Here is a 72,089-nt window from a genome sequence, read left to right as displayed (position 1 = left end):
GCTGTGAGAGAACTCCGAGCGGACTACAATGAAGTACAGGAACAGCTACAGGCTATCCAGTATCCTGCCCCGCCTCCTGCTCCCATGGCCTCACCTCCACCTTTGGTGGGTGCCACAGCCAGTTTACCGGCTCCTGAGCCCAAGATCCCACTCCCTGACAAGTTTTCTGGAGATCGCAGCACCTTTAGAACCTTTGTGAATGCCTGCAAACTTTTGTTTATGCTCCAACCACAGACCTACTCTACTGAACAAGTTAAGGTGGGAGTGGTCATGTCTCTCTTACGGGGACAACCGCAGTCGTGGGCTTTCCGGTTGATGGAGCAACAAAATGCATGCCTCCTCACAGTGGACGCGTTCTTTCAAGCCATGGCGGTGCTGTATGATGATCCTCATCGTGTAGCTACAGCCGAAGCTGCCTTGAGAAATCTTCGACAGGGTACCCGTCCTGTAGAGGACTTCACTATGAACTTTCGAAAATTTGCGGCAGATACAGACTGGAACCAAGCGGCTCTCAAACATCAATTCCGCCTTGGTCTTTCCGCTACTCTTAAGGACGAACTGGCAAGGGTAGGAGTGCCTGACTCCTTGGAGGAGCTCATCCAGTTATCCATTCAAATTGATCAACGCCTTAGAGAGAGAAGGCTGGAGAAAGCTAGCTCATTCCCCGCTTCCTGGGTATTGCCTAAAGCTTCCCCTCCGATTCGGGTTGATCCTGAAGTCACCACTTCCCCTGAGCCGGAACCCATGCAGTTGGGCTCACTTCGACCTTCATTGTCCTCCGAGGAACGTATTCGGCGTAGGAGACTCAACCTGTGCCTTTACTGTGGACTATCTGGTCACCTACTCAGCACGTGCCCAACTCGTCCCTCTCCTCCTCGTAAGGTCCCTTCACTAAGTACCACCGTACCCAAGCTTCATTTTTCCCCACTGCTCACTTTTTCTCTCTCTCTACAGTGGGAAGACAAGGTCCTGGTGCTTCCGGCCATCCTGGACTCCGGAGCTAGCGGTTGTTTTTTGGACTCTAAAGTTGCGGACTGTCACAAGATTCCCCTACTGACCAAGTCACTTCCTCTCCTTATCAGAGTTGCTGATGGTTCACCAATTAGTTCTGGTCCCATTCTAAAAGAGTCCATTCCCCTACGTGTGTGTATGAATAAAATCCACTCTGAAATGCTAAGTTTTGATGTGGTGGCTTCTCCTCTGTCGCCTATTATTATCGGCCTACCCTGGCTACGCAAACACAACCCTATAGTGGAATGGGAAAGAGGCAAGATTACATTTTCGTCTCATTTTTGCCGTACCAATTGCCTTTCGTCTCCCCCTTCTGCTTGTCAGAAATTGTGCTGTGTAGCTTTTGAAAAACCGTTTGAAAGATTTCCTGGTTTACCCTCTGAGTATTACGACTTCCTCGACGTATTTGATAAGAAAGGAGCCGATTCATTGCCTCCACATCGGAAGTACGATTGCCCTATTGACCTTCTTCCGGGATCACAAATACCTTTCGGGCGCATCTACCCACTAGCGGAACCTGAACTGAAGGTGCTACGTGACTATCTGGAAGAGAACCTAACCAAAGGCTTCATTCGTACTTCAACTTCCCCAGCCGGAGCAGGGATTTTCTTTGTGGAAAAAAAGGATCACACTCTAAGACCTTGCATTGATTACCGCAATCTGAATAATATAACTGTTAAAAACCGGTATCCTTTGCCCTTAATCCCAGAACTTTTTCAACGACTTAGAGAGGCAACAATCTTCTCAAAGCTCGACCTTAGGGGGGCCTACAATTTGGTCAGAATAAGGGAGGGGGATGAATGGAAGACTGCGTTTCGTACCAGATATGGACATTTCGAATACCTGGTCATGCCTTTCGGCCTATGTAACGCACCTGCAACTTTTCAACATTTTGTCAATGATGTCTTCAGAGATTATTTGGACATTTTCGTTATTATTTACTTAGACGACATCCTAATTTTTTCCAAATCCCTGGCTGAACACCGGCTCCATATGAAGAAAATATTTTCTCGACTCCGTTCACACCAACTATTCGTCAAATTTGAAAATGTGAGTTCGATAAAACCTCTATTGAATTTTTAGGCTTTATTATCTCTGCCAATGGAGTCCAAATGGACCAAAGTAAGGTCTCAGCCATCCTGAACTGGCCAGTCCCTGTCTCCAGAAAAGATGTCCAACGTTTCATCGGTTTCGCAAATTTCTACAGGAAATTTATTAAGGGATTTTCACAGATCATTCTTCCCCTCACTCAGCTAACCAGTTTAAATTCCAAGTTCGTTTGGACTTCCCAAGCTCAGACAGCTTTTGAAACTTTAAAAACTCTTTTTACCACAGCGCCTATTCTTCAACACCCTGACCCTACAAAACCTTTTATTTTAGAAGTGGATGCCTCCGAATCTGCAGTTGGAGCTGTACTTTCCCAGAGGATTTCCACATCTGGCGCTCTCCATCCAGTGGCCTATTTTTCCCGAAAGATGAACAAATCTGAACAGAATTATGACGTGGCAGATAGAGAACTCCTAGCCATCAAACTTGCTTTAGAAGAGTGGCGATACCTCTTGGAAGGAGGTTCTAACCCTATCCTGATCTATACTGATCATAAAAACTTAGAATACCTTCGTGTCGCTAAGAGACTTAAACCTCGTCAAGCTCGTTGGGCGCTTTTCTTTATGAGATTTAACTTTCATCTAACCTACCGTCCCGGCTCTAAGAATGTTAAAGCAGACGCACTATCCAGGATCCACTCTCCTCAAGAAGTCACTCCTACCTTACCAGAGACTGTTCTTTTGCCACAAAATTTTTTGTCCATCCAGTGCTCCTTGATGGACCAAATTAAACAAGCTTCAGTTTCCACTCCCTCTGGTTGGGAGCTAACGTCTAGAGATGGACTTTTCTTTTTTAAAGACAAGATCTTCGTACCCGAAAGCCTGCGCCTGGAAGTCCTTCGTACCATACATGACTCTAAGTTAGCTGGCCACCCTGGTATTAAAAAGACAATTATATTAGCCAAAAGACTTTTTTGGTGGCCGAAAATGACTACTGATTGTGTCAATTATACCAGGTCCTGTGATGTCTGTGCTAGGTCCAAGGACTCCCGTACCAAGCCTTTAGGCTTCCTTCTTCCGCTTCCAGTTCCCTCTAGACCATGGGGTTCCATCTCTATGGATTTCATTTCAGACCTACCTCCGTCTTCCGGACAAACTGCCATTTTTGTTATAGTGGATCGACTAACTAAGATGGGCCCACTTCATACCACTTCCTAAACTCCCTTCTGCCGCTTCCACCGCTGAATACTTTATAAAAGAGGTCGTAAGATTACACGGGGTTCCTGACGATGTTGTTTCTGATAAAGGAACCCAATTTACTTCACAGTTCTGGAGATCGTTATGCAGAGCATTACAAATCAAGGTGTCTCTCTCCTCCGCTTTTCATCCTCAATCTAACGGACAGACTGAGAGGACCAATCAAACCCTGGAGCAATATCTAAGATGCTTTACCTCTTATCGACAAGATGATTGGGTTTCCTTATTACCTCTTGCAGAGTTTGCCTATAACAATAATTTTCACAACTCCATCCAGCAATCTCCTTTTTTTGCCAACTACGGGATGCATCCTGCTATTTTTCCTTCTTCTCTCAAAGAAATTTCTGTTCCTGCTGTGAAGGATCGTTTATTGTTTTTAAAGGAGAATTATAAGTTTCTTGAAGAATCTATTAAGAAAGCTCAGCAGAACTTCAAGACGTATGCGGATAAAAGGAGACGTAAAGATCCCGAGTTCAAGGTGGGTGACAAGGTGTGGCTTTCATCAGCAAACCTTAAATTGTCTTGTCCTACACGAAAGCTTGGTCATCGCTTCCTTGGGCCTTTTGAAATTACCAAACAGGTAAATCCTGTAGCTTTCCAGTTAAGACTCCCTGACTCCTGGCGTATTCATTCAGTTTTTTCACTCTGCCTTATTGAAACCTGTGACTGTTAACCCTTTTGTTGGGCGAGTTCCCATTCCACCCTCACCCATCCAGGTTGACGGCCAGGAGGAATTTGAAGTCGAGAGAATCCTTGACCACAGACTAAGAGGGAAACAACGCCAGTATTTAGTCAAATGGAGAGGTTACGGACCAGAAGAAAATTCCTGGGAGCCAGCTTGTAACATCCATGCACCTAAACTCTTAAAAGAGTTTCACCGGAAAGATGTTCCTAAAGCTAGAGTTCGCGTCCGGAGACCGCTCCTAGGAGGGGGGCCATGTAAGGTTACTCACCAGCGCCGAGTCCCGGGTTCTAGCGTACGGCGGGAGCGCACGAGCCGCCTTGCGTCCCGGCGCGCAACGGCGCCGTGTTTGACGCACTCACGCAAGCGGCGTGCGCGGAGCGCGTGCGCGACGCGCGCGCGGTTTGACGCCCGCGTCATTACGCGCGCGCGACTAACGCAACGTGCGCGCGATTTGACGCCCGCGTCGCTACGCGCGCGCGCCGGCGTCATGACGCCGCGTCACGTCGCGGGACGCCTTAAATAGCCCTTGCAACAGCCCATCAGTGCACGGTTATCATTTCGGTGTGCCTAGCGTTTGTTACTTCTGAACTTTTCTGTGAATTTGACCTTACGCCTGTTACCTCGTCTTGAACCTCTGCAGCCTGCCCTTGACCCGGATCCGTTTGACTACCCTTCTGTTTACTCCTCTGGTACTTCGCTGTTCGGCCTTCCAGCCTCTCTCCACTGCTGTGCTTCCTGTCCCATCTCCAGGTTAAGCCTCCAGCCTAGTGCGAGGTGCTTGTGGGTGACATTACCCGTCGGACCAGCTTGGCTTGACACACATAGACACATGCATGGGCTTATAGAGTTTCATACAAATGACTTCATTCCTGTATACAAAGGGGATTATGGAAGCACTGCAAGGTTAATTAAACCAGCAGATGGCTACTGTGAAGATACGCATTTATTTAAAGTGTTAGGGTATAAAGGAATAATAGGCCCCATATTGTACATTGCACATTATATATATTTGCTTACTGGTACCGTTATTTTGTATTTGAACATTTGCTCTGTTTCTTTAACTGAAATTTCCATAAAAATGTTTGTATTTATTTTTTTCTCTGCATCTAAAATTAAATTTAGTTGGAGCTATAAGTCCACAAAGAGGTTTATATTTAGTTTCCAATTATGGGTTCTGAAATGCAGACTTTACATTAGATTGTTAAATATATAGTGTTTCCCATTCATTAAAATACTGTGGCTACCCACGGGCACTAACATGCTGGAATAGAATAGAATTAAATGGACTGCAGAATAGACATTAACTACACAGATTCCAGGAAAAATGGAGCTATTGCATTTTCGGATACCTAGAAATGAGAAATAGGCTAGAATGTTAAAACTTACGATGGCATTTATATATAAACTAATGCCTTTATATATACAGTATATATATATAGTGCTGGGCGGTATGACCAAAAATTTATATCACGGTATTTTTCAAAATTATATCGTATCACGGTATTTGACGGTATTTTTTTTTCCCCATGCATGATTAGGTGACCACCCCAAACACCCGCCACCCGCACCCCCCCCACCACCCCAAACACCCCCCCACCACCCCCCCATCCGCACGCAGCCCCCCCACCCCCCCATCCGCACGCACGTCCCCACCCCACCCCAAACACCCCCCCCATCCGCACGCAGCCCCCCCACCGCCCATCCGCACGCACGTCCCCACCCCAAACACCCCCCATCCGCACGCACCCCCCCCACCCCAAACACCCCCCATCCGCACACACCCCCCACCCCACCCCAAACACCCCCCCATCCGCACCACACCCCCCAACCCCACCCCAAACACCCCCCCCATCCGCACACTCCCCCCAACCCACCCCAAACACCCCCCATCCGCACACACCCCCCCCACCCCAAACACCCCCCCATCCGCACACCCCCCCCCACCCCACCCCACCCCAAACAGCCCCCCATCCCCTTCACATAAATATAACCCCCACCCCACCCCATCACAACCCCCCCAAACACAACCCCATCCCCTTCACATAAGTATAACCCCCCATCCCCTTCACATAAATAACACCCCCCCATCCCCTTCACATAAAATATAATTACTTGCCAGGCACCCCCACCCCCGACAGCTCACATTGGTATCCGACTCTGAATGCGATGGCGCTTTTGTAGAGTGTGCGCGCTGACGTCACGTGCGCACCCGGAAGTATTCAAGCACACCGGTATGGGGGTATGTAGAAAATACATATCGGTTTAAAAAAAAACACCGGTGATCGGTTTTTACCGGTATACCGCCCAGCACTATATATATATATATATATATATACAGGTATGGGACCCGTTATCCATAATGCTCGGGACCTGGGGTTTTCCAGACAAGGGGTCTTTCAGTAATTCAGATCTCCTACATTATGGGGCTGATTTACTAAGACACGATTTCGAATCCGAATTGGAAAAATTCCGATTGGAAACGAACATTTTGCAACTTTTTCGTATTTTTTGCGATTTTTTCTGCGTCTTTACGATTTTTGCGTTAAAACGCGAGTTTTTCTGCGTCTTTACGATTTTTGCGTAAAAAGGCGAGTTTTTCGGCGTCTTTACGAAAGTTGCAATTTTTTCGTAGCGTTAACACTTGCGCGCAAAGTCGCACCTTTTTCGTAGCGTTAAAACTTAAAAGACGCAACGTTTCGCGCAAGTTTTAAGGCTACGAAAAAATCGCGACTTTGCACAACTTTCGTAAAGACGCCGAAAAACTCGCGTTTTTACGCAAAAATCTTAAAGACGCCGAAAAAACTCGCGTTTTTACGCAAAAAAAAAAATCGTAAAAACGCCGAAAAAAATCGCAAAATTACCGATCATTACGAAAAAAACATTCGGCCCGTTCGTGGGTTAGTAAATGTGCCCCTAAGTCTGCTAAAAAAAATATTTTAACAGTAATTAAACTCAATATGATTGTTTTGGCTCCGGCCGGGCTCAAAACATCGATTATATGTGTACAGTAAGCGTATGATGTAATTTTTATAATATACTTTTTGCACCTGAGGTATGTTTTGTAGTGGTGTGCCATCCTTTGTGTGTATATATATATATTATAAAGAAACAAAAAGGTCAAGACTCATTTAAATGAAAAAAAGAAAAATCTTTACTACACCGTGCAGAACAATTGCATTTAAATGAGTCTGGACCTTTTTGTTTCTTATATATATATATATATATATATACAGTATATATATATATATATATAAAGTCAAGCTGTGTGTCCGCACTAAACCAGTTTAAGAGGTGGGTGCTGAAGTCAAAATATGTAAATACCTATAAACAGGACCAGCACACCATTTCACAGCAATTCTTCTATTTATTCATTCACCGTGCGTTCCAACGTTTTGGTCCCTCCTGGACCTTTATCAAGGTCCTTGATAAAGGTCCCAGGAGGGACCGAAACGTTGGAACGCACGGTGAATGAATAAATAGAAGAATTGCTGTGAAATGGTGTGCTGATCCTGTTTATAGGTGTGTGTATATATATATATATATATATATATATATATATATATATATACACACACACACACAAAGGATGGCACACCGCTACAAAACATTCCTCGGGTGCTCCGTAAATGGTTCCGATAGTATAAAAAAGACCAGCAACACCGGGATTTCTTGCGAAAAATCAAAACATATCTTCAAAGTAGCATAAACAGGTTGTATATATATATATATATATAAATATATATCGAATGCCGGCATATTCCACAGAGCATCCACATCCCATTCAAACACACTCTAGTCACATTCCCGCTCAGAGATCCATTGTAACCTAGATACCAACCCTGAAGGAAGGAAAGGACCTGGGTCCATCATGGCCTATTTGTGCCATTAAATTGTCAGCTTCATATAATCACTCAACTGTCTTTTTGATACTATTTGCAGTTTTATGTAGGAAGCTGGAGTAATATGGGAACTGCCATATTGATTGTGTTTTCTTGAAAACTCCTGAGGAAGCGTGCAGAGAGCACGTGAAACGCGTTGAGCTACCATTGATTCTGCTTATGTTCGTTGTTTTTAGACTACTACTACACTGTAAGTAGCCTGTATTGTGCAGGATTTTTTTATATTAAACGATTTTACACTATATCTGCCTCATCTTCTATCCTACATACATTGTGACATTGGGTCCTTCTTCAATCAATGTCCGGCTGGGATTGATCTATATGCTTCTTATTAAGTTTATCCGGTGAGCAGTTACAATATTTCTATTTATATAAAGTTGGGGTCACTTTACCTAGCGTTGGTGTTTTGATTAAGCACTCACGTTCCTAATTTGTTATGATCCCTTTATCCCACTGATCTGCACTATATATTTTTTATTTTTGTTTATTCATCTTTATGCGCTTCCATCTACACCACGGCATATATACTTTGAGGCTCATCTAAAGGGGAGCTGACATCAGGAGGAAGCAGCACGTTATTCACATTGATCTCCACTATTTTGAAGATCTATACACACGGAATCTTCATCAAGAAGCGCTGGGTCTAGGAGTGTTTATTCACTCCTTAAACACTAGATTGATTGATACAACATACAGCTATGTTTCAGGGGAGCCATTTTTGGGATGGGGGCACTTCCTATCTTTCTCAGTATAATCAAAAGTGAGGCCACACTGTTCCTTAGTTGTTCTGTGTTTAAAGCATCCAGCTCCACCTGCAGGGCCAAAGGACATGAAGATTAACAGAGATCTACGGGGATTCTTATCCGAGCATCCTTTCATTTTAATGTGGCCACTGGCCATGGAGAGCTGGAGAATAATATTTAATTATTTTTATTTTAATTATTTTACTTTAAGAACTGATATTCTACAGATCACAGCATGCTTTAAATCATTATAATATTCTTAAAGGAGAACTAAAGCTTAACTAAAGGGGAGGGGTGCTTCAGCCCCTAGTGCCACCCTGAGGTGCCCTTGGAGATGTTGCCCACCCTCACCCCTCCACCCTTTTTTGTGTCGGAGGGGACAACGCAGATTATTAATTTATGGTAGCTCCGAAATCAGTGCAATTAGCATAAGGATTTAATAATCAGCCCTGTAGCATCCGTTTCTATGACAGGCCAACCTCATTTTCTGCTTGATAATTTGCTATGACCCCTAAGCTTAGCCTCTCTGCACAGAGTTCACTGAGCATATGCAGTGCTACTGACACTCCTAACAAAATCTGATGGGGAGCTCCTGTGATCATTATACCAGTACCAGTATATAAAATATGGCATTACCAGCCATATTCAGTGGAATATGTAGTCAAGTAAAGTGTGAGTGAGCATTGATTGTACAGCTAGGAAGGGGACTACCAGTGACAAAGTAGATGAGGGGTGACAGACCACTAGACAGACCACCAGTAGAAAGTAAAGTTGGATCAGACTTTGATATTGTGAATTATTATGCCTAATACTGTACTGAAATAATGCTGCCCACAGGCCATTTCAGTGCAACTGTTCCTTTAAGATCAACCCCAGGCAGGGGATTATCACACCGGTGAGCATGCAGCGATGTGCGGTGGCAGAGAAGCTTGTTTGTAACTCTGAGCAGTTGTATCTGGCCTGGTTCCAGAGCTGCACATTCCCCCACACAAACTATTTCAGGTTTGGGCCCTTCAGCACTTTCCCACAGCAGGTATTCTGTCAGCTGTAGCAACACTAAGGTTACTGCCTGCTCTAACATAACTTCTCTGTGTTTGTGCTTGAGGATTATTCACTCCATGGAAGCAAAGACTTCTAGTTCCAAGATTCGAAGAAAAGTATATTTCCTCTTTAAGATTACACAGCTGAGTGTGCATGACATACACATACAGAGCTTGCAATCTAAAGCCCCTATCAACATTCACACACACTATGGCCAGTTTAATCAGGAGAAAATTACTTCCCCTGTTTGTTTTGGGGTATAGAAGGAAACCCAGGTACTCAGAGAAAACCCACCCATGCATGGAGAGGACATACAGTGGGTGCCCTGCCTGGAATCGAATTTACATATGACTGGGATTTCATACAGTTTATGTAAGCTGGTCTCTATTCTACTGTGGAGCCACTAGAGGTGCTGTTGTAGTATCAGTACAAACATTTTACCCAATCTATTCAATGAACAGGATAGCTTCTGCATCCAGGCATAAATACAATTATGCAGAGAAGGAATGAGGACATAATTCTCATGATAGCATACCCTTCAGGACAGTAAATTAAATATAAATCCTACTAACAGTAGTAGATAAGAGTTGAAAATATTAGGGTCCTAAAACAAAGTATTGGGAGACGAATAGCTCATTTTGAGAGGTTATTTTCTATATCAATGTTCAGCTTTCAGTGGACACAAATCCCCATTTAGTAGACCTATAATGAAGCATAGGTTTGAGCCTACAGCATGTTCAAAACAGCGTTGGAAACCAGTTCATTGGGTGCAAGTCTGGGGCACCTATTCATACAGCTCACTTTGGGAACAGTAGTGCTGCTGCCATCCTAGACCTGTTGGTAGCTCCAGGGTTCCCACAGCAGGCACACCAGACTTGTGTCCAGTGAATAGGATTTCCCATCTACTCCAGGCTCACTTGGATGGTCACTTGGACACTTGGCAGGATGGACGCACAGGCAACCAAATGAAAGTGCGTGTGTTTCGACACATAAGGAAAGACACATCAAGGACAGCCCAATACTAACAGGTTTATACTGACTGAGATCCTAGTAAGGGCAGAACAGTACGTCTTTTAACAGAGTTTAACTGCTTTTATCTGATGTTCTAGCACATACCAGTGGATGGGGACATCTGCCTACTGCAGTTGCTTGCCTAGATATCCCAGGAGAGTCCTTTCTGTGACATAATGTGAGAGCACTGAACTCAGTAAGCGCCACTGTGTCTGTGTCAGGCAGACAATCCAGGGGCAAGTGAGAAACCCAAGACAAAGCATGTTCTCCACTATCACTCATCTTTCTTTTCTCTCTCCTTCAATCTTCTCCGTACTCTCTCCCTGCTCATTCCATCAACTGTTCTCTATTACTTTTTGCACATTATTCCCTAAACCTTGGCTTTAAAGTTCAGTCTTTCTCAGGCCCTGCCTTTTACTTCTCCTTTCTGTCGTTAATATTTTTCCTCTCCCATAAGTGTGTTTTTCCAGTGTATTAAAACAGGGGGACACCAAGTCTCACCCTAGTTGAAGATGAGTAAAGGGTTTAATACACTCACATAGCCAAGCATTCACATGTGAGTCCATGTAAAATTATCTACCACTGATTTTGTGAAGGTGTAACACTGGACTGGGGTGTTGGGGAGAACCCTAGATACGTAACTCCTCCCCATCAGTCTTGAACTTATCTTCTAGGCAGCTTACTAAAGTGGAAATGCACATAAATCAAGGCTTGCCCCTTACAATTTGCCAAATAAGTTTGGGCATATAGGGTGTTTCTCTGGGAGTGTAGTTTAGCAGTTACTATTTTAGCTACTATTTCTGCTCTGAGCGCCAAAAGTCATAGGGATTAAGTCAAAGGTTTGTGGCACATAGAGGTAATAACGTCTTACCCTGTAATTCTCAAGGTGAATATATTAAAGTGCTTTATAAAAAGTTCCAGAAGGATTTTGATGAAATTATCACTATGCCTTATAGGCAGAAATATAATTATACTACAAAGGGAGTTATAGCACTAAAAGCTCTATCTAAGAATAGAGAGATTACAAAAAGGCAAGCAGACAAAGGCAGTGGAATAGTTCTACAAATAAAGGTGAGTAGGTTAAAGAAAAGATGTGCATTCTAAATGTAAATATAAAGACCCTACAAGTAACACCTCTCCAAGGCAGGTATTCATTCCTAGGCTCCCATGCATCCACAGTATTTATGTACACTCAACATGCCCCAAGTACCATGTTTTACCACACTATTTATGAAGTATAACTGTTATTTCTGCCAAGTGGGAAACAACGGTTTGCATGTCATTGTACTGCTGTGCCAACTCACACATTGCTATTGTGTTGTTTAGGTGTTTATTGATTTGGTAGAAAACCAATTGGGAACAGCATATAAAGTAGCCGCATGCAGGTAGTTATATACCAATATATACTAGGGATGCACAAAATCCAGTATTCAATTTGGGATTCAGCCTTTTCAGCAGGATTCGGCCAAATGCCGAAATCCTTAAAATCACGTCACTTTTGTCACATAAACACAGAAGATTAAAATTTTTCACCGCATTCTCTATCATAACTCTTCCTTAGCCTTATTTGCACATGCAAACTAGGATTCGGATTTGGTTCAGTACTCGGCTGGATCTTTCGGGTTCGTCCAAACACCAAAATAGTGGATTTGGTGCATCCCTAATACCAATGATGGAGAACCCAAGATGGAGAATAAACACTAAGGGGCACATTTACTAAGACACGAATCTGAACCGAATTGGAAAAATTCCGATTTGAAAACGAACATTTTGCGACTTTTTTGTTTTTTTTGTGATTTTTTTCGGCGTCTTTACGACTTTTCGGAATTTGTCGCGACTTTTTCGTTACCGATACGATTTGCGCGAAAAAACTCGAGTTTTTCGTAGCCATTCTGAAAGTTGCGCAAAATCTGGCGATTTTTTCGTAGCGTTAAAACTTGCGCGAAAAGTTGCGCCATTTTCGTAGCGTTAAAACTTAAAAGGTGCGACGTTTCGCGTAAGTTTTAACGCTACGAAAAAATCTAAACTTTTTGCGCTAGTTCTAACGCTACGAAAAATCGCCAGATTTTGCGCAACTTCCGGAATGGCTACGAAAAACTCGCGTTTTTTCGCACAAATCGTATTAGTAACGAAAAAGTCGCGACAATTTTCCGAAAAAAAAAACGCAAAATACCGATCATTACGAAAAAAACGCAATCGGACGCATTCGGCCCGTTCGTGGGTTAGTAAATGTGCCCCTAAGTAGTGCATTCATATTTTTGGAATAAAATCAGTTAGTTAAAAAAAAGAGCAAGTTGGCAATAAAGTGAAATGAAATATCCGCAGCTCATTATTCATGTTGATATGTTTACTCTGTTATTGCAGGCAGACTTTCCATACTCACTGTAGCATGACTGTGTCTCTGTGTAGGTTTTGGGTCCCTCTATAAACAACATGTTATTTACCTTGTAAGCAAGTGAACTGGATATGTTTCCCTTCTGTCAGCATATCCATGATTGTTTACGTGTGCGAAGGGCATAGTTATTTTCACAAACCCAATTTTGTCAGGGTAGTGCAATATTTCTTGGTCACTGTGACATCTTGGATGGGCTTTATGTTTTTCCATGCCTCTAAACCAATTATCAGGTTGTTGTGGGGGAAAACTTTGATAGGTGAACTGAGTTACTTCAGAGTTTATTCAGAAAGCTCAGAAATAGGGGAATGCCAGTAGAGGACACAATTCCTGTCATCAGTACCTTGTTTTTAGCTATGGAGCTCCAAATTACAGAAATATCCCTTATGTGGAAAAACCCAAGTCCCAACCATTTAAGATAACACCTATATTATATTTGAAGATGCCTTTGTACAAATGATCCAAGCTGGAGTTTATTCTTTGTTAGTACAATTTTATGAAAGCCAAGAGGTGTCAGAAATGACTAGATGCATTTGAAGTACCAAACACAGATCTGATTTATAGCAAATAAGACATTCCAGTAAAAAGACTTTTACTGTAGTTTCCCTTACAAATGCCAAAAGGACTAAGGAATAAGTACAGGACCTACCAGTGCATTCATACATAGGAGGTTATGTGTAATTTTTCATATGATAATGAAATATAAAATAGCATATATGATAGAGGCAATTAATAGCAATAAATATAAATTAAATATTGTAAAAATGTGTGTAACACACAGCCAGAGACTGGTGTGCTTGCTTGTGCTCTGCTATGCGCTTTTTTCCTCTTCCCCTGCTTGATGGCAGGGAGTTTCTGTGTTTGTGGGGGAAATTATGAATATATTTTATTTTGATACTGTGATGTCACTTCCCCTGTTGTTTGACAGTTTTTGCTGCCTTTTGTTTATGTTTTATTTCCCCTTTTATGTTTGTCACATTGCCCGAGTCGATTTCTGGTTTTCAGACCCTGCCTAAGCCAGGACCGGACTGGGAGTAAAAAGCAGCCCTGGCAAAAAAATCAAAGCAGCCCACAAATAAATGCATAAGGCTAATGCCACACGAGCCGTAGGGCGGATATTTTCGGCAAGCAGAAAAGCGCTTGCTGAAAACTCCACCCTACGCCTCCTACATGTGCCTGCACCCGAATGAATGGGATATGCTTGGGTGCAGGCACATGTAACTGTAATACGCATGAAACAGTAACACCAAAAAATTTATATATTTCAAAGAAATTAAACTATAATGTACTGCTGCCCTGCACTGGTAAAAGTTTTGTGTTTGCTTTAGAAACATTACTAGAGTTTATATAAACCCTGGTGTGTAGTCATGGGGGCAGCCATTCAAAAGAAGAAAAGGCACAGGTTATATAGCAGCTAACAGATAAACCCTGTAGAATACAATGGTGTCTTATCTGTTATCTGCTATGTAACCTGTGCCTTTTCTCCTTTTTTCCAGCTTGAATGGCTGCCCCCATGGCTACACAGCAGCTTATTTATATAAAGTATAGTAGTGTTACTGTAGCAAACACTCCAGCTGTACCAGTGCAGGAATGGCTGCCCCCGGGGCTACACAGCGGGGTATTTATATAAACTATAGTAGGGTTTCTGTAGCAAACACCCCAGCTGTACCAGTGCAGGAATGGCTGCCCCCGGGGCTACACAGCGGGGTATTTATATAAACTATAGTAGGGTTTCTGTAGCAAACACCCCAGCTGTACCGGTGCAGGAATGGCTGCCCCGGGGCTACACAGCGGGGTATTTATATAAACTATAGTAGGGTTTCTGTAGCAAACACCCCAGCTGTACCAGTGCAGGAATGGCTGCCCCGGGGCTACACAGCAGGGTATTTATATAAACTATAGTAGGGTTTCTGTAGCAAACACCCCAGCTGTACCAGTGCAGGAATGGCTGCCCCCGGGGCTACACAGCGGGGTATTTATATAAACTATAGTAGGGTTTCTGTAGCAAACACCCCAGCTGTACCAGTGCAGGAATGGCTGCCCCCGGGGCTACACAGCAGGGTATTTATATAAACTATAGTAGGGTTTCTGTAGCAAACACCCCAGCTGTACCAGTGCAGGAATGGCTGCCCCCGGGGCTACACAGCAGGGTATTTATATAAACTATAGTAGGGTTTCTGTAGCAAACACCCCAGCTGTACCAGTGCAGGAATGGCTGCCCCCGGGGCTTCACAGCGGGGTATTTATATAAACTATAGTAGGGTTTCTGTAGCAAACACCCCAGCTGTACCAGTGCAGGAATGGCTGCCTCCATGGCTACACAGCGGGGTATTTATATAAACTATAGTAGGGTTTCTGTAGCAAACACCCCAGCTGTACCAGTGCAGGAATGGCTGCCCCCGGGGCTACACAGTGGGTATTTATATAAACTATAGTAGGGTTTCTGTAGCAAACACCCCAGCTGTACCAGTGCAGGAATGGCTGCCCCCGGGGCTACACAGCGGGGTATTTATATAAACTATAGTAGGGTTTCTGTAGCAAACACCCCAGCTGTACCAGTGCAGGAATGGCTGCCTCCATGGCTACACAGCGGGGTATTTATATAAACTATAGTAGGGTTTCATTTTACCCATTTTTACTCTGTTTAACCCCTGACATTATCTACCCCACTCCCCCATTCCAGATCTTTAATGGGGCAACACTTACTGCAGCAGAACATTCTAGGTATTGGTGAATAAAAAATCAAAATGGCATACCTGTATACAGCAGGGAGGCTGCCACTGGTTACAACAGGCAGTTATCACTATATATCCCCAGAACCTGTCACAGGATTAGTATAAAGTCAGTGCACACACAGTATAAGGTAAAACTGATGCAGGTTGATGAGAAAAGCTGCTGAGAGATCAGGGTCCTGCTGCTCAGACTGTGGAGATTCCTCATACAGTGGCCATCTTGGGATGTACCATGTGCCCTGCAGGGCTGGGCTTCACTATAAACTTGAGCTTCCCTGCAGTACAAACTGGGTAAAGTTGCTGCACAGCTCACAGTTACTATAGCAGGGGAAATGAAATAAAACCTTAGAACAGAATATGAAACTTTGTCATGAACAGAACAGTGACAGAGATTTTACCTCTCCCATAGATCTTAATGCACTGGGGAGGGACCAGACCATTTGGTAGTATACACAAGTGAGTTTAGGGAAAGCCCATTACAGGGATACAGTCCAGTAGGTATTTGCCGCTGATTTAACCTATGCCATTGCTGTCAGAAATCACCTATAAACTGATCTGGTCCTAATAAACATAAACATTAACACTTTGCTGGTAAGCGAGTTGGTACAGTCCAAAGGGTTTCTTTCTATTATTCCTTTAACCTTAAGCAAAGCAGAAATATTTGGTAAATATCCATATGCCTAAATGTACTGTGTTACATCAGTTTTCCTGAGGGTCACCTCTGTCCAAAGTAAGCAAAGGACCACCCATATTCTCCCTGATTGCCAGGGCAGCATCCCCACAAGGGGGGGTAGATATTTGTTTTCAGATCAAAAATAGCTGAGGGCCCGTGTGTTAGCCCTTATGGACCCATAAACAGATTATTGACTCCCAGTCGCTCTGCTATTGAAAATACAAAGGTGTCCAGGTTCTGTTTTCCCATCTTTGCTACGTTTTCCCCTGGCTAAGCTACTGTACAGAAAGGATAATGAGGACTTTTTGGGAAGCCTCCACCAAATGAGAAGCAGATGAGCCCAAGAGCTGAGTGCTTGGCAGCGAATCTGTGCTACGTTCCAAGGCACATTTTTCCATATTTGCTTTTTTAGGATTGTGAGTGAATGTGCCCCTTCAGCTTGAACGGCTACATTCATGGGCAGGCAACAGACCCTCTCTCTCTATAAAATGCAAAAAGCTGTTTGATTAAAGTCATTTTGAAATCTATATTTATACTAATATTATTTCAGTATAAGAAGAGAATTTGAATCCTTTTCCTCACATCAGTGGGTTTTCTGTGAGCACTAAAGTGGCTGCTTTAGGGATATCGGTCAGTAATCCTCTATGGGTTTTTATAAGGGATAAACTATTCATTGCTGATTTTCTGATTTGTAACTGATCCTATAGCATCCAGCATGAAAGGAACAGAGGCCTCTGCAAGGTCCTTTTCCTCTTACCAAGGCATCTGTTGGATCTGATCCAGCTTTGCCCCATAACTGGTACCTTTATGTTATTTCCATAGGGTTATTACTGGGCATTACAAGAGAGGGGGATAAAAGGGGGGCACGTGCAAGAGCAATAAGGGGTGCAACAGTGCATTTAACAGGTTTCTGTGCTCTCAAAGGAGAAGGAAAGTCATCTTGGCATTTTACTGCCAATACATTTGCCACATTGGTGCCATTTAGAACAATATATTTATTCTGCAGAAACCATTAACATACCTGAGTAAACAGCTTTAGAAGCTTTCTCCCTTTGCTTAAGATTGCAGATGCCATTTTAAGTTGCTTCCTTCCTGCAGTCTCTAGCTGTTAAAGCTGAGATCACATATTCCTAAGGGACGGGGGAGGGAGTTCTTAGCATTCTGGTGGGAGGGGGGAGCAGGAGAGAGGAGAGAACTGCGCAGACTCTGGCCCAGGAAATTAAGGCTGTTTCTGAGAGAGGAAGTCAGACACTGGAACATCATGTTTACAAAAAAAGAGACAAGAAATCCTGTGTTTCTTTTGATAGAGGACGCAGTGCAGCATTACTGTAAGTGCTTATGTATTTACTTAGACCTTTTTGATAAAGCTTACTTAGTTTTTACCTTTCCTTCTCCTTAAATTGGATTTGCACAATGCACCACATAGGGGGTAAAGTGCAAAAAAAATTGTAGATTGTGGTCTTTTTTTGCACTTTGCACACTGCAAGGCTGTTGCTGAAGAAATGAAACCATGAAATGAAACAGAGGATGAAGGCAGGGTTTTGCAGCAACTGAGCCACAAGACTTGGGTTCTGTTGGTCATTATAGATTTTTATTTTGGGTATTACAACACATTCAGATTTCAAGTATAGTTGAAGGTTTACATCCCCTTTAATGTATACTCTGTGTTACCAGCCATGTAAATTCTGTGTCTCTACAAGTTATTCAAATGAATGAGAAAAATCAATGTGCTGCACTGATACCTGGAGGTGAAGGGTTAAAAAGTATATAAGTGTATTTTAAAAAATATACATCAAGTGCATATATATATATATATATAAATATTTATGTGGCATAGTAGAACGCGTAGACAGTTGCCACGCTTATGGCATTTACCCCCAACTGTGATGTAAATCATCAATAAAACTGACTCTTTCCAGCCCCCTGCTCTCTAGCTGGCATCCTGATTAGTTTTACTAATAGACAGTGCCAGAAGAAGGGATTTTAACAATTACCAGGCACCAATTTGTGGGCAGGCCACGAAAGCCCAGGTTAGGGTGGCAGAAATCCTGGGGCAAAATGCCATCCGCTGGCACTAGGGATGGGGCAGAATATTTTGGCAAACATTTAATTTTCCTCCTTCCCAATTTCCCGTGACGATCAAAGTGGATGGCAGCAGCGGCGGCGGAGAATAATAAGTGTAATATGCAGACGTAATCTTACCAGTAGTTAATTAAGATGGTGGATGCTTTCTGTTTAAAATGGACCCAGTGCTTTTTCACTGGATCTTTTTTGTCTGTAGGCGAGTCTTCTGAATTTTTGGCAGATCCACCATTGGAGGATGTGAATACTGTTAATTGTTATCTGGAAACCTATTATCCAGAAAGCTCAAAATGATGGGCAGGCCATCTCACATAGACTCTATCTAAATGGAATAATTCTAATTTTTTTTATTTCCTTTTTCTTTGTAATAATAAAACAGTACCTGTAATTGATTCCAACTAAGATATAATTACCCCTTATTGGGGGCAGAACAGCCCAATTGGGTTTATTTAATGGTTAAATGATTCCCTTTTCTCTGTAATAATAAAACAGTACCTGTACTTGATTCCAACTAAGATATAATTACCCCTTATTGGGGGCAGAACAGCCCTATTGGGTTTATTTCATGGTTAAATGATTCCCTTTTCTCTGTAATAATAAAACAGTACCTGTACTTGATCCCAACTAAGATATAATTACCCCTTATTGGGGCAGAACAGCCCTATTGGGTTTATTTAATGGTTAAATTATTCCCTTTTCTCTGTAATAATAAAACAGTACCTGTACTTGATCCCAACTAAGATATAATTATCCCTTATTGAGGAATGGGGACAATCCTATTGGGTTTATTTAATGTTTGAATGATTTTTTGGCAGACTTGATGATCCAGATTATGGAAATATCCTTATCCGGAAAGCCCCAGGTCCTGAGTATTCTGGATAACAGGTCCTATACCTGTATTTATATTAATATAACTGCTTGTGTGTGTATGTTCCAGTGTGGAGAGTAGTAGTCAGCACCAAGCCTTGTGATTAGTTAGAAGTAGTGCAGGTTCCCCAATGGCCACTTTCCATCGGCATATCCAGGTACAGAAGAACAGGAACAGCACCTCTTGTCTTTGTAGATTAAAATGCCTTTATTGCAACATTTTTTTGGGGCAAACAACAATGTATGTTCCAGTGTGCTTACTCTTGTGAGAGCAATTTGTGTCAGTATTACGGTCTATTTAATATGATTACTCACGCCTAAAATTTGTCAGACTACTTTGAAAGGAATAAAGTGTTGGAATGCGTAACAGAGAAGGCAGGACAGTGACAATCATCTCTGATCTGCACCATAAGAAATATATTATAGGCTTCGTAATCTGCTTAAATATTTTAATCCTGACACGCTGGCTCTTTGAAGCAGCCCTGAAGGAACCGTATCAATGTTATATAAGAAAAAGAATAAACACACCCAAAGCACCTGAAATAACAGAATAAAAGATCAGATCTGTTTGTTCTGGATAGTAATGAAAAATCCTGGAATTCCAGCTCTAGAGAACAGGATTCATTATAAAACAGCTTACTATGACCAATACGTTTAGAATAAAAGTGAATATCTGCTTAGGCCCAGATCTACCCTGCTGTGGTGAATAAATACCATTGTCAAGTTTATATATTACTGTAGGGTTCAAAACAGTCTCACAGGTCTCTGTCTCTCATGAGGCACTGAGCTCTCACACAAACCAAGGACACACACGTACTTACTGGGTTACATCAGCCAATGAATGGGCAGAGCTGTGTCTGTTACACTTTTTCCTGTCAAATCAGGTGATCAGTGAGTGACACACAAAACATGACAAAAAGTGACCTAAATAATACCAGCCTGGCTAGTAAAAATTATACTTGATGCCTATGTTATTAATAGGGGAAAAAAGATAAAAATATAGGAAGGCGGTATTTTCTAGAAAAGGTGGAACCCTAACAACTGAGATACATTTGTGTATATATATATATATATCCTAACAAATGCAGTGCTGTTGGGCAATGAGTAGATGACGGTGGCTGCTTCAGCCTCTCTCAGTGCATGTACATGAACTATGACATTGTGAGAAGAATGCTGGTAAGCAGGTTCAGGTCGGGGGGTAATTGGGCATGGGTTGGGCGCGGGTCTGCAAAAATGGACCCATACTGGGATTGTATCCTCTGCCAGCTTCTTTCTCTGGAAAGGGGGGGGCAAAAGGGGCAGGAAGAGGTGGCCAGTGATGTCACAGGGGCGAGGAAGAGGTGGGTTGGTGATATAATGGGGAGGGGTTATGATGTGGCAATCGGCAATTGGCTGTTTTTCCTAATTTGGAAAACTAGACAGGCAGTTTTAACCCGGACAGCCCTTCTGAAAACCAGGCTGTTCCGGGTCAAACCTGGACAGGCGGCAACCCTAACCCATGCAGGTCTCTTATGGGTGGGGTAGGCTGTGGAAGGTGGCTTTCCTGGTTCAGAGCTAATAATCTAGTCACATTAGTGCCATTAATAAATTCTCTGTGACAATATATGTACCATACAGTTGTAGTGAGGTAAGTTTGTTAGATCATTTCTGCCATAAGAAAATTATGTATGTGGGATATGGCCATAGAGGAGATAAAATGCAAAAGTGGCTGCTTTATAATGGCAGTTCGCCTGCCTGAACCTGGTAAAATTTTCTTGCCCACATTTCTTTTCTTACTCTTGGCAAATTGCTGATTTTTCACTGCAAAAAATCACCATGTGTGAATATTAAGGAATAGGGTCATGGGAAAGCATGTTTTTTTTTTTTTCAAAACCCATCAGTTAAAAGAGCTTCTCCAGCAGAATCCTGCATTGAAATCCATTTTTCAAAAACACAGATTTTTTTTTTATATTTAGTTTTGAAATTGTTCATGAGGCTAGCTATATTCTTTATTTCCCAGGGTGCCACAGCCATGTGACTTGTGCTCTTCAGTCATACTTTACTGCTGCGTTGCAAGTTGGAGTGATATTCCCCCCCCCCCTCCCAGCAGTCGATAAGCAGAACAATGGGAAGGGAGCAAGATAGCAGCTCCCAGTAGGTATCAGAATAGCACTCAATAGTAAGAAATCCAAGTCCGGCTTGGGACTCCTCCAGTTACATGGGAGTAGGAGAAACAATAGGTTAGCTGAAAGCAGTTCTAATGTGTAGCGCTGGCTCCTTCTGAAAGCTCAGACTCAGGCACAATGCACTGAGATGGCGCCTACACACCAATATTTGTTGGTTCAAGAATAAAAGTTTAAATGGTAGAGGGAAATATTTACTATGTAAACAGTCTAATTTAGAAATGAAATGAATACCTTTAGACATGGCAAAGAACATTTTCAACCATGTGAAGTTGGCAAAGCTTGTCGTACTCCTTTAGTAATAGGTGATACTGCGGCAAATTTTCATTTATGGTGACTTTTTAACTTTTGTGCTTTACTAAATATGCCCCACGTCCAGAGAGGACAGGACAACTGCATTGTGGGTGAGAGTGGCCACAACTTTTGCCACTAAAACATTCTGAGGGGAACAGTTTGGGTGCAAATGGGGGTCCATATATTTTGATAACATTTAAACTCTACGGGAAAGGAAAGCACACAATAGATTTATAAGCTAAGAAGTAGGATTTATCAAGTGGCAGCTCAGAGAAAATAACAGTTGGCGCGTTGCCTCCAAGTGTTGTCAGATCCGTCAGCTTGCTTTATAGTGATCTACGTTTAACGGTTTTATCGGTTAATTGAATCGGCTTATGTTCTAAAGCTCATCAGTTCTAATTTATCAGAAGGAACAAAGAAATTTAGCAATGTCATTTTCCCTTCAACTAAATAGCAAAAGATCAAGGAAATTCCTTTTGACGCAGGAACCTGCCTCCTGGTCGTACTCCTGACAACAATCTCGAAACCATAAAATATATGAATTGAATCCATGAAAGCTTGCGTAACTAGGAAAGTGTTTAATGAGTCGCTCTCACCTTTCAAGCGCAAGTAATTTAGGGCGAGATTTATAGATTCTGGGAAAGGTGACAGAATATATCATTTATTTTCTGATTGAAGGTGTTAATTTCCCTTAGGGAACAATAAATCCTTCCAGCCGATATGGCTATAAGTACGGCACAGAAACCATTATCGAATAGTAGCCGAGTCTTGATGAACTTTTAGCGCCACAGAGGGCAGCTCTGCTCAGTTATAACCGTGCCGCAGAAGCTTTAACAGTTGGCATGTATAGGTGCAGCCCCTGAGCGTTCATACTGTTCCACTACCCTGAGTTTAATATGCGGATTAATCTCCGGGCTATTACAAGCTCCAGCTTGATTTGTGCCTTAATTGCCACAACATAAAAATGTGAATTCAGTTTGCATGCCATTGTTAGAATCCTTCATCAGAACTCCCACCTGAAACTGATTCATGGCCTTAGGGAAGGTTCTGTGCATTGAACTCACTTCAAAGGAAATATTTTCCATGCCACTTATCATTAAAGAAGACGTGCCCGGGTCCCTGGGTGAGAAAATATGGGATTATTTCAGATGTGCTACATAATATGTACTGATTATATTAAGAGTATTTTGTATTTCTAAGAGATGAATGTATATTCAAGTTTCGTTTTCATGATAGTTCTCCTACAATATATTGCAAGAATAAATTCAGGGCAGATGTATTGATTCACTCATGACTTAATCTAAGGACTATCCTCTGGAGAAATAGAGTTCCATCAACTTTGATTAAATATCATGTTCATTCCAACAGTGAAACTTCTGTTTCTTGTGATGGGCCATCTGGAATCTTGCCTAATAAAACACCCCAGTTAGCCAAGTATGGATTCAATGACATATCATTAGTTCCTACATTTTGACCTTCCTACCATGGCTATCCGGGTTGCTGCTAGTTCGACCTCATAAATGCTTATCTGTTGGTTGCCCTCGGCTTGTCCAACACTTACCCAACTTGTGAGTTAATCAAAGACTGGGCGGTGACAGCAGCCCAAGGGCCTGATACCTTCTTACTTATGTTCTGCCTGTGTCTCGGACTCAGGTCTATATTGGTGCTACAGCAGATAGCGTAGGCTCCCAAGCATTGATCGGCACCCATTTCTTTAAGCTATTTTTTAGGGTGAGCACATAGGGAAGTCTTGCCTGAAAACAGATTTGCATAGTACGTTACTGGAATCCCTGTGTCCAAATTATTTGTTTTGTGTTGTTACGCAAAAATGGCTTCTGCATTTCCAATTAATCACAGGATCTAAATGGTTTGGACCCAGCAAAGGTGCTGTGTAATGGTATTCACTGGCATTTTGTTCCCTGGAGGGTAGAATACTAATCCTGCAATAACTAGAGCCACAATTATTTAAAATACACACTTTATTCAATGGTTTGTATAAAAATATCAAAACAGTGTTTAATAATCACATTTAAAACAGTAGCAATAAAAAAAAATCTAAAATCTTTTATAATCTATGAACAAGATAATAAATTATACTGTTAGACATTAAAATATTACAAAACATACAGGGTGAAATAAAAGTAGAAAAATTGTGAACAATAACAATTGCAAAATAATAAAAAAATCCATCAGTAACATGTCCCTCGCCTAAACAGCGAAAGAGTCGTTACTCTGCCCTTTCTGCTTTGCCCTAAAGCCCTGAGAGAGCCTACAAGCTGACAGCAGAATACCTGTAATATACAGAATTAGTCAGATCCAGGCTAATTTCTCTTTTGTAATATTTATCTATGTATTTTGGACAGATTTGCAAACACATCAGACATATCGCATATTTCTGAACCAGAACCCAACCCGGCCTGAACTATTCAAATATTTGTTACACTTGCACCTGTTCCACCCTTTTGGTGACATTAGATTGGGGTAATGGGACATCACCAAAAGGGTCAGGACATCACACATATAGTAGGAACAGCCTCTCATTGTTACATTTCAGCACAATATTTGACTGATGGTATTTGAGCCATGAACACACCTGACCCAAGGGTAAACATGTGGCTTCTGGCCAACCAGCACACTCATTATGAACATTTTACCAAGATCAAAACTTTTGCACTGGCAGTAAATAGGGCTGCTGCCCTTTTTTGCAAAAAAAAAATTCCAGCAATTCAACTGGGGAGGGGGGTTGGAACCATGAGGGCAATAACGTTAATGGGAGTAGTCATGATTAAAGGGGGCAGGGTGTTAAGGACACCCTGGTCCAATCACAGGGAAAACTTGCTGATTACTAATAAATTGCCAGTAATTTGTAATAACACCCCCAAGATTTGGTGGTTATTTTAGTGGCCAAATGGACTAGGTGGCAACCCTACCTGTGAAGTAAATGCCGTTGGTAAATACTTTGCATAATTTGCACCCTTCTAAATAAATTACAAAGCACATTTGCCAATATGAACATCACACCCTCTATTTGCACCCTCTATAGTCACAAAACAAAAACTGTAGTACCACGTTAGCCAGTGGCAAAAATAAATAAAAAACACAAATGTATTGTAGAAATGATACCCATGGGCTAACAATAAAAATACATTGCAAGAGGGGCCTCAGAGCTCAGAATGTTTTCAATGTATTTTTGTTAGCCAATAGGTATCATTTCGACAATACGTTTGTGTTTTTTATTTTCACTTGAGTAAATGAAACCCTGATTTTGATGGGTGGTCATACGCCATCCCTAAACCTAACCCTTCTGTTCCCATCTCTAGGTCTTCAAACTTAGGAATGATTCTGACTGAAGGTACTCTCTACCAGTCACTCATCTAGGTGATATCAAACTTACGAAGACCCGATCTATAAGAAGAACATGTAATAAAAAGGTGCAAGGCCTAAATCGGGGCTGCCCAAAACTGTTCCCAAATAGTTCTAGGTAACCCATTAACATTCCCAATTATTTAGATTTTAATGAAATGCCTTGGTTATTGTTTAATTACACAAAACAACAACAACAGTAAAGTCACTGTTTCCAAGAGAGCATTATCACTTTGAGCCCTTTTTAACAATGTGCGGGAAATGAGTTGTGCTGAAAAATGGTGCAAGAGGAGGAATAAATGACATAGATGTGCTCTGTGTATTTGGATCATGGAAATGTAACATCTGGTGCCTTTTCTATATCTCTTCTCCTTGGCACGATTGTCAGAGTGAGAATCCTAGAAAGAATCTTTAAGGGGACTCGCCATATAAGTGTAATGCAAAAGTACATTTTGAGGGCCTGTTAAAGTACAAGGAAAGTCCTACAAAACGCATATATATCGCTAGTACCCCTCCTTTACTCTTAAATCGCTTACATCTATTAAACCTAAAGCCTTCTGTTTTTCAGAACTTTATCTTGCAAGTCGCATATGCAACTTGCGCTCCTGTGCTGCCATCTTGATTTGCCCTCCAGAGACGTCCTTGACCTTACATGACGCAGTTACAAGCAAAAAAAAGTGTTAGTATTTTGGCACATCCTTAAGTCTTCCGACTTTTGTGTTGTGAATGAACACCACAATAATACACCTGCAGTTTTAGTTAATCGCCAATATATTCTCTCTCTGCAGATTCTGGGATTGCAGGCACTAATCACCAAAGTAAACTGGATTAGATCAATGAAATATTTCAATAGCTTTCAGTACAGGAGCTTCAAGAGAGAGCTGGAGTGGTTTCTGTGGGCCCACTATTTAGAAAGCTTGCAGCCGAAACCTGACAACACCATCACCTGAGGAATTCTCCTTGAATCTTACCATATAAAGCCCCTCCTGAACGTGAAATTTGAAATCTTAATCTCCCCCTTCCTTTCCAGCCTTCCCCCTCTATACTGGGGAGCCAAGGCCTCTCTAGACTATTTAAACTTCAGTACCCAATGGTCTTTGGAAACTAAGCTGCCCCAAATCTCAACCTGTACTATTTGGCAACAAAACTTGTCACTACATGGTGGTGGGCTTCCTCTAAATAAACTAATGCAGCCAAAAACCCTGGAAGCTCAAATAGCTGGTTCCTATATAAAGGATAATGTTCCTGTGGGGTGGAACTCATATACAATCCACCAGAAGAGAGGGTAGGTAAAAACCCGTGTGTAGGAGCCCCAATCAAACAAAAGCCTAGAGATGCACAGATGAAGAGGACACAATTGATATTTTTAGATATTATAGTATATAAACTATCCCAAATATTAAATATTGGCTTATGAAGGAGGACCTTTATTCCCTGTTCGTATCACATAATCAGCAGAAAGTGACATTGTTTAGCTTTTACAGAAAAAGATGAGTTATATATGTGTAAGCTCTTGCTCAAACATCTATTTTTGTCACAGTTGGAGTTTGACTATTTTCCTGGCAGGAAAGAGCAGTGAGTATCACACAGAATCCCGCACACTGGTGTCCTGAAGTAAAAGATGTAAAAAGGAGACTTACTGGTCGATTATACCTGGCTACTTGCTGGCTACTGATTAGTACTGTATTAGTAATGCTGAACAGTAGCAGAACAAAAAGGTCAAACAAATAAAAATACAGAATAAAATTGCAGTTATAGAACAGTGGTATCAACCAATGTTATACAGGTAAGCACAGCTCTTCCATGCCCATATTCCTCCTCCTGCCATTACTTATTTGTATGCTTGTGCCTGCCGTGTCCCCTCTAGTAACATCAGAGAGTTGCGAAGGACAACTTTTTGTTGACCCACACATCACTACTGTCCACATCAAACTACTTTTCTTTCTTTTTTTTTTTTTTTTTAAACTACTAATGGGCATAATTATAAAAGGATAAACTATAAGGTTCTATTCACATCTATAACAATAAAGTTTCTTCAGTGTGAAATGTGCAAACTGTCCATTTATAAATATACCCCTTACTGATCAATCAGTGTTTTCACATCATTTTTAATTACAACAAAAACATACATAGTCACTAACTGCATGTCTGCACTTTCTTATGAGCTGAACTAAGACTTCAAGCCCTTGTCTTTGCTTGTTGTGTATCTTGCCAAATAATTTCACAGCGAATTCTGAATAGGAAAATCTTTTGAAAAAAGAATGTGGGTATATTTCAGGGTCCGTATGATAAAAAAACATTTTGAAATTCAATATCTCCCATTATTTCTATTAGAATGTGTATATACACTGAACTTATAAGTGATGATTATCACCTATTTATTTTCTGTTATTCAGTGGGTAAAATATAGGCTTGGCTTCAGGGCTGCTATCAGTGAAGGTACAGGGGGTATTGGAATCAGGGCCACGTAGTAGAGGGTAGGCTACGATGGTAAAGCAAAAGGAGTATGATTAGTGAATGGAGTTAAAGTGGATCATGAACAGGTTAAAGCATTATTGGGGCTTTGTCTGGGGCCCATTTTACTGCCAGGGCCCACCATACAGGGGGTTGAGGTGAACGGTGGCTAAAAGTTGAGGCCCCCAGTCTGGTAGGCCCTGCTAGCTTAGTATGAAGCCCCTGTAATCACTAATGGCAGCCCTGAAAGCAACATGCCAGCTCCTACATAGAGATAACGCTAACAAATAAATAGGACAACATATTTTACTATTTTAAATATACAGAAAATAAAAAGCTAGTGTACATTTGTGTAGATGGATGCAAATATTATAATGCTTAATGTTGGGATATGCTGTAGATAAAAAAACAATACAGGTATTTTACACAGCATATCAGTCATCTTTTTACTATCCCCCCACCAACATGGAGATTGTCCTTAGGCTTAGAAAGTGACCTGACATTTGGTCGATACAGCTGGCTGGAAACAGGCCTCTTTTTCTTCTTTGCAGAGAGATTCTTGGTGGCTTCCTTTGGTGGAGGAGGAATGTGAATTGGCTTCCATGGAATGGGGTTATAAAAACCTGGAGCAGGATAGGAGCTAGCGTCATAATAACCTAAACAAACAAGAAATCATTATTATAATAGAAAATAGATGTTACTTTGAGACCAGGGAGGGGGTATAAGGGAAGAAAACATAAGTCCAGAGAAAGGCGAAGGCCCTGGCAAGGGAGAAAGTGGTGGGCATAGACAGTACTGTTTCTATATTTGCTGATGACACTAAATTGTGCAAAACTAAGTTCCATGCAGGATGCTGCCGCTTTGCAGAGCGATTTGACAAAACTGGAAAACTGGGCAGCAAACTGGAAAATGAGGTTTAATGTTATACACTAAATGGTAGTTTGTTGGGGGGATCCTTAATCGAGAAGGATGTGGGGATTTTTGTAGATAACAAGTTGTCTACTTCCAGGCAGTGTCATTCTGTGGCTACTAAAGCAAATAAAGTGCTGTCTTGTATAAAAAAAGGACATTGAGTCAGGGAATGAAGATATAATTTTGCCTCTTTATAGGTCCCTGGTAAGGCCTCACCTTGAGTATGCAGTGCAGTTTTGGGCTCCAGTCCTTAAGAAGGATATTAATGAGCTGGAGAGAGTGCAGAGACTGCAACTAAACTGGTAAAGGGGATGGAAGATTTAACTATGATTAGACCAGGGCCCCCCAACCTTTATTACCCATAAGCCACATTCAAATGTGCAACACAAGCATGCAAAAAGGTTCCTGAGGTGCCAAATATGGGCTGTGATTGACTATTGGTAGCCCCTGTGTAGCCTGGCAGCATGCAGGAGGCTTTGTTTAGTAGTACACATATTTTCATCTGCCACTAAAGTTTGCCTCCAAGCCAGGAATTAAAAAATAAGCACCTGCATTGAGGCCACTGGGAGCAACATCCAATGGGTTGGTGAGCAACATGTTGCCCCCCAAAGCCACTGGTTGGGGATCACTGTATTAGACTGTCAAGGTTGGGGTTTTCTTCTTTGGAGAAAAGGTGAGGGGACATGATTACTCTGTACAAGGACATTAGAGGGGATTATAGGCAGATAGGGGATGTTCTTTTTTCCCCATACAAAGGATCAGTGCACCAGAGGCCTTTAGATTAGAGCAGTGCTGTCCAACTGGCGGCCCGCATGCGGCCCGTGACCCCCCTCTGTGTGGGCCCCCACCTGTCTGGCTGCTTTGATGGCTTACCTTTGAGTAAGCATTAAATGGTATCAGTACTGAGATTAACTGGCCCCCTGCATGGTTCTCACCTCAGATTCAGGCTGTAATCCCTCTGTATTGTTTAAAAATGTAATCCCCTGTGTTTTTCACACCTTTTAATACCTGCATTGTTCACCCCCTGCAGTGTTCACACCTCAGGCTCAGACTGTAATCACCCCCATTGTTCACTTCTTCACACCTCAGACATAGGTACTGTAGGCAGAGTATGGCACATACAGCCAGCATAGGGCAGGGAGGGTATGGCACACACAGGAAGGGTAGGGCAGGCAGAGTATGGCACACACAGTCAGGGTAGGGCTGGCAGAGTATGGCACACAGGCAGGGTAGGACAGGCAGAGTATGGCACACACAGGCAGGGTAGGACAGGCAGAGTATGGCACACACAGACAGCATAGGACAGGCAGAGTGCTGCCTGTGTGTGCCATACTCTGCCTGCCCTATGCTGCTTGTGGGAGGTGAACCTGGCAGGGGGTTTGTTGTGGGAGTTTGTTAGCAGTTGGAAATAGCCATTAAATGGTCCCAAAGGTGTGTAATTACGTACTGGGGGTTGCTCTGCTATCCACAGGGGAGGAGGAGGCATATGGAATTTAAGGGTATATCTTAATATGACATAATTATTTCACATATGAATGATGGTTGATATCCCCACAGTAAGGACCAAGCATTTGGGCTACCACCCATTGTAAGGACCAAGCATGCTGTGCTACCACCATTGTGATAAAATAGGTGTGGTTTGAAGTGGGTGTGGTTTCAAAAAGGGGAGTGGTCAAAACTGGCTTCCATTAGTGGCCCTCCACTATGTATGCTAGAGAAATTCCGGCCCTCGGCACCGTAGAAGTTGGACAGCACTGGATTAGAGGAATGGGGAATGCCCTTCCTAGTGATGTTGTAATGGCAGATTCTGTTAATGCAGTACTAGTCTGTATGTAAGAATATAGATAGGTCAATATAGGTTTGTGTGTGTGCACCGGTTTCACTTCACTTCACAGTTGAACTTGGTCTTTTTTTCAACCCAACTTTATGTAACCGTGTATATATTCTATATGAAAATTACACAACAATACACACACCAACGACTGTACATGCAGGTCTAGACTAGGATTCACTATTGGCCCTGGCATTTCAAGAAATTAATGGACCTAAATTATAGAAAAACCTCAAACCCCACACTATTTAGAAATGGGAAAGCATTTAGGCTGGCACACTTTTTTTCACATACATAATCTATGTTTTGTAAGAACAAGGTAAAGGAGATCTCATATAACCTTAGATATGTTTTAATTGACTTTAAGGTTTAGGTTTTCAGACCTTTTTGGTTTAAAGTAAATAAAAGGAGGCCGGTGACAGCCACAAGGAGAAAATAACATGGGTCTGTACATGGGGACGGGCATGAAAAAGACATCCCTGGCAGAATAGGAGAGAAGCACAGCAGTGGCTTGTACAGATCATCATCTAAATAAATGTGCAGTATTACGCTATTACATCTTTACATGATGCTACCAATGATAACACTAACCTGTTAGTTTCCCATTGACATAGCCATAGCTGTTTAATGTTGGCCGTGGTTTATCCTTGGCTTGCTCCAGCCACTCTTTAAAGACTTTACTTGCTTTGTCCTTTTTATCTCTTTGTGCAGCTTGGAACTTCTCCTCTTCTTCCTGGAATGGAAAAATACCCCTTGATAAATAATAAAACAGTACATTGTACTTTATCCCAACAAAGATACAATTAATCCTTATTGAAGGTAAAATGTTAAGCACCCCCAAGTGACTTGAATCGCTTACCTCGTACCCCGGGCTGGTGCCCCTATTAGGAGAAAACCGCACCAGCCCAGGGCACCTGGGGCGAAGCGCTTCCTCCTTCCTTTCCCCGAGACTCCAAGTCCGGCGCATGCGCAGTAGAGTGAAAAAGCCAACTTCTCTGTTAAAGTTCGGCTTTTCACTCTACTGCGCATGTGCGCGGAGCGAGGGAGGTAAGCGATCTAAGTCACTTGGGGGTGCCTAACATTTTGGCACCCCCAAGTGACTTAGCCTTTCCTTCTTCTTTAACTGTATCTTTAAATTATGGAAATCTCAATTATCTGGAAAACCCCAGGTCCCAAACATTCTGGATGTTACATTCTGGCAAGTTACATAGTGATTTACAATACTATACAATAATATTAGATGTAGAAATGGTAGGAGGATAATGCCAAGGAATGTAGAAATTACATTTTTGATATTATCTACACATTGTGTGTATTTCTCTGGAGCTCTGATGAGAAACACCAGCGTTTAAAATGTCTCTTTATATCACTACCTGTCAGTTTGGAGTTTTATAGGCAAAGGAAAGGCATTTTTTTTGTACCAAAAGGTAAGAGATTTCAGCGGGGGATCCAAGAAAACATAGGTAGCTGAAAGTCTTACACCCTGCTGTGATGGCTATTTTAGTAGCTTTGTGTGTCCACTATTCCAAACAAAGACACAACTGCTTCCTATCAGTGAACAGTTCATAAAGAGAGAAAAAAAGGCTACTGCGTAATCTCCCGAGGGTCCTATACTGCGTTGAGACTTGTTAGCTGACAAGTTACATATGTTCCACCAATGGATTGAAGGAAAATATTAATATCCTCTACATTTCCAGAAGGGCTTGTACTTTATTTTTAAGGAATGTGCTGCCGCCACAGAAACAGCTTAAATAAAGCAACAGCTTGGGTTAAGGAATTGCTATTTTACCGAAACGCATGGAGTTGAACAAAATGGAGAGTGACATTTTAATTACTGCCTGCGGGGCCTGCCATGGATTGCACAGCCGTGATTAATGGCACCTGCTTGATAATGAAAAATTACTCTCACCTAAAGTTGCCTTATATAAAGTCTACAGAGCTATGTAGGTGCAAATGTACAGTAATAACAGGAAACAACCTTCTCTTTTTTCTTCCGTTCTTGCTCTTCCACTTTTTTTTTTCTCAGCCATTCCTCGAATTTCTCGTTGGCCTTCTCTTGTACAGAGATTCTGCGCAGTTCCTCTGCCTCCTTGTCCTGCTGCTCTTTCAGTAGTCTCTCGTCTCTTTCTTTCTGCTCCTAGGAAAAAAAGAAGCAGGTAGCACCAAAACAAAGCCTGCCCTAAGCTATTCGTACCATAACATACTATAATTTACATATATAAATCCAGGTAACTGCATATCATCAGTGGAGATAGGGTCTCAGGTTCGATTCTAGCCAGGACACGGTCTGCAGGGAGTTTGTATATTTTCCCACTTGCGTAGGTTCCCTCTGAGTATTTCCTCCCACGATTAAAACACAAAAACATAAAGAGAGGTTTATTGGCTCCTGAAAAAAACTAACCATGCTGAGTATGAATGTTACAAGCACCTTAGAGTGTAAAAATCACTTGGGCAGGAAATAATGTATAATTTCTGCCTATATATATATATATATATATATATTTGAGCTGTAGAAAGTCAGCACTCACGATAATGTTGATACTAAGGGTGCCTGGGTGCGGTCTTAAATAATTCATTAGATTACAGTCGTCCAGGAGAGGAATCCGCACTCACAGGTCTTATGTGCAAATAAAGAATCTTTATTGAAGAACAAACACTGACGCTTCGGCCGTCGCTACAACCTTTTTCAAAGGCTGTAGCAACGGGCGAAATGTCAGTGTTTGTTCTTCAATATATATAACTTTGAGAAAGGCTGCAAGAGCGGCCGAAACGTCAGTCCTGTTATACGTTTAATAAATCAGCGGCCCATTCTTCTCCTAATATATATATATATATATATATATATATATATATATATATATATATATATATATATATATAGGGCCATCCTCCCACACTACATAAGCTCACAGTCTGATAGGATGGGGAATAATTGACACATGGTTGTTGAAAAAATTTACTGATCATTCCTTATTGTATGTTGACTTGAGGTTGCATTAAATAAGCATCCTAAACAGGTGGAGCTTTAAAAAAAAAATGTTTGGAGGGAAGGGTAGGGTATTCAAGAGGCAGGCAAAGGCTTATGAACAGAATGAACTTAAAGACCACCAGTCTGATCAATCAGAATACATCAATGGACAATAATGAAAAAAAAAAATTAGACCTCAAGAGAAGAGTAAAGTTGCCCTTCTAGGTTGGCCAATGAAACAAAAAAATTGCCAGTAAGGACCGTAAACTAAAATCTAGGTAGAGTTTCCTTCTTATCTCATGACAAAACCTTGTGCATAAATAGGATTTACTCCTTTGACTGCAGGACTTTGATCTTGCCATGTCTTGAATTGCCAGTTAACACCTGATAAAGCACAGATTAAACAGGATGCCCACATGGTAAAAACTAGAGTTCCTTTGGGCATCTTTTGAGGGTCAGTAAAACTAAACATGCTCAGTGCACTCAGCTTAGCTTCTCAACAGCAGCCCTAAGCAGAAAATGGGGTTTGTGTATCAGAAGGGCTGATAATAATATTCTGATGCAAAATGTGCTGGTTTCTGAGCTGCCATCAAATGTAAATCTGAACTGCTCATTAGTTTTGTGTCATGACTCTTATGTTATAAATTTACTGTACATTGTGAGTGGGCCCCTAAACTGGGGTAACTGGCAGCAGCCCACAGCATGTGCTGGGAATCAGCAGGAAATGAAATGGGGAGCTACTTGGGCATCTTCACTGTTTAAGGGCTGTGGTTGCCATTGGCTAGTAAAAAAGCCAAAATATATTGTGTGGCATCTCTACCTACTTCCAAGTTTTCTTTTCAAATACATTCACTGGTGAAAGCCCAAGATACTGCTTATCTATAGAAACTAAAAATCAATTTTTTTTTTAAATGTGACAAAGAGGTTTCCCTCTATAACAAGTGTTTACGAGGCATGTTTAAGCAATCATCCCACATGCTCTTTAAACATCCCTCTCTCTACCCCTGATGGAAAATTAATGAAAGAAAGCATAATCATTGCACTGAATGGCTTACGTTCTTTATCCTGAGTCAGGAAACCAGACAGTGCAGCTATTGCATGCCTCCTCCTAATCCCTAATTTCCTTTTTTATTTGCTGGCTGATTTATTTTCAGCAGAACCAGAACTATTTTATGACACTGACTAAAGCTTTGGATTTACTAATTATACCTTTTCAAATAGCCCCACCAGTTTCTCGGAGCCGAATGAGCTATTAGCTAGAGAAGAAGTCGGGCTCCCTGCCAGACCCGATAATTGCACGTCTTTCATTTCAATGCAGTGTTGCGCTGAATCCGACTAATCCTGCTTCTCACCTGGCAGGTTTATATGCCATACCAACGCTTATAAAACAATCATATCCACAGGTTTTAGCATTTTATAGCCAAGGTTAATATTGGCATAATCTATATTTATCTAACAATGCAGTCAGATTACATTTACTCAACAATTCCTCAACGCAATTAACTCATTGTTTGCAATAGTCACCGTATTTTGAATGCTGTAATACGATTTTTTTAACAAAAAAATAAAGATATCCAGGTGTCTGCCAAGCAGTCCAGAATCCACTGAGAATGTTCCCTTAGGAACATGTAAGTATTATGGATATTGGTCAATCCAGCAATCAACAGGTTCAAAAATGTTATCTTCCATTTGGCAGATGAAGTGAACCTCAACTTACTGCTGTTCTGATAGTATGGGCCGTTGGTCCAAATGAACAGAAAAACAGTAAGATGGCTATACCTTGAAGTATGTACCCTTGTATGGTATCCATCCGTTCAGCTAAAAGGCTGACTGGTGGGATACTGTATGGATGCTGCCTTTTGTGCCCATTGTGAAAGAGATTCTCAGTTGGTGCTATTCTTATTGAAATGACACAGGAGATATAACATTACTGGAACAGGTTTATACTAAACAGGAGTAGCAGTAGATCTAGTAGAGAAATTGAGTATTCAGGGTGCAATAATAAGGCATAAACACAGCACTTAACTGAGACCAGTAGGTTCCAAAACAAAAAGACAATTTGTGGCCAAACTCACTCTGGTAATGAAGGTGCATGTATAGGTGCTGATTGGTATAGGAATCTAGACTAGGGAATAGGGAATCTATTTTGTCACACATAAAAGAATGGCACAGTCTATCCCTGATAGACATTAGGGTGAAGACACACAGAGCTACTCAGTAGCAGCTACTTTTTCATGGCTACTAAATGCCAGAAAATACCCTGCCATAGACAATACTGAGAATTACCCCGGTTAAAACACCCATAGAGACAATTATCAGTAAATGATCAGAACTGTATATTTTAGTAGCTGTAACAAGTAGCTGCTACTAGTAGCCCCATGTGTCTTCACCCTTACTGCTCACCCTACTGGAGTAGCAAGTTAAGTACAGAATTTCCAGAGGGGTCAAATGTAGGGTCCATATGTGAGCAGCACAAGCTTGACTGCAGCAGATATGATTCTGTGCTTCACTCTCTGTTTTTAAAAACCACACAGAAACATTCAGGTTACAATGTGGAATGTCAGTATGACTTTAAGAGCATTTGAATGAACCCAACTGTCTGTACATCAGTGTCCAACTAGCTGGAAAGAAATGCGCTAGACACAAGTTTGGTCATGCCGTGGTCCAATATTTACAGATTGAATTTACCACTTGCCATATGGTTATGTCACAGAAGAAAGCAGTGAGAAATTCCATTTAGACAGCTCATTTGCAAAACACTGGGCTTTGTTTGTTGTGTGCAGTTTCACATTGTTGTTTCACATAAATGATAGCTGTGAGGATTTGCATTGGGCGCAATTACAAAGCTAATACACCCTGTGCCCTAACCAGGTATTTTTGGCTGCCTATAGGTTACATCGCTATCCACACAGCCTCCCCTCAAATGCATTGTAAATGCGTTCATATTCTAACAGTGTCCCACCGATTGGCTCGTGGAGTAAATAGTCGCTTGTGGCTGTAAACGCTATAGCCACCTTTCCATTATTACATCTGAATGATAAGAACGGCAGTAAGGTCAATGGCACGCGTTGGCGTATTGTCAGCCTGAAAAAGCATGAAAAATCACAGCTGATATTCACTAACAAATGCAGTCTTGTGAACCCGGGCCCATTCAGTGCTTCCAGGGTTCTTAAAGGAATACTGTCATGGGGAGACATGTTTTTTCAAAACACATGAGTTAATAGAGCTTCTCCAGCAAAATCCTGCATTGTAATCTGTTTTTCAAAAATGCAAACAGATTTTTTTATATTTAATTTTGAAATTTCACATGGGGCTAGCCATATTCTTTATTTCTCAGGGTGCCATAGCCATGTGACCTGTGCTCTGATAAACTTAAGTCACACTTTACTGCTGCGCTGCAAGTTGGAGTAATACCCCCCCCTCTCAGCAGCCAATCAGCAGAACAATGGGAAAGGAGTAAGATAGCAGCTCCGAGTAGGTATCCGAATAGCACTCAATAGTAAGAAATCCAAGTCTGGCTTGGGACTCCTCCAGTTACATGGGAGTAGGAGAAACAATATGTTACCTGAAAGCAGTTCTAATGTGTAGCGCTGGCTCCTTCTGAAAGCTCAGACTCAGGCACAATGCACTGAGATGGCGCCTACACACCAATATTACAGCTAAAAATATATTTGTTGAATAAAATGTTAAATGGCAGAGTGAATTATTTGCTATGTAAACAGTGTAATTTAGAAATAAAAAGTATACCATAAAAATCATGGCAGTATCCCATTAACCATTCTGACAAGTCTATGTAGGCAAATAACAAATTAAGTGACTGTATTGTCATCAGACAGGAAACTAAAATAATACGGCTTTCTTCTCTGCCTCCCCATTTTCAGTTATGGTATCTCCTTGATCAGTCTAAATAAATCCTAGAATTTTGTCCCTGCTATGGAAAGCCCTATACATCTACACAGCAACACTCCCTTATGGTTTTAAATGGGCCTATATTAAAATTTGAGGTTTATGGGAAAGAAAAAAAAAAGTCTGGACAGAAAGAAAAAAAGATAGTGGGCAATTAATTAAATGAATTAAAGTCAATTATGTTTAACTGATTAAGCCATGGGATTTTTCTGCTGTACACTGGTATATGGACCGCAAGCAATATGGAAACTCCCATTCCTACAGATACATTTAAAGAAAGAATATTCTTTGCAAATAAGTTATAGTAATACTGTGTGCCTTTATTTAACACTGTGACAGGATTTCAAGAGAGTCTGACTGTGGAACTATAGGAGACGGAATGGAAATGACACATGGAAAAAAAAACCCTAGATGCAATGAAAATTGTAAAATCTCAGCAACAGACGACTCGCTGACCACAAGCGTACAATTACCCCTGAGCACAGGTCATATTTTTAGATCATAAAGGAAGTAATCTTCATTTTCAATAAAATTTGATAGAAGAGATTTGAAGAGAGATTAAAATGCATTCCTTGAGTGCAAATTAAAACCATTCCTTAAAGGCACGGGACTGCTTGAAAAAGAGCTTTATTTTTCTGTTGCAGAGTAAGGTATTTTATGAACCACACTTCCTGTGTATTAAAGGGCTCTGTTGGAAAGATTATTAAGTATCTGGGGATCAGATCCAAATTACTCCGGTGTAGCCCAAGTGTAGAGGGTATGAAACACAGTAGGCAAATATTAAAGGGGTTGCTCACCTATTAACTTATAACATATTCAAGAGTGATTTTCTATCAATTTGCAATTACATTTTTTTTAATGATTTAACTTTTTAATAGGTCTCCAGTTTGTAATTTCAGCAGCTATAAGGTTATATACCATAGCTATATACCAATGCACAATAACACACAATTAATACAGTGTATAGATAATGATTTACAGATACCTGCCTGTTCACTATCCTAATCCATAAGCATGGGTATTGATATGAAGTTGGGGGTTTCCTATAACAGCCTTACTCTTTTGGTGCAGTTTGTTGCATTAATGTTTATATTTGCTCCCACGCAATCATGTGATGTTGGGTACTGAAGCTGGCCAATCACATCTGGATCATAGTTGGTGGTCCAGTTCATCCAGCAGCTGTTCACCTGGGTTGAGGTCCGGGCTTTTTTAGGCTAATCAAGTTCTTCTGCCCCCATCTAAGCAAATTAACTCCATTCCTGCCTTGCTTTGTGCAGGAGTTCATTATCGTGCTGAAACAGGTAAGGGCCTCCCCCCTAAAACGCTGACACGATGGAGCAGTTGTCATTGTAGACTGTAGAATTAAGTTGCTTGCACCAAGAAAGGGGCCATTGCTGAACCATAAAAAACAGCCCCAGATGTTACTTTCCCTCCACCAAACTTTACACTTTCTCCTGGCATCGGCCAAACCCAGACTCGTCTGTCAGACAGTGAAACACAATTCATCACTCTAAAGTGTTTCCATTGCTCCAGAGTCCAACGGTAGCACCCTTTACAATTATCAAGCGTACAACTGTCAGGCCCTGGCACTGCACATGGTGATGACAGGTTTGTATGCGGCTGCTCTCTCATAAAAAAAAAATTATCCATAATCCTGACAAACAGTTCTTGTGCTGACTTTGCTTCCGTAGACATTTTGGACTTTGGCAGCGAGTGTTCAAACTGAAGATGTGTGATTTCAGAAGGGGTGTCTGGATTTTTATGGCCAGAGTATATGTATTATTGAACATTTATGGAAAAATAAAGTCTATGTATAATATCTCTTTAAGAAGGAATGTTTTCCATTTTTAAAGGAGAAGGAAAGGTGTAGGCACCCACTCAATGATTAGAATGGCTTGAGACCCTGGTCCAGTCCTTCTGTTTGCTGAAAACCACCCAGACCTGAGGTACTTCTCTAGAAGTTCCGTGCCGCCATCTTCTTCTGTCTCTCAAGGATCCCTCATAAACTATTTACGTAGCAGTGTGAAAAGCCAAACTTCTAAGCAAAAAATACTGTGCATATGGACCCTGCCTGGGGACAAACAGGGACCCACGAAGAAAAAGAACTATAGAAGTACCCCAGACTGGGCATTTTTCAGCAAACAGAAGAACCAGGGCCACTATAATAACTGGGCGGAGCATCTGCCTGGGGCCCTTTGATTTGGGGGTCACGCTGTGCCATCTTAGCCCTACCCACCATGCCACTGCCCCCTTTCATTCACCATTGCGCCCCCTGTTTGTTTTATTTTTTTAGGAAAAAAATCCAAGATGGCCATGCGTTCCATGAACACATTGTCATTTTGGATTGTTCCACACAAGTTTAAACCAGGCAAAGAGAGAGAAGAAGAGAAAGAAAGTGCCGACTATCTTTTGAGCATGAAGAAACTTTACTCTTGGTATTCTGGTGGTACAAGTGTAGGTAATGATTTCGATCTACTGATCTTACTGGAATGTATGGAATTAGTGAAGTGCTCATTGGCTATTTTCAGTGCCATGTGTGGAGTTAATGGGGTGCTAATCTGTCACACATCTAGGGTAAATATGCTTGTTATCCATTTTGTGTAGTTATCATACTGGCACTTCTGGGTTATGTTTTGGTAATATGGGTGTGGTATTTAGGGATGTGGCATATAAGTCAGGATGGTCAGGATAAGCAGGATAAAGGGGACCCACCCAGGGCTAAACAAAATCTTACAGTGACCCTGAGAAGAACCAGTCCAGTGTCAGAGGTAAGTGATTATAATAACTGTGGGTGTCTAACATATTGCCACCCCCTCCATGCGATTGTACCTTTCCTTCCCTAAACCTACATGAATCAGTAACGGGTTTCTAGAGCTGTCCAATAGTACCTAGCCGGCAAGACTTAGCAGCAGCCTGGCATAACCTTTACCAGATTCTTCAGGATGAGTCTCAGGGCAAAGTAATAGGAAAAATAAAAATATTTAGTATGGCTTCCTTCTTTTGTTGGCAGCATATCTGTGCAAAATATATATATTTTTTTAATATAGTTAGGCAAAACATGTAATCAATACAGGCTGGAGTGAGCAGATGTCTTACAAATTAGCCAAATTCCTCCTTTGCAACTCTTACTGAATGGAGGAAGTTGAGTTCTGACTATTATGTTAGACATCCACTCACTCCAGCCTTTATAGATTACAATTTTGGCTAACTTTTTATACAAGAAACTTTTGATTTTGCACAACCTATTTACCCAGTTTTATTATTACACTGAACTGTTCAGTTAAGAAGGACCTCCCCATGCTGCTGAAAGCACAGTAAGGATAAATCAGTGTTATAATGGGATTAAATTTAACCTGTGGAATATTACCATTAAATGCTTGTGTACTGCCACAACAAGTGATCCATAGACATGATCTCATCTCAGTCAGTACTCTACAGCTGTTTTGCTTTATTCATTCATTTTGCTAGTGGGATTGGTGCCTATGACTGTATTTATAGCGCAAGGCATGACATATAACTGCCTTTGTGCAAAAGGTTTCAAAGAATCTAAGAGACCACTGTGGAGCTTTACTACAAGTATATCATTATATTGTTAAAATTCAGTAGGTCACAAAAATTTCAATATCTTCTTACTTCAATACTTTAATGCATGGATGGGAATCAAAAGTACTTTCTATTTTTGCTGATGATACTAAATTGTACAAAACTATAAGTTCCATGCAGGATGTTGCCACTTTGCAGAGCGATTTGACAAAATTCGAAAACTGGGCAACTAACTAAAAAATAAGTATTGTTAGGTGCATAACGTATTGTTGTGCCCTTTGATAGAAATGTGAGTTATACACTAAATGGTAGTGTGTCGGGGGATCCTTAACTGAAAAGGATATTGGAATTTTTGTAAAAAACAAGTTGTCTAATTCCAGGCAGTGTCATTCTGTGGCTACTAAAGCAAATAAAGTGCTGTCTTGTATAAAAAAAAGGGCATTGACTAAAGGGATGAAAACATAATTTTGCCCCTTTATAGGTCCCTGGTAAGGCCTCACCTTGAGTACGGGGGGCAGTTTTGGGCTCCAGTCCTTAAGAAGGATATTAATGAGCTGGAGAGAGTGCAGAGACTGCAACTAAACTGGTAAAATGGAAGATTTAACTATGGTGGTAGATTGTCAAGGTTGGTGTTGTTTTCGCTAGAAAAAAAAAGGTGGGAAAGGATTACCCTGTACAAGTACATTAGAGGGGATTATAGGCAGATAGCGGTGTTCTTTTTCCCCATAAAAATGATCAGGGCACCTGAGCCCCCCCCCCCCCCCCATCCTTTAGAACAACAGAAATTTCAATTGAAGCAGCGTAGGGGGTTCTTCATCACAAGGGCAGTGAGGTTGGGGAATGCCCTTCCTAGTGATGTTGTAATGGCAGATTCAGTTAATGCCTATAAGAGGGGCCTGGATGAGTTGTTGAACAAGCATAATATCCAAGGCTTTTGTGATACTAAAATCCACAATTAGTTTTGATATTGGTATATATAGTGTATATATAGGTCTGTATAGGTATATGTACACATGTTACCTGGGGGTTCGTATGGAGGGGTTGAACTTAATGGGACTGTGGTCTTTTTTTCAACCCCACTAACAATGAATTATTGTCCAGAACCAGAAATTAACTGGTTCTGGACAATAATTCATTGTCCAGAACCAGATAATTTCAGTACTGCAAGCCAAATGTAATGTGGCTTTTGATAAATTATCCTAATTAAAGTAGCAAACTGTATCACTTCCGTGCATCTGTGCCCAGAGCAGCCTTTACCTGAGCCTAAGTTTGCTTATGTACTGTGCTATCAACTGCTTAATTATATTTCTGAATGGCTTATACCTGAAGAGAAATAAAAAATAAACATAGAAAGGTATCAGGGTTACTACAATTTAAATTTAAGGTTGGCAGCAGGGTTGCAAAGAGCTTATGCTTCTCTCTCATATAGTTGAGGGCTATTAAGGACTCCCAGATAGCCCAGCCACACATACCCACCAGAGATCCATGTGATTCACATACATAACCTTCTGGAGTAGCCAATGTGTACAAAGTCTGCAGGCCATTTACTCTAATAATCATGAAAGTATTTCTGAAAATCTGTCCACATTCCAGCCAATGAGTGATGGGTATGACGTACACACTAATGTCAAGCACGAAGGAACTTCACTGTGTAAACACAGGCAGTCCCCGGGCTTTCATTTGCAGTCCTCTGTCCCCCCTTCCATGTGTCCTTACATAGTTTTTGTGTATGGATGTGCTGTGTATTAAATAAATTGTGTACTCCCTAGATTTATTTTGATTGTAATTTTAGTAGCAGTTTCACTTTAAGACAAGTTCTGTATTGAGCAGATGGCAACATTCCAAGCCACTTTTTAGGATTTGAGGACACATTAACTTTTGTGGAACAAACCCATATTATAAATTATTTCAGTAATTGAGTAATATGCTTTGTGCACCAAGGAAATCTAAACAATGGGTTTAATTATCCCATGCCTGATTAACCCTGTGCAACATGTTGGCACGGATACCTACATTGTTTCTAAGAAGCGGGGCTGGGTCTGATTATTAAAGCAGTTGCACCTTCACATACCAGAGGTCTGTTAGAACATGAACAACAAAGCTCATATCATGTTATCAAAATATGGTAACAGTAATGAATTATCTTGTATCCAGCCGATTGCCAATTTAAACATCTGCAGAACACAGGAGTGATATTAGCTGTATTATCTTAGCAGCACAGAACAGAGCAACCGGTGTCAGAACAGAGCCTTCAGTAGTGTCATAGATTCCCTCAAGACATTTATTTGTAGTGCAGCAATAGCCGAAAGAGAACAAAGACGGTAAAATATAGGGGAAATTTTCTGTGCACACACAACTTGCCCTCTCTGCATTTATACCTATTGCCATGTAGCTTGCACAAGCAAACATGTCTAAAGATAAATATAATATAAAAAGATGTAATATAATCTCTCACATTAAGCTGGCTGTACCTGTACCTTACTAATATGTGGGTCATGGAAACTATGACCTGCACCAGACCCTAACTCACCCCTTGGCTTGCCATCCCACCGGCGATTTACATTCTTGCCAGTGGGATGGCATTGTGGTGAGATTAGTCGCCCACAGCAATGAAGACTTGCTACTAGTAGCTCAGTACGTCTTCACCCTAGAGCAAATTGGAGCAGAAGAGAGGCTTCTCTGCCTGAGCTTATATGCTGGCCCAAATAAGCAGTAGCCTCATTAAGCCATTGGCAGCAATGTTTCAACACTAGTTGCCCTTTTATACAGAAAATTAATTTAATAAAAAAAAAAAATGTATGCTATGTTGTTAGATATACAGAAACAAACCCTTTTATGTTGCTTTAGCTAATAACCATTGGAAGGCACACAATCTTCCTGCAGGCTCTTACTGTTTGTTAGTATGAAAGTGGAATATTACAAAGTTTGCATGCCATGAACAGTTATTAGTAGAGCTGACAAAAGTTGCCAGTGCTTATTTGTTTTAGAGCAACCCAAAGCCTTCTCACAAATAAAAACTAAATGCCATTGTAAATATTGCCAATGGGCTTAAAACAAAAGTACACCATTGTGTGGGCAACCAGAACAGCAATAAGGATAAGGATTTGTGTGAATAATAACTCAGTGCCTCAAATGTTTGTTAAAAAAATACAGAAGGTATAATGAGATTCCTAATAAATATCCCAACAATCATATATAATACTTCAGAGCAGTAGCACATGCACTTTTTATCACCAAATCCAAAATACAAGAGGGTTGTTTTTTTCCTTTTATTTAAATACTACCCATCTACCCATCAGTAGTGAACCTGCCATTACCTGATCCTTTTTTTTCCGGACCCATTCTTTGCGCTGTTCCTCTGCCAACTTTTTTTTCATTTCCTTCTGCCGCTGTTCTTTTAAGCGTTCTTCCTCTTGTTTCAATTCCTAAAGAAAATAATGAATAAAGGATATAAACCCAGACTACAATCCTACCGCCTCAAAGCTTCAGCAAACAGTTCCCTCTTCTCTTCCATTTTCACTATGACCATTAACACTTAAATGATTGCTCCCATATTCTTATATTATGGCACAGTACTTCATTTGCACCAGAGTTTCAGTGGCAAAGATTTATGGGGGACATGCGCATGGGCTAAAGAACATCCAATTTGATTGCTATTGTCAAATCGTACAAAGTAGTCAGGCAGTCTGTAGCTAGCTTAGAGTTATGGCACCTAGCTACCCACACTCTACTGATATATACTGTAGCGCTACCAGGGGAGACCCACTATACTTTTTATTCAAGTCAAGGGAAAGAGACATGCAATGGCATTGAGACTGTTGCTACAAGTAGTGCAATCAAAACTGCGTGCCATAAAATGTATTTTTCTTTTTCCTCATCTGATTTTAGAGCCAACAGTATGTCAAACACATGGCATTCTTTCTTGTGACTTTCAGCTCCCAGCATGGAATTCTTGCTGATGAATTTAATAACCACCATTCATTGCAGCTTTGACAGTGAATGATTTCATGTAAATGCAACTTCACATTTGACTAATATATGTAAGCAGAGGCATAACTAGTGGGCTCCACAAAGCTTATGTTTATTTCAGCGCAAACAAACCTACCTCAGAGATTTTCCTCTGCAATTCAATGCGCCCTTCTTTTTCTTTATGCAGCAGCCATGCCTCCCAGGGAGTGAGGTTCAAGTTTTCCATAGAGTGTTCCTCTGTCTGGCTGTGCCTTCCTTTCTCTGGGGTCCCAGGAGCTCTGCAAAATATTTAGTCTTGCTAAATATGAACCTTACTTACGTGACTTATCCATATTTATTGTGCCCCAAAGGAAGTATTGGCAGCAACCCACCAACAAGCAATGATTAATTATATGCTGCTGCATAAACTAGTCCATGTCAACAACCAGTTACAAAACATACAGGGGAAAATATTCTTATGAAGATGGAACATTTCCACATTCATTTTAATATTGGGCAGTGAGAAGACACAAGTTATTTCAATAATATAAACCCTGTCTTGTGCTGCTTCTGCCTCACAGGATGCTGAGAGTAAAGAAAAAGTGCCCAGTACAACCAGCAACACACTATAAAGTGGTTAAGTGTAAATAAGACATAGTGGAATGTGTTTATCAACACTGGTGACAAACAAATCTAGTTGCTGATTGGTTATAATGGGCAACATCACTTGTAGTGTTTGTCTCCAATGTTAATAAACACACCCCATTGTGTAATAAAATGCCCTTTTTTTGTCAAATCAAAACATTTGAAGCATATTAAGTGCCACACAACATGGCGGCACTGTAACCAACTTACATACAACAGCTGGGCTACCAGGTTACAATAAATTTATGGCATGATATAGTGGCCTTCTTTAGTGTTTAGCTGATCATACATGGCCTTTAACCAAACTGTCAAGCATTATTATGTATGGAAGCAATACTGACATACTACTGTCAGCATCAACTGGATCACAGTCAAATACAACTTCTATACTATATCTCTAAGCAACAAAGCAATGTAGAATTGCTAGCTAGGTGACAATATGCAGGGCCATTCAGACCAAGTCAGCAGCATATCTGCCTGCATATAGGAGTCTAAGAAATTTAGCCAGATGGCAATAGAGCAGTTATAAAAGTCCTGTTGTGACGGAAATCAGCTGGTTGATGCAATCCTTGGCCTAACAGCCTGCAAACTGTCCCCATTATGCAATCATTTAGCCCTTGGGCCAAATGTATGTATGTGTGCATATATATTTACCTATGTTTGCCAGCTGCATTATTGTCTTTAAGTCTCTGCAAATCTGAAGTGACATCTTCAACATCACTCTCATAGCTTTCGTGGTATATTGGGGATAAGAGGGAAGAAGTTGAATCGGCAGAAACACTGAGATCATGGCCCCGGCTGGGGGCTCTCCTTTCTGTTTTAACCAGGCCATGTGGGGTAGAATGAGAGCGAGAGGGCGCAGAGTCAGACAAACGCTTGTTGACTGGAGAACAAGACATTTCCTTGGCACCTAAACTGAGGGGAAAAGATTTGTTATTACAAACAAAGCAGGGTTAGTAATGAGGGATATAGGACAATAGGATAGAACCTGGCAAAATAATGGGCAATTGGTGGGATCCATCTGCCAAAAACAGAAAATAGATGTGACAGTTTCTGGCCTAACCAAATGAAAGTTTATTTATTCAATAAGTTTATATATTTAATGATGTACATGTGTTTCTTAAACCTATTATTTATTCCTCATACTCATACTGAGAGTGAATGGCAAATCTCCCCTGTTCTAACGGGCTGATTGCAGCACAAGTCAGCAATATGCAATGCATTGCAGACACAGAGTTTGGTTCCAGATAACAGATCCCATACCTGTATTGCAATACATTACAAGCACCTGTGACAGTCAAAGGATGCCTAAGCCCCACACAGCATAAATCCATAACATAAATGGGTAGTTCATTTAAATTAACTTTTAGTATAATGAAAAAAGTGCTATTCTGAGACAATCTGCAATTGGTCTTTTTTATTATGTGTTTTTGTAAATTATTTAGTTCTTTGTTCAGCAACTCTTAGTTTGAAATTATAACAGCTATCTGGTTGCGAGGGTCCAATTAAACCTAGCAACCAGGCAGCAGTTTAAAAGAGATAGAATTATGAATAGAGGAGGGCCTAAATAGAAAGAGAAGTACTAAAAAGTAATAATAATAAAAAAAATTGTAGCCTCCCAGTACAATTGATCTTTGGTTGCTGGGGTCAGTGTCCCCCATTTAAATGCTGTAAAGTGGCAGAAGAAGGTGGCAAATTAATTTCAATTTTCAATCTGAAAGTAACCACTCCTTAAAGCATAGGGCCCCTGCACAACTGCACTGCAACTGGTGAACACAAACCAGACTCTATGTGCAATGAAAATCCGGGTATATAGATATAAGTCAGACATCTCTGCTTTTCTTCATTCTGGCTAGGAGCGTGCACAAAAGAGTGAAACTTAGATGAAAAACGACAACTTTTCTACTCCACTGAGTAAATGCAGAGAAATCACTGCAAAAGGGCGTCTACAGAAATAAACAGTGCAGGTTTTGGGGTTTTTCAGTGGTTTTAACTTTTTTTTTTTTTTGTTCAATACATATCACTTCTAGATGATTGACAGATGTGCTTCTGTCTCATTGGCTGTTGTAGTGTCTCTCAAAAGCTATGTTTCTAGGCTGCATAACAATACTTTTACTGCAAGTTCACTTGCCCAGCATGTCTCCCAGGGGTTTAATTGGCCTATCAGCTCTCTGCCTTGATAATTACTTCAACACTAAAATGTAAAATTAAAAAAAAACTAACAGAGCAGTATATTACCCATAGCAGTCTGCCAAGACAGGAGTAGCCAAAACCTCACTGATGTGCTACAATTACTAAAGCCCATATGGCAGCACTCAGAAATTGGTGATTCTGGCTAATTAGCAATTTGAATTTTTTTCACTGATCATATGTAGAACCATATTACTGCCCAACTGGAGTTTTTTATTTTTTGGACAATAATCTCAACTGCCCCAAGCTCCATTATATTACCGCAAAATACTGTTAGGGCTGTGGCACACAGGGAGATTAGTCGCCCGCGACAAATCTCCCTGTTCGTGGGCGACTAATCTCCCTGAAATGCCATCCCACCAGCGAAAATGTAAATCGCCGGTGGGATGGCATTCGCGGCGGCGCGATTTCAGTGAATTATTTCAGGGATGGCATTTCGGGAGATTATTCGCCCGCGAACAGAGAGTTTTGTCGCGGGCGACTAATCTCCCCATGTGCCAGAGCCCTTAGACAGCAGCTAGAAAAATGAAACTTGTCACCACTAGTTAGCAAACAAGGTACAATCACTCAATGTGAGATAAGGCTAATGGCCGACACGGGGCTTTTCTGCAGGCCGAGAATTAGCCCCAACACTGACATTAGCTTTCTTATTTGCCTGGAGCTGGAAGCACTGTCAGCCTGTGTACAGGCACCCGCAGTGGATATCGGCGCTTAAATGCAAGAGTTTATATTATGGAGTGAATATCGTCCACATGTGCGCACACCCAGGCCGACACAATAGCTCCAGGCGCAGTCAGACGAAAGCTAATGTCAGCGTTAGGGATGATTGACGGCCTTGCACTTTCCCACAGGTGGAGATCAGCCCCAGTGTGGCATTAGCCTAAGGTGCAAAGGGGCTGTTTACTGACACTCTACAGGGTTTAACCCTCTTACTGCCAAAGGGATTTCGCATTCATGTAGGTGGTATTGCTCTATGATTAGATTTTGTGATCTTTTAATTTAGGGGCATTCCTGGGGGTGACCTAGGAAAACTATACAGGTATGGGATCCTTTATCTGGAAATCAATTATCTCAGAAAGTTCCGAATTACAGGAAGGCCATCTCCTATAGACTCTAAGTTGATCAAAATAAAGGTGGCCATACACGCACCGATATTATCGTACGAAACCTCGTTTCGTACGATAATCGGTGCGTGTATGGCATGTCAGCGAGCCGACCGATATCGCAGGAAGCTGCTGATATCGGTCGACTCGCCGATCGGCCAGGTTAGAAAATTTTGATCGGGCGCCATAGAAGGCGCCTGACCAAAATTCTCCCTTCAGAGCTGAATCGGCAGAAGGAGGTAGAAATCCTATTGTTTCTACCTCCTTACCTGCCAATTCAGCCCTGAATGGTGTGTGGCGGATCTGACGATGTTTCGTGCGACCGACGGTCGTACGAGACATCGTGAGATCGCCACGTGTATGGCCAGCTTAACTCACATTTAAAAAAAAAAAAAAAAAAAAAAAAAAAAGGATCTCCTTTTTCACTGTAATAAAACATTACAGGTATGGGATCTGTTAATCCAGAATTCCGTAAATTGGATCTCCATACATTAAGTCTGCTAAAAATAATTTAAACATCAAATAAACCCAATAGAATTGTTCTGCCACCAATAAGGATTAATTCCATCTTAGTTGGGATCAAGTACATAGTACCATGTACTTGATCCCAACTAAGCTATAATTAATCCTTATTGGAGGCAAAACAATCCTATTAGATTTGAATTTAAATGATTTTTTGTACACATGAGGTATGGAGATCCAGAACAACCAGACCCTTTATCTGGAAACCGCAGATAACAAGTCCCATGCCTGTATCGTTTTTTTCAGGACAAAGTAAGCTTTCAATATATGCTGGAATTTCTTGTAATACCACTTCTGTAACAAGATACAGGCTTCTAAATATCTAAAAATTCACACAGAAACTCATGGTAAAGTGTACTTGCAGGAAAAAAAAAGTTTTTTTATTAGCAACTGTATATTAGTTTCAATATTAATAAATCTGCCTCAAGGTGGCCATACACTTCTCCACTTATGGGTGGGCAATATCTGGCTAATTCGGTCGTTAAGCCCTGGGGCCAAACGATCGAATTAGAGCGACAGGTATAGGAGTCCGCCGGTTCAGGGACCGCATCAACGATATAACTAAATTTTTAAACCTGCCTGTTTCGAGATCTGGCCGTATTCAGAACAGATGTCGGTCGGCCAGGCCCGTTGTTAGTGCCCATACATGGCCTGATAAACTGCCCAATCGGCCAGAGGGACCAATATCGCAGCTAGAATCAGCCCGTGTATGGGCACTTTTACACAGACTATTAATGTGCGGGTTAACAAAAAGTCCAGCCTGTACCTGACTCTAACCCACCTGCTCCCAATCCAAAACAAACACAACCTGTTGCCCGATCGTTACTTATAAAAAGAGACAAATAAATATCTAATATACAATAAAAAATAATTAAAAAAAAAAGATTCTCTTACTTGTTTGATATTATTAGATGATAGGTGTATAAATAAGGGGTATTTAGCAAGCTCCCTAATGTCTGGTTTTGATCATGGCTGTCTGGCCTCAGTGTACTGATTGGCCAGGGCCTATTTTGTATCCCAGAGCAGCAGCTGATGGGAAGATGCTTTTAATTCTGCATGGACAGGGGAGGGTGGGGCGGAGCTTGTTGCTTAGAGACATAACTGCAAAGGGGTAGCCACTCCCATTTAGAAATCACCGGAACTCTTTCTCAGAGAAAACATCTTAACTACCTGCCACATTATTTAATTGTAACTAAAGCAGGGGTCTCAAACTCGCGGCCCGCGGGCCATTTGCGGCCCTCGGTACAATATTTTGTGGCCCGCACCAACGCCTTCTCAAAAGCAATGAATGGATCGCGATTTTTATTGCGATTCAAGGGATAATGCAAGGCGTGGCGGGCGGGAGCTGCTGATTGCGGAAATGACGTTATGCCATCATAACAGTTATTATGGGAAGACGTTCTGTGTGCACAATTAGCTGCTAAGGAGCTAATTGTGCACACAGAACGTCTTCCCATAATAACTTATGATGGCATAACGTCATTTCCGCAATCAGCAGCTCCCGCCCGCCGTGCCTTGCATTATCCCTTGAAAGCCATTTTTTTTGTGAAATCCCTTATGCGGCCCAGCCTCATCCTGACTTTGCCTCCTGCGGCCCCCAGGTAAATTGAGTTTGAGCCCCCTGAACTAAAGTATTTATGATAAAGAACTACAGGTAAATGGTCTATTATCCAGAATTCTTGTGACCTGGACTGTTCCGTTTAAGATCTGTATTTACATCACCTTAAAGGAGAAGGAAAGGCAAAGTCACTTGGGGGTGCCAAAATGTTAGGCACCCCCAAGTGACTTGAATCGCCTACCTTTTCCCCCGGGCTGGTGCCCCTGTTAGGAGAAAACAGCCCCAGCCCGGGGTACCTGCAGCGCTTCCTCCTTCCTGTATCGCTCGCGCATGCGCAGTAGAGTGAATAGTGGAACTTTAACAGAGAACTCAGCATTTCACTCTACTGCGCATGCGCCTATTGTGTTAGTCGCAGCGAAACGGAGCCAGAAGGAGTAAGTGCATCGCTCCAGGTACCCCGGGCTGGTGCTGTTCTCTCCTAACAGGGGCACCAGCCCGGGGTAAAAGGTAAGCGATTAAAGTCACTTGGGGGTGCCTAACATTACAGCACCCCCAAGTGACTTAGTCTTTCCTTCTCCTTTAAGTCTGCAAAAAAAGAAAAACTCAATAGGATTGCCACCAATACAGGTTCATGCAGCTTAGTTACCATCAAGTATAAGCTACTGTCTTATTAATATTTTTAAACAGAACACGGGGTGCAGCGAAAATGCACAATGCTATTAGTTGCCGCGGCAACCATTATAGTCTATGGGTGAAATATTTAATTAAAAGTCGCGACAACTAATCGCCCCGTGTGTCTTTGCCTTAGAGCTTTCCGGATAATGAGTTTCTGGATAAGGGATCTCACCTAAGATTTTCACCTCATTTATCCATTTGAAGAATTTGATTTTCACAATAGTTCCCCTTTAAAGCAGTGAGGTTGGGGAGACTACAGGCCACAGTACAATGGCATATGACAAGTGGCCCCCAATCTGTACAATGCAATGAACAAAGCCAGACCTGGGGTAGAGGCATAGATACAATAGTAGGCGAACCCACACGACTATAAGGGGGGGCACAGATGTGGGTACATGTTTTATTCCCTCAGATGAAGCACCTTAGTAATATTATTTCTTCACCACAGACACGCTTGCCCCACTACATGTAGCTAGGTATTGTCACCAGGCCGCAAATTAGGATCTCTGCTTCCACCGCATACAAATTGCTATTCACCCCCCACCCCCAAAATCGTGGGCTCCCCCAACATGGAGGTACGATCAGCATGGAATCCCGCTAGGAAGGGATGAGAGCAGCTCACCATGCAAAGGACGAGTGGAAGAAGCTGTTCCCTCTCTCACTCAAATGCTGCCGCCTCTGCCGCTGTTCCTGCTCGGTTACTAAGCGCCAGGACCGTTGCTGTGTGACGTCACCCAAGCTTGAAGGGCGGAAGTTTGGAAGGAAAGGGGCGGAGCTGGGAATGCCCTGTCAGTCCTGCTGTGTTTCCCGCCTCTGACTTTAACATTAGCTCCCGGCTGCCTCAGCCTCCTCCTCCCTCTGCACTGTACAGTATCACCTCCTCCCACTGCTATTAAAGTTTATAATCCAAAAACCCAGTAAAGGCTCATTATTAAAATAACAGAACCACATTCCCCATAATTCCAGGGCAGGCGGCCATAGGTTGCTGTCATCTGTGGGGTTGACAGCTGTTGAAAACAGCACAGGGCCCAGAGAACCAGCTGTTCATTAAAATGTCCCACATAATTAAACTATCAGTCCTGGTAATTAACTTGCATGATCTGTATCAATGTTTGATAAATCTTTTATTAGTAAGTGGAATCTGAAAAGTTGACACTGCTAGTTATTGCCTGTTTTTTGTGACCTTATACAGTAACGTGTGGGCTTTGTTTTAAATGATTAAAACAAAGTAATGGGAAAAAAATAATTGTCAAAAGGTAATAAAATCAACCATAATTAATAAATGTTTAGGTTCGGCTAGTTAGCGAGGCTGCCAAACAAGGGGCTGTTTTTCCAATATGCCCACCGTGAGGTTGCCAATATCAAAGCTGATCTGATTGCTGGGCCAATGATCGGATCACAATTGCAGCTATAGGCTAATGTCAGACGAGGCATCTGGCGTATATTTTCGGCAAGCGGAAAATCGCTTGCCGAAAATACGGCACAGGTAGGAGGCAATTTTCCACTTGCCAAAAATATACGCCAGACGCCTCGTCTGACAGCCATATAGGCCGCATCAACACGCAAATGTGGTCCTCGACCTGACAAACCAGGCAAATAGAGCCCACATTCCAGTCGGGACAAACAATTGTTTTGTTTTTTTCTGCAACAAGCCATGATCAGTACCGTGCAAATGCATAACAACTGAAAACTTGGACACAGCACTTTAGGTCCCAACATGGCCCCCTGCACCGGGAGCTCCCTCCTGGCACTGGTCGTTTACTGCTCAAGGTGGGCATTATTTTAAATAAAACAATATTGTTTCCCCCTACCTGAGTGCGCTTTTCTTTAACCATTTAAGTGCTACAGAACACAGGATCTACGTTCTGTGAAAAAAATGACTGAAGTGCCACAGTGCGATTTTAGGTGTTGTTCACTTGATTTTGTCCATAAAACTAATTTAGTCACGCTAAAATATTCAAACTGTGATTCTGACTGCAGATTATACTAGATGGAAATTTTTTTGGGATTTTAGCGATTTTATTGCATTCTGTATTGTTCTTTGTTACTTTTGCCCATGGAAATTTTGTCTGCTATCTGCCTCTGTACACCATATAGATTGGTTAATCTATGCATATTGAGCATCAAACTGTTCAGTAGACCCCTGGCGTTCATTATGAAATGTGGGGTATATAATGGGGTAAAATGCAAGCTTTGTGACGATTTTCAGAAATTTCATAAAAAATTTTATGTTTAGCATAGCCTTGTAGTTTGGTAGTTTGCAGTACAAAGATGTAGTTACCCATTTTTGTTTTGTCAGAATGTGTACTGTCAAAAAATATATGGTTTTCCATGGTCTCTGTACTGTTAGGGGGTCTTAAAGCACATAATACACATACCAGGGTGCTTATATTGCGGCGTTCAGCGCATCAGACATGAAAATCATATGCACTATTTTCATTTGGGTGTATCTGTACACCACATAGTTTGGTAAATCTATGTATATTGGTCATCAAACTGTTCGGTAGACCCCTGAAATTCATATTTAGAATGTTTTATGTTGATATGTTATGAAATGTGGGGTATATAATGGGGTAAAATACACGCTGTGTGATGATTTTTAGATATTATATAAAAACCGCTATGTTTAGCATAGTTTGGTAGTTTGCAATAGAAAGATGCATTTACCCATCTTTGTTTCATCAGAATGTGCTTTCAGAAAATATATGGTTTTCTAGGGTCTCCATACTGTTGGGGTCTTATGGCACATAATACACATCTCGGGAGCTTTTATTGCACCATTCAGAGCATCAGAAGTGAAAATTCATATGCACTATTTTCATTTGGGTGCCTCTGTACCCCACACAGTTTGGTAAATCTATGCATATTGGGCATCAAACTGTTCATTAGACCCCTGACATTCATATTTAGAATGTTTTATGTTGATACGTTACAAAATGTGGGGTACATAATAGGGCAAAATGCAAACTTTGTGACGATTTTCAGAAATTTCATAAAAACCATTATGTTTAGCATAGCTTTGTAGTTCGGTAGTATGCAGTAGAAAGATGTATTTACCAATTTTTGTCAGAATGTGTACTTTTGGTAAATATATGGTTTTCTAGGGTCTCTGTAGTGTTAGGGGTCTTATGGTACATAATACATATTCCGGGAGCTTATATTGCAGTGGCCATATTGCAGTGGCCAGAGCATCAGACACAAAAATTCATATACACTATTTTCATTTGGGTGCCTCTGTACCCCACATAGTTTGGTAATTCTATGCATATCGGGCATCAAACTGTTCAGTAAACCCCTAGCTTTCCTATTTAGAATGTTTTATGTTGATACGTTATAAAACTCGGGGTAAAATTCAAGCTTTGAGACAATTTTCAGAAATTACATAAAAATCAATACATTTAGTTTAGCTTTGCTGTTTGGTGATTATCCATACAAAGACATATTTACCCATTTTACATTTGGCACAATGTGCATTTTCTGAAAATATTCTGAATTTTCTGAAATCTGGGGTCAACTTACTTATTTACCACTTTTACAACATATTTCTACCACCAAAAAATACACTGCCTGATTTTATATGCCATGAAATATGTATGCACTAACGTCCTTTTGAAAGTAAATGCCCTATGCACAATGGGTATCAAACTGTTCAGTGGACCCTTGGCTTTCATATTTAGGATATTTTTTCTTGGTACATTATGCTATGTGGGAGATACGGTGCTTGAAAGTGGAAGGTTGGATGCGATTTTTAGTTATTTCATCAAAACAGACAATTTTGGGAAAGCATTGTGCCTCTGTAGTTAGGAGTGAAAAGACATGGGTGCCAATTTTGAATTCACCCAAATGTGTACATTCTAAAAATATATGGTTTTTGGGGGTCAAAGTATTTTTTTTTAATCTTTACCCCACAAAAATGCAGTAAATGCTATGAATTTTCAGTAGCTATATGTATACACTAACTTCCTTTTGGGGTCTCTAAATGCCAGATACTTTGGTAATCCTATGCACAATGGGCATCAAAGGGGAAGTTAATCCCATCATTGTTTTCTGTTTCACCCAGTTTCAAGTGAAACTACACATTATTGTTTTTCAAGGATCAGGATCTTGGAAACGAGCGACCGTTTCAACTTGAATTTTGCAAGTCTTAACAATACTTTTGGCTCGAAAAATTTGTGATTTGTGAACGTAAACTCGAAATCTTTCTATTGTCACAGCATTATTGTGACAATTCTTAGATACAACAATGATCAGGTTTTAATTCGAATATATATATATATGTCGAGTTTATAAGAAGTGTAGAAAAAAACTAATTTTAGTAAATCTGCCCTTAGTGAAAGTATAACCATAAATAATCTGGATTTGTGAGCAGTATATTATTATTGGGTATTTAAATGAATGAAAAAAAGTGATGATTGACTAATTACAACAATGAATACAATTAGAAATAATAAAGAAATGCAGCTGAGAATATGCTATCCATTATTTCCACAGAAATGGCCCAATGGGGCATTACCTAACGCAACAAAAGAAGAACGCACTGGAGTTCCGTATTATATCACCTGTGGTTTCTTTACATGTTGTGTTGCAGAGATCAGTTACATGTACAGACCTGAAAATGTTATCAATGCCCGGAGCCAAAGAGCCTTTTCACTACATTGGGCTTTTTATCCCCTACTCACATAGAAATTTACTCAGACAAAGGAGAATACAGAAAATATAGAATTTAGAAATCCTTTCTGTGTCAGTGCCAACTTGGGGGTGTGAGAAAGGGATGTAGCTTTGTTCCCTCATAGAAATGTATTTCTTAAGTGTTTTATGCAGATTATGGAACAAACAACATTAATTTCTCATTCAATTAAATTTCTTCTATTTAAGGTGCCCATACATTCATGCTTTCTTATGATATTCAGGGCATGTATGGTGGATTGACAAGGCAATGATATTGGCAAAAGCCTTGGCTATTGGTCGTCTCATTGATTGAGAAGGTTTGAAAATTTTGATCGGCTATATGCTAATGCTGAATCATCAGAGGTAGAAATCTATTGTTTCTACCTGCATATCTGGCAATTCAGCTCTTAATGTTTGTGGAGTGGACAATCTTTCCCTGTTATTGTAATGTTTATGGCCACCTTTACACAAGGTTTGCCTGTGTCTCATAGATTCTTAGACATAAGGGCACTGTTTCTTTTGCTAGTAACCTGAATAGTAGTTCTCACTCATGTAAGCACGAATATGCCAATAGATGAGGCTGGTAGCATTTTGCTATGTTTTGCTGAACATTTATATAAAAAAGAAAGATAAAATTCAGCATATTTCCATTTAAATAGAAACTAAATAATGCATTCCATTTCATACAATAGAACATTTTTCCAGCATTTAATTAATATATACAGATGAAGTGGACCTAAAGGGGTTATTGACCTTTAAGTTAATTTTTACTTTTGTATTGAATGGATAATTGTAAGCAACCTTTCAACTGGTCTTCATTTTTTCCTTTTTTTATAGTTTTTTTTATTATTTGCCTTCTTCTTTTGCCCCTTTCCAGCTTTCAAATGGGGTTCACTGACCCCGGCAGCCAAGCAAACTATTGCTTTGTGAGGCTGTAATTTTATTGTTACACTTACTTATTACTTAGATTTCTATTCAGGCCCTCTCCTATTCATATTCCAGTCAATGAAATCAATGCCTGGTTGCTGGGGTATAGCAACCAGATAGCTGTTGACATTTATTTTATTGAGAGACTAGAATATAAGTAGTCAGGCTGTTTCTTGGCCAGCTGATAAATGCAGGCCAAGAAATAGCCTGACCTCTTCCCTTTCCTCCGTGATGGTTCTTCAATTGCAGGCATGGGGTCGGCCTGGGCGCAGACACACAGTGGACTTTAGCATGAAAATGCATTTACTAGAAGGCCAATGCCATGCCTGCAGGTGCAGAAAAATCTGACGAACAACCTGGTCTGACTATAGCTTAAAGCAGTATTCCTCCAACTATGCAATTTTAACTATCTGGGCCCATAAGTATCCAGGGGTGCTGGGGTGGGGGTAATCTCAGTGTACAAGTTTAATGTAATCTGGGTTTGTAGAAAACTAACTTATTGGCAAAGCCCAGAAAGGGTGTTTCAGTAAAGTATAAATCACAAAAACGTGTTTTTGAGTGACTTGCCTGCACAATAACCAAAAGTTCATAATGTGACATCGCTGAACCATAATAGTTTGCGCATGTGCTTGAAATTCACCATTCCCCTTCATTTAGTTCAGATAGACAACGTTTATCACCCACCACCCAGTCTCAGATAGCGGTGATGCTGTATAGACTGCATGTGTTTGCCAGCTCTTGGCAGTAATGCCAGCTAACTCACCTATTCCAGGGGCACTGTTACCATGAGGCGAGTTGAGAAAGTCGCCTCAGGCGGCAGCTCCTCCAGAGTTACCAGGGGAGGCAAGAAGCTTCTCCTGGTAACTTTAAGAGCCAAATTTCCAGTTTTTAAAACGGAAATTCGCACCATTGCGCTCTCTACACTTGCAAAGTGAACCCCCCCCTCCGCGCTAAAGGTAAGCGAGGAGGGGGGCATCAGAGGAGCCGCCTCAGGGTTCAAAAACGCCCCTGACCTATTCACAGCACTGAAACCCAAACCTGGGAAGCCACACAGTGCACTTGTCATGAAACACTGGGGGCCAAGAACTGAACCTGTCATGAAAAGCTGGTAAAGCAGGATTGGCACACAAAGGGCAGAGGTACCAATCAATGTGGAGACAGAACCTAAAAATAAGAGATATTCAGACAATAAAACCTACATTCTCCTCAGGAATAAATACAGAGGGGCTCAGCCTGGGATTTTTAGTTGGTTTTCTTGGTCCAACAGCCACAGATAGTCATGTCCCCCACGCTTTACATTCTAATAATGCTCACTCACACAGACTCACATACTGACTCAAACAGATTTCACCTTCCCCCATTATCTAACAAAGTCTCTCACACATACAGCACCCTGTGACCAACAGGCTGAGGCTCAGAAAAGATACAATGTAAGGAGTATGAGGCAGGCCTGGCACAGAGAGCTGCACTATTATTAAACTGTACTGGCCAAAAAGTTCCCTCATTCCTACTGTTGGTAAATCAAAGCAAGAAATAATTGTTCTGATGGTATTACTAGCTCATGGCACATCTCAGTCAGCATCTAACTAACCGTCTGAAATGCAGTGCACTCTTTAGGGCAAGGGCACACAGGGGTTTTTACATTGCATTTTTAAGAACTCAGATTTGAGTGTAAATACGTATATAATGCAGCCCTATAGGCAATGATGGGATATGCAAGTATAGGACGTATGCTTAATAGTGAGAAAGATTCGCAAATAAGGCAACATTTCACAGAAATGCATTGGAGTCAATAGCAAGGTGAAATAATACTGCGGTGATAGGTTCCAGAGAATAAATGACAATGTGTTGCACTATACATAACACAATAATAGGTGATATTATTTGGGAGGAAGGGATCCATCCTAATGCCCCTCACACACACAGACACAAACTGAATTCACCTCCGCACAAACTAAAGCCATTTTCTAACACAGACTTTCTCTCTCACACAAACAGCACCATGTGACCAGCAGGCTGAGGCTCAGTAAAGATACAATGTAAGGAGTATGAGGCAGGCCTGGCACAGAGAGCTGCACTAATATGAGGAGAGAGGTGGTAAATCTGCACTTACTGAGGGCTTAAATATTATTATGGCAACCTGGGGCACATTTTCTTGCCCTGTTTGAGGGGAAAACTCCAAGTTGAGGGGAATGTGCCCCTCCCCTTTCTTCCCTCTGTGGTTGCCTATGTTTGGGCCCCTTAGTCAGCCCCCCTGCCCCTCCTGAACCCCACCAAACACTAGGGATGCACCAAATACAATATTTTGTAGGACGGGTTATGGAGCGCACAGCACGTGATTTTACGGATTCGGTTTGGCCAGGAGTGTGTATTCTAATCCGAATCCTACTGAAAAAGGCAGAATCCTGACTGAACCGTGGATAAGGTGCTTCCCTACCACACACACTCCCAAAGGCAGCCCTGCTTATACGCACCAGGTCTTTAAAGACAGAGCAGCACAGCAGGGTTTGTGGCGCTGACCAGGATCACGTGCAGTAGGATATATGCATAGTAAAAACCAGGATGAGATTGGTTTCCAGTGTGCTCCTGCTTGCTGATAGGAACTGGTTAGCCAGAAATTGGAACATTTAATGCAATGAGAACTGTGTTATGCGCCATTTTCTAATTCAATGGAACATTTAAGCTTGCTGTACATGGGCCGGTAATAGCTGACAACTTGGTCATTTTAGGGCAAGAGGATTGTCTGCTTTCTTCTGCAGGTGATGTTTAATAGAGCCAGAGAAAAGTGGCTGAAGGATAGATTACAAAGAGTGGTGGTAAATGGAACATTTTCTAATTGGGCCAGTCTTGTTAGTGGAGTACCGCAGGGGTTATTAATGACCTGGAGGTGGGTATAAAAAGTACTGTTTCTATTTTTGCTGATGATACTAAATTGCGCAAAACTGTAAGTTCCATGCAGGATGCTGCCACTTTGCAGAGCGATTTGATTAAGTTGGAAAACTGGGCAGCAAAATGGAAAATGAGGTTTAATGTGGACAAGTGCAAAGTTATGCACTTTTGTAGAAATAATATAAATGCAAGTTATACACTAAATGGAAGTGTTTGGGGTGTATCCTTAATGGACAAGTTGTCTAATTCAAGGCAATGTCATTCTATGGCTACTAAAGCAAATAAAGTGCTGTCTTGTATAAAAAAAAAAAGGGCATTGACTCAAGGGATAAAAACATAATTTTGCCTCTTTATAGGTCTCTGGTAAGGCCCTCACCATGAGTATGGGGGGCAGGTTTGGGCTCCAGTCTTGAAGAGAGTGCAGAGACTTCAACTAAACTGGTAAAGGGGATGGAAGGGTTAAACTATGAGGTGAGACTATCACGGTTGGGGTTGTTTTCTCTGGAAAAAATGTGCTTGTGAGGGGACATGATTATTCTGTACAAGTACATTAGAGGGGATTATAGGCAGATAGAGGATGATCTTTTATCCCGTAAAATGACCAGCGCACCAGAGGTCCCTCTTTAGATTGGAGGAATGGAAATTTAATTTGAAGCAGCCTAGGGGGGGTTTCACGGTGACAGCAGTGAGTTTGTGCAATGTCCTTCCTAGTGATGTTTTAATGGCAGATTCTGTTAATGCCTATAAGAGGGGCCTGGATGAGTCCTTGAACAAGCATAATATCCAAGGCTTTTGTGATACTAATATCTACGTACTGATGTTGGTATATATGGTTTATGTATGTGAGTGTATAGATAGGTCAGTATGGGTCTGTATGTGAGTGTATAGATAGGTCAGTATGGGTATGTATTTGAGTGTATAGATAGGTCAGTGTGGGTCTGTATGTGAGTGTATAGATAGGTCAGTATGGGTTTATGTATGTGAGTGGATAGATAGGTCAGTATGGGTCTGTATGTGAGTGTATAGATAGGTCAGTATGGGTCTGTATGTGAGTGTATAGATGGGTTAGTATGGGTCTGTATGTGAGTGTATAGATAGGTCAGTATGGGTCTGTATGTGAGTGTATAGATAGGTCAGTATGGGTCTGTATGTGAGTGGATAGATAGGTCAGTATGGGTCTGTATGTGAGTGGATAGATAGGTCAGTATGGGTCTGTATAGATAGGTCAGTATGGGTCTGTATGTGAGAGTATAGATAGGTCAGTATGGGTCTGTATGTGAGTGGATAGATAGGTCAGTATGGGTCTGTATGTGAGTGGATAGATAGGTCAGTATGGGTCTGTATGTGAGTGGATAGATAGGTCAGTATGGGTCTGTATGTGAGTGTATAGATAGGTCAGTATGGGTCTGTATTTGAGTGTATAGATAGGTCAGTATGGGTCTGTATGTGAGTGGATAGATAGGTCAGTATGGGTCTGTATGTGAGTGTATAGATAGGTCAGTATGGGTCTGTATGTGAGTGTATAGATAGGTCAGTATGGGTCTGTATGTGAGGGTATAGATAGGTCAGTATGGGTCTGTATGTGAGTGTATAGATAGGTCAGTATGGGTCTGTATGTGAGTGGATAGATAGGTCAGTATGGGTCTGTATGTGAGTGGATAGATAGGTCAGTGTGGGTCTGTATGTGAGTGGATAGATAGGTCAGTATGGGTCTGTATGTGAGTGGATAGATAGGTCAGTATGGGTCTGTATGTGAGTGTATAGATAGGTCAGTATGGGTCTGTATGTGAGTGTATAGATAGGTAAGTATAGGTTTGTGTGTGCTGGATTTAGTTGAAGGGTTGAACTTGATGGACTCTGGTCTTTTTTCAACCCTATGTAACTATGTTAGTGGATTTGCTCATATGCACACACCTCCATAGCTCCATAGTTTGTGCTATGTACTGCATGTAGCACCTCTATAAAAAAAACACCTGTGGAGAAATGTGTGCCCTTAGAGTGTGATTATTATATTGAATATTATAACAAATAAAGGACCATCCTACTTTGAAATATATGGAAATTAGAAGTCACATTGGAAATCCATGATCTGATATACAAATTGCTTGGTCTGAGGGGGTGTCCCATTGACCTATTTTATAATTTATTGAAACAGAGTTATATATGCACCTTCTTAGTAAATTACATCCCTACTTTCATACATGTGAATGAAAAATGGTGGGCTTGAGGGTGTCAGTATATAAGCCCCGAGGAGATTGGCAAAGTTGAAGGTGCTCCTTGGGACAGGGGCTGGATCATGTCATGCCCAGGTTAGGATGCTTAGGGATTCTGTACTTTTACAGTTTCATTACACAGCATGCTGATGTCCATGCTGAACATATTTGTTACAGATTCCATATTAAATCAGACTCCATTGGCACATTTATTTTGTTATTATCAGAAACAGTAAAGCACAGACAATGCAGGAGAGACATGTTAAAACAGTATATTTGTAGCCTCCAAGGTCTTCCAAGGATTTACATTGCATGCTAAATCCATCTTCTGCTTCTCATTAAATGTGATAATCTTCTAAAGCAGGCTTCCCGCAAGACTCCTTTTAATAGAGTGTCCTAGGACAATTTGTTCAGTAGTATAAGGAAGATTTATTTACTAAGACAGCCAACAATAGGTGCTAATCATACTGGCGCCGCTGTTTGAATACATAAAATCTGCTAGTGTGCATTTCAATCCCTGTCTCCAGTGCTGGTTGGTAGTGTAATAATAAAGATAGTTCTATAAGTACCTGAGAATAATAGGAAAATACAGTGTTAGAATAACATCCCATTTACTAAGGTAGCCCCACAACAGAACAATAGATTAGTAACAAGGGTTAGAAGCTACTGTTTCGCCTCAGTCAATTCTCTGCAAATGAAATCGCTGACCTTAGCTCTTATTGCTGACATTATTACACCATAGAGAATAGAAGGTAGTAGCCCTAGAAAGGCCTACCAACCTCTCTAAACTGCATTAGTGCTCACCCCAATACTGCCCTTGTTTTCATTACCTGTTAAGAAAAAACAGAAGGGCAGTGGGGATGACAGCATAAAACTGAAGAGGTAAAATCTGCTTCAACTGCACATGCTCAGTATTGCCATACTCCTGCCAAGCGGCAGCCATTAGCTGCATCAAACCGGCAACATTGGACATTGGTGTAAAGGCCCTTTCAGGCCTACTACCTTTAGTTTATGTCTTTCATTCTTCTTTAAAGCATGGGTCCAGACCCCATCATGGATCCCCATACTGTTTTGAGTAGGTTTCTATGATTCCATATAAAATATCAACTAAAATGAAGTCAATAACTAGGTCTGGAACAGTCTGATTGCTGATAGCATGGTGTGTAGACAGTGAGACAATCTGAAAGAATTTGCATTTGGTCTTTTTTTATTTAATTTTTTCGTGTGTTTTGTTTAGGAAGTTTGGAATTTCAGCAGTTATCTGGTTGCTATGGTTGAATTTCCCTAGCAGTCAGGCAGTAGTTTAAATGAGAGACTGCAAGATTAATAGAAGAGGGCATGAATAGAAAGATAAATAGTACAGATAGCAATACAGTTGTATCCTTATGAGCAATAGCTTTTTTTTTTGGTGAATAGGCGGCAAATAATTTAAAAACAATAACAAATTAAGAGTAATTGAAACATTCCTAATAACAGAACATTCTTTAACAGGCTTCAAGTTGAAATTAAAGGAAGGGAAAAGCAAATGGAGCTGAGAAAAAAGCAGTAGATTCTGAGTTGGTTGTACCACCATATAGTGTTACTCCAATGGAGCCATTCCTTAAGATGTGACCTACAGAAGGACATATGATATCTAATTGGAAGGAGAACATAATGCGCATATAGATATAATTGTGATAAAATGACATAGAAAGATATATAGATAGATAAGTCATTGTTGCATATACAGTAACTTACAGTGTATAAAGTTGCAGTCTGGTTTCATACATGCATGGGTGACAGACAGATGTGCTGGCAGCGCTGTATTTCTATATAGGTACCTGAGGGCCTGTGACCAGGAGGGAAACTGTATGGAGGCAGCTCTCAGGTACCTACAGTATATAAAATGCCCTTAGCCACATGTGCTGGTTGTGAAAAAGAGGGTTACCCCCCAATTAAGTCTGACACCAGATTTAGTCCAGCAGTGGATCTCAGGGGGGTACCCATCTCTTCCACAATCAGTGAGGGGGCAGTTGGAAGCCTGGTGCCTAGGGCAGTATCAGACTTAAATACGGCCCTGGTTTCATTTGTTTTCCTAATGCCATTAGGCATATCCACCATTTCCAACCTTCCTGGCCGAGTGTGCTCCATGTGTTTACTTCTAGTCCAGTTGAACAGAATGAGAGCACACTGGATGGTGTCTGATCACCCTGTTTTGTTATGCCCTATAGAGCTAAAAGACATATTTTTTATTGGTATTTACTGAAACTGCAGATGATCACTTCAGATGTTTTTCAGAATGTCTACAAGTAGAGCTAGGTTTCCTGCATCTTTTATAATATGTATGTATATATATATATATATATATATATATATATATATATATATATTGCTTTTACAAACATGTATGTTTTTGTGGTCAGCAATGCCCCCTGTACTCCATTTTTCAAAGAATATATTGCTGCTAGGGATGCACTGATTTGGAGTGCCAGATTTCTTATCTGGCGCCCCGAGGCCACCCCCATTCATCACCCCACCCTCCCCCCACATAAGCGGGTGTTTAGACTCCCATACGGAGCAGTGGGGAGAGGCCCCCATTGCTCCATATGGGAGCAAAATTAGGGAGCACTTAGATGCGGCCTAAATTTGTGCCGCCCTAGGCCTGGGCCTTTGTGGCCTCTCCACAAGTCCGGGCCTGCTGATTCGGCCGAATCTTGCAAAAAAAAAAAAAAAAGGCTTGTATTTGCCCGAATCCAAGTACCTGGCCAACGGAATCCAAACTCTATATAAAGCAAAAAATTGTGCCCCATGAGTAGCTGTTTCCAGGTTCACACTTCACAGGCGTACTGGCAATTTCCAGTGGCACAGAGGGTTGGATTCTGTATTCGCTCTATTATTCAGATTATTTCAATGGCTAAAGCTAAATAGGCCCCAATATGTCACATTGCTTTATTGCACTGGACCACAGATGGTGACAGATTTTTTATTTTCCTGCATTTTTTTGTTGTCCCACCAATATATAATGCAAAAAAAAAAAACCAAAAAAAAAAAAAAAACCCACACTTGCGATATCTGCAAGAAGTTTAATTAAAATGGTCTCAGGATAAAATCCATTGTATTGCCAAGTCTTTAGAGGTAAACAAAACCATGCCCAGCTGGCCGGCAGCCACAGATAGATTATGGATAATAAATAGACTGTTTAACCATTGACTAAGTAGTAAAAAAGCCAAGGTCGGCATGGCTGAAAACACACCAAAACAACAGACTGTGAGCCTCATAATTTACAAAAGTACTTTATGTAAGGTCAGCAGCTGCACTGAATGCACAGCCTGGCAATCTATCTCACTGCTTATGTTAAAGGGAAAGTATTGCCAACAAGTAGGTTGAGCTTAATAACTTGAATGTAACTTGGTTTTACTGACCCAATTTCACATATGGAATGGAAATTACTATATTAGGGGAAAAGGTAATGATTCATGAGGTGAGCAGGTTTCATAACCTTTCTTCGTTTATAGTCTGTATAGTTTTACCATCACAGATTGTTGTATTGTCGTATCTTAACTTGGAACAGGTGTGTTGGCAGTGTTATCCGGCCTGAAGACGCTGCAGATTTTCATTGGAAATACAGGTGGGGGTACAGAGGTGTTTAAAGGACAGAACTTTGTTGTATTAATCTAATGGAAGTATTAAAAAGGAAATTTATATATATATATTTTTTTCTCTTGATAAAGGTGCAATTTGCTCGGCTTTAAGGTAAAGAGACATGGAGCTAATTTGTAGAATCTACTTTTCATGGCTACTAAATGCCCGAAAATCCCCTGCCATAGACAATACTGAGAATTGCCTCTGCTAAAACAGACGTAGAGACTATTATCAGTAAATGATCAGCATTGTCTATTTTTGTAGCCGTGATAAGTAGCCGCTACGGTTAGTTGCCGTGACCTTTTAATTGAGCTTTTTTTAAAAAAAGTTGTGGTGACTAATCGCTGTGTATCTTTGCTATTAGGGTGGAATGGTTATATACACCTTACATACAATCTGCAACAACCCATGGCAGATTGTTTGGCACTGCCAGTTCCAAGATACCCGGCCATGTCTCTAGATAAGAAATAACTATAAAATGGGGCTACACATACTATGGCAAATGGGTTAATCACCCACATTGATTTCAGTGTGTGCAGCCCCTTTTTATAGTTTTTTCAGTTTCACCTTGGCTATCATTCTTCAGCAGCTGGATTGAACTTTTCAATTGGTCTTCATTCTTCTTTAATTTTCAAAATTATTTGCCCTCTGCTTCTGACTCTTTTCATCTTTCAAATGGGGGTCACTGACCCCATCGGCCAAAAAAAACAATTGCTCTGTGAGGCTATAATTGTATTGTCGTTGTTGCTTTGTATTACTTATCTTTCTATGCATGGCCTCCTCTATTGATATTCAAGTTTCTCTTTCAAATCACTGCCTGGTTGCTAAGTTAAATTGGACCCTAGCAACCAGATAGCTGCTGAAATCTCAAACGGGAGAGGTGCTAAACATAAAGCTAAATAATAAAAAAAACCACAATAAAAAAACAATGAAGACCAATTGCAAATTAACTCAGAATAGCACTTTCTACATTATACTAAAGGTTTATTTAAAAGTGAACAACCCCTTTATGGGCCACAACATTTCAAATTCTGTTTTAAAATGCCAATAGATAGCCTCTAATAGCCTTTTTTTGGGATAGCTCCTAGACCCTGTTCTAAGCACAATTTACAAGGAAAATCTAGTATAGAGAGGCCCTTTACAGACACAGGTATATAAAGTAGTTTTGATAAGACCAGTTCCGGAATTCAAACCAATTAAATACACACAAAAAAGAATTCTTTACTTGTTCTCGGGTTGTCATATAAAAAAATTACAATATACAAAGTATAAATCCCTCCCATGAATTTGATATACAACATATTTTTTTTTTTTATCACAGTGTCCATGTACAACACGGGTCTATTTACAAATGCAATAAAAGTATATAAACCAATTTATTCTGCTACTGGCAGCTGCTACAGTTTTAAGAGGTAGCTTTAAAAAAAAATCAACAAAATAAACTGAAGCCTTAGTTTCCCACTTTGTGCTCTATCCAATAATTTACAATACAAAGATACAAAAATAGGCTAATTATGTACAGCTTCCATTTTGTAAATCCTCGGTTCTAGCTTACACTGTTATACAGGAATGTCTAGAGACAAAAAAAAAAGATACAGACAAATGCAGGGGCGGACGTGAATTGATGGGAAGAATTGTGCTTCGTCTGTGCAGTTTGTTACTTTCAACAGATATCAGAACCAGCAATGTAGGATAACGAATGTATAGATTTGTAACTCAAAATTCATTCATTGTGATTGATTAAAAACAAATTGCTGCCATGATTGTAGTTTACATTTTATTTTGCATTTAAGTGCTTATAAAAAGGGGTTGATGGCATCAATATATATAGATATTTAGCAATTATCAAATGGGTGGTTGGTGGCCTATTGAAAGTAGCTGGTGTTAAAGAAGGGTGCTAAATTATTAGGCCCCACGTAGTGACTTTAAGAAACCCAACTAGCACTCGTTCTTTTGCGTGAACCTATGCTAACTTCTTCCTTGCCCCCAGGTTGTTCTGCCCCTCAAGTACATGTGCAATAGAGATTACAGTTGTGCATAGGCACCGACCCTAAATCAGCACAGGGGGACACCTGGGAGTAGGCAAGAAAAAGTAGGTGGCACACTTTCATAGGCACCTCCCACTTATTTTACCTTTCCTTCTCCTTTAAACTAGCAACATGGGACAGGACTAACCCCTACAAGGAGAAAGCATCAGCTTACAGTGTGCTAGGCCAAACTGGACTGATCCTAAGGCAACAGAGTGGCTTGCAGAGACCTAATGGAAAAGGGCCGCATCAATGCACTAATGTGCTCCGTGACATGGGATTTTTAAAACTGTCAACTGGTTTTCAGCCAGATATCACCCTGGCAGGCCTGTTGGTAGGCACCATACACAGGCCAATAAGCTGACAATTCGATCTTAAGGGACTGAGACAACAGCTTATATTGGCCCCCTTATGGCCAGCTTCAGTCTTACATTAAAAACAGTTCTCTATTTTTACCCTTTAAAATGTAACTTGGTGGCCAGGTATGGAATGTGAAACTGCAATGGTTGGATATAAAATAAGATTTTATAACTTTCTACCTACCAGTTGTAGCGATTGTCAAGTGTTTGGCTGTTCCCCAAGCAAGAATCTGAGTAGCTCTGCGTTATCAAAGGTTCCAACTGATATGGATCATTCTGGTTTTCATAAGGTGAGTTTTATTAAAGTGCGAGGGTTTTATGAGAAGGCTTTGTGCTTTTGTCATGCAATTATTGGAAAGGCAAACATCTTTGGGCCAAAGGTTGCACCTTTAAAACCTGCTCCCCCTATGAAGACTAGAATGTTCCACGTTCTGACAAGAGGATAGAGGAGTAATGCTAAATTGTTTGCAGAAAGTTAGAGGAACTTAGGAGTTATCTATGGTTCTGTTTCGGACTGCAGATTTATTGAGCAACACCAGTATTTGGTCATGGAATGTCACACTTAAATGTCTACCTATTTTTTGTAGAGTATTTTCTACTCTAGGGGTAAAACCAATGGTGGTCATAATGTGTAGGGTTTAAAACACTGACTGTAGAGTTTTAAAAGCACCCAGGGAAACAGTATTCGCAATAAACCATCCCATATCTTGCACATATTATCAACAGTCTGTGCAGGAATCATGGGCCTAAGACATTGCTATAATTTAAGGCCACTCACTCCTCTGCCAATGAAGTCTCTACCCAGAGTAGGGGTATATGACTCCACAGAGGAAAACCTGCCTTGTGCCCCATAGGCTCAGATGATGGTTCTTGTGTGTCGGCCAACTTGCAGCCCTTCAACTGTTGTTGTAGTACATCTTTCAGCAGAAGGTTCATAATCTGTTATCATTAGCTCTGTGTCTAAAATATATGAGGGAGGCTCTAGAACTGATAGGGGTTTTCATAAATGCCTTGCGAGTAATACAGCCATGAACCACTGCACTCACTAGGACATACCCAGAGCAACAGTATAGCAGGCTGCGTTCTAGATATAGATGGTTCCTTGTGACCCTCGTTCTTTATTATTCCACGTTAAAGTGTGGAATGCATAAATTTTCATTTAACTCCCAATAATCACATTTTGGGAGGACAAGCAATCATATGGCTACACAATGTGTAAATGATTTCCCTTTTTTGGACCTGCATTAAATTCTCCTGAGTTACAGAATGCACAATTATAGGTTTTTTGTTGGAGCAAGTTGGTGCCAGCAGAATCAATAAAGATGTCAGCATACCACAATCCTACTCATACATAAAGGGGGTCTAACCCCACATATAAAATTCATCTAAACTTACTCCAAGTGCTACTCCCAAGCACAGTTAGTTAGCATAAGGGGTGCTGAGAACTACTGAACCAAACCCTGATAATTGTAATGGCAATGCAATGATTGGAAACAACTAAAAAGTTGCACAAGTGCTCAGTGGAGCACCCAGAGTAAGTTGACATTTGTTTTTCATTTGGATTTAGATCCCCCTACAAACAAAAACAAAACACATTCAAAGCAAACGGAAGAACATTATACATAATAAAGAGCGACCATGTACTACTGCTTTAAACAGATCATTAACAAAAAACAATAAAACATTTAGCTACAAATTTTGGTTTACAAATTATTCATAGTTCAGGCAACGTTTAGCTTGTCTGCTCCCACAGAGACGTGAAACTGAGCGCCCCGCCAACCACAAAGCGTTTCGAAGCTCCAGAAGTCTTTTGCCTGCTTCCCTTCTTTTATTAAGTGACGTCCCTTACAAAAAGTGCTCCTTTGCTTGTCAAGGCATTTGTTATGCTTTGAATAGTCCTGGTCTCCTCACAGTGAGGATATTTAAGCCTGTGGCTTTCCAGCTGTTGCTGATCTACATTGGCCAGAGAGTTGCTGGCTATCCCAGCCTCACAAGAGTCAACTGCCATAATGGATTCAGTCTTTCATTCTTGGTATATTATATGCATATCGGACCAAAGGCAAACCTCGGCTCTGGTAAAAGCAGGCTCGGCCGCAGACCTGCACTTGGTCTGAGCTGTCAGAGACAAAAGAGTCCTCTTCATCTGCACAATCCGAGTGGGCAGACTGGGTACCAAATTCGGACCAGTAATTATCAGGTCGTTGGCAAGGCACGACTGCCAGCGTAGGGCAGCTATGAGACTTTATTAAGTGTTTACAAGGTGGAGGGTTCTTTAAAAGAACTGACTCGCAGTAGTCGCACACTGCAAAGTTACCCCCCTGCAGATGCGAATACATGCCAAAGTCATAGTAAAAATCCTGAGTCACGCATCCCCTTTGAGAGTTCGTAGCAACTGCAACTGAACCGCTCCTCTTGGTCAAACGCCATCTCAACAGCTTCCAATCTTCTTTGAATTTTGGATTAAAGAATACATACAGGACAGGATTGAGGCACGCAGGCAAGGGCAAAAATATTAACGTGACAGATTTCATAATTTCCGGACTAATATAGATGGCAGTGATCAGTGGGGCAAAGGAAAAGAAGGCCACAGGACAGAAGAAGATGCAGTTAGTGAAGATGAGCCAAGCGACGTGCTTAATCATGCTGGACTCGGCATTTTCCGAGAGATCCTCTTTCTCTATGGTGCAGTATAGTTTGGTGTAGGTGATAACCATTATCAAAAATGCCAATGAATTTAGAAGGACCAGGGTTACTGTGAATCCCAAGGAAGGTGTTTCGCCTGTAGGGAAAGGCAAGCATAGAGGAGAGGAAGAGAACTCTCCAATGTGGAACAGCGGTAGGCATCCTGCAGCAGCAGCCAACAATACAGCAAGAAGTGAAGCGACCTGAAATTTCCTCAAATGCTGATGCTTTTCTTTCTTAATGATGTCCTTGGCTGACAAGCTTCTCTCTATGGCAGCCAGCATCAGGAAGAAAATGGCACTTTCAGAAGAGAAAATAGCAAGGAACCCAGCCACTTTACATCCATTGCCCGTCTCCCACCATATTCCAAATTCAGCAAACTGGCCCCATGAGATGGTGTCTAGGACAGTCAGGGTGCCAGTGTACACCCCCATGAAAAGGTTGGAGACAGCAATCAGACCAATAAACAGCTTGGAAGAGGTGAGTTGGGAACAGGAGGCAAACATTGTCACAATGACAATCACATTGAAGATCAGTGCCAGGAGGAAGATGAACCAAACGGTGAGTCTTATCATCCAGCTACCAAGGAGATATTCGCATGGTTTGAAGGGTCCTAGAAATAAAATCCAAAAATAGTTCAGTGGTAGGAACCAAGTTTAGTACAGTGGAATAAATATTACTAGACAACATTCATAGTGTCTCTCTGTAGAGGTTATCTTATATAAGGATACCAGATCAAGATGCCATCAACTAGGGGAGGCTGTGGCAAAATGGCACAACTACTGGTTCCTTCATTATTGCTTAGTTACTTTTTAGTGGAACTTTGATTTACCTGTGGCAGGATTGCACTGGATTAATGCTTGAACGTGTTCTTTATCATCTTCTGTACCCATATAATCGGGGTCCATAGCAGCTGTGCACAATAGATAGAAAGGGGAAATAATGACATACAATTCTTCCTTTCCAGTGCTTGCAGCTAGCCATATCTGTGCTACAGTAGAATCGTTGAGCCTGTCTTACAGATTTTATCACATAGATATAACATAGTATAACCCTGGTTATAACATAAACCAGGGTTATACTATTGGAAGTCTGCTGCCCAATTGCATTTTTAGGGCCCTCAGCCTGCCCCAACAGTCCACTTGCTTTTTTGACAATTTTATTACATTGTGGCCCCCACAAACTGTTAA

The 72,089-nt window shown here is 41.1% G+C and overlaps 2 protein-coding genes across 4 annotated transcripts in view; both read right to left on the bottom strand.

The window, feature by feature from the left end:
• Positions 1-23,863: 23,863 nt before the first annotated feature.
• ccdc34 (coiled-coil domain containing 34) lies at positions 23,864-52,304 on the bottom strand. 3 transcript variants are annotated; one of them, XM_002937674.5, is made up of 7 exons: positions 52,136-52,304; positions 46,120-46,380; positions 44,978-45,119; positions 44,190-44,297; positions 32,434-32,592; positions 31,047-31,188; positions 23,864-28,368 (listed from the first exon to the last, which is right to left on the bottom strand). In XM_002937674.5, exons 2-7 carry the CDS (start codon positions 46,362-46,364, stop codon positions 28,151-28,153), a joined length of 1,014 nt encoding a protein of 337 aa, XP_002937720.1. In that variant the 5' UTR covers positions 46,365-46,380; positions 52,136-52,304; the 3' UTR covers positions 23,864-28,150. The 3 variants fall into 3 exon arrangements, with proteins under 3 accessions (XP_002937720.1, XP_004913515.1, XP_031756383.1); XM_004913458.4 differs by having other exon boundaries at positions 46,120-46,375; XM_031900523.1 differs by lacking the exon at positions 52,136-52,304 and adding an exon at positions 50,175-50,258.
• Positions 52,305-67,032: 14,728 nt separating this feature from the next.
• The window catches only part of lgr4 (leucine-rich repeat containing G protein-coupled receptor 4), an 80,289-nt gene continuing 75,232 nt past the window's right edge, over positions 67,033-72,089 (bottom strand). Inside the window, 2 exon segments of the mRNA NM_001126498.1 lie at positions 67,033-71,512; positions 71,732-71,812. Of these exon segments, the coding sequence (NP_001119970.1) occupies positions 70,233-71,512; positions 71,732-71,812 (1,361 nt within the window). The 3' untranslated portion in view covers positions 67,033-70,232.

This window comes from Xenopus tropicalis, chromosome 4 (assembly GCF_000004195.4).
Source record: "Xenopus tropicalis strain Nigerian chromosome 4, UCB_Xtro_10.0, whole genome shotgun sequence".
Classification (NCBI taxonomy): Eukaryota; Metazoa; Chordata; class Amphibia; order Anura; family Pipidae; genus Xenopus; species Xenopus tropicalis.
The sequence above is the reverse complement of the archived record's forward strand: the minus strand, read 5'-3'. Positions and strand labels throughout refer to the sequence as shown.

What these genes read in the sequence shown, in the direction of transcription:
- ccdc34 (XM_002937674.5), bottom strand. Translation starts at nt 46,364, where the DNA reads ATGTCTTGTTCTCCAGTCAACAAGCGTTTGTCTGACTCTGCGCCCTCT. An exon ending in TGCAGAGGAAAATCTCTGAG is followed by an intron (nt 44,298 to 44,977) that starts GTAGGTTTGTTT and finishes TATTTTCTTTAG; the next exon opens with GAATTGAAACAAGAGGAAGA. An exon ending in AACGGAAGAAAAAAGAGAAG is followed by an intron (nt 31,189 to 32,433) that starts GTTGTTTCCTGT and finishes TTTCCATTCCAG; the next exon opens with GAAGAAGAGGAGAAGTTCCA.